Raw genomic sequence first — 72,089 nt, forward strand, 5'->3', positions numbered from 1 at the left:
ATTTTTGTTATATTATATCATTTTTTCTATTATTTATTTAAAAATCATTTGGACACCTTAAATGAGGTGTTGACTATGACATGAATACTTCATATAAGAGAATAAGATTATTAATTATAATATATTTGACGTGTTTTACTCGAACTCGGGTAAATTTCGCTATTATAAACTTTTAGTAATTATTTGATCTTAAAGTTTTTAGTTCAAGTTTAAGAATATTTAATTATAATCTGAATTAAGTAGGCAAAAATATTTTGAGTTCGAGTTTATTAAATTTTAAAAGATTCTAGTTTTCACTAATTCATTTAGACAACTCTTGAAATTATCTAAATTAATAGATGAAACAAAAATATTGTAAAAGAAAATAAACTTCGAACATGTGATAACTTTTTTCTTTCCTTTTTTTTTTAAAAAAAATGATCATTTGAATACTTGAGCTAACTTAACTTTCTCAAATGTAGATTTAAAGGCAAACTATGTTTTTTTTTACATTAATTGAAGGCAAAACTTGAATCATGCAAGTTCAACACTTTTACGCTAAAACAGATACAGAAAAAAATCGCAATTAAATAATACTCCCCCAACCACAACCATGAAACTAAATGGGACAGGGGAAGTATACATGAAACTGAATTTTTTATTTACAGAGATATTATTTAATCGATAAATTAATAATTATTAGTTTACATAGAGTTTTTAATATTAACAAAATATATTTTATTTAAATCAATATAAATAGAATAAACTACCCTAATTTATGTATTATATCTATTTTTATGCATAATGGTTAGAAAGTTAATATAAATTGATAGTATCTAGCGTATGTGTGTTGATTTGATTATTAAATATGATATTAAGATAATATTAAATACTTACTATACTTTACACTGAAAAAATTACGCATTAGATACATGGTGACTTTCTATAGGAGTTGAAAAACAACACTTAATTGCTTGCGTGAATAATGTTTCAAATATATTTAAGTTTTATAAACAATATTATATATATAATAGTCTAAACCCTGAGTGATACACAAGTTATTTTTAATATTTACAAATTTTTTTTGAATTTAATTTTAAAAATGTTAAGTTATGAAATATATATATACTTGAAATTTTAATAATATGATTTGATAATACTTATTAATATACACTAGTTGAAACTGCAGTTTTAAAAAATAATGTATTATTGAAATTTATATTTATATCGATATTTATAGGTGTGTTAACGAAAAAATATTAAATTTAATTAAAATATAAATTTTAGTTGGGATCAATAGTATACAAATTGTCATTAATCTGTTAACCGATCAAATCCAACTGACTATATTAAGATTTATGTTAGTTTAATATGTTTAAAACCGAATAAATGGTAAAATTTTACGTGTCACTAGGGAAAAAATATGTTAGGGCCCATTATATTAACTAAATCCAACTAATTATACTTACTATCTTGTTTAATTTTATTTTAACATGGGGTGATTATTATTTTATTTTAGATCAAATGGATAATATGTATTATTTTATTTTAGTTTGATAACATTATATCGACTCCAAAAATTTTCTTTTAAATTTTTATTTTGTTATAACCCGGTCCAATAATATAAATTTTTTAGCAGAATTAATAATATTTATTATTTTATTATAACTCGATTCTTCAAAAACTGACAACTATATGTTTTAATTTTTTATTTAAAAATTGTATCAATAGTGTGACGCCCCCAAATCCACCCTTTCGTAGATTCGGGTCGCCATGATATCAAATTTCGCACAACTGTATTATTATTACAAACCATAGTCAAATATATCATTCATTGTAGACATCACTTCACAAATCTCATGACCGAGTCTCTCTCACAACTTTTTTAGTACATATGCCATAGAAACCTACTACAAGTCTGGCTAGTAGCTTTACTTTATTACAAATTAAAGTAATTATATAGCAATCCTCTAGATGATGTTGCCACGAACATGTTCATTTCCCTTCCTTTGCCTTGACTGATCAGATGGTCTATCAATCTCATTCTTCATTGCTTTGGAAAAATACAAGAATATCAAGAGTGAGCAATCGAGTGCTCAACAAGTATGAATGACTATCAGATTAAAATAGTGGAAATAGGTGCCAAAAGCAACAATATTTTTAAATTCCAAAAGGAGTATTTAACAACACATCACAATTCTAACAAAGAAGCTCATATCTGGCACAATGCCGCTTGATTCAAGATTAACTGGTCGTTTTCCATCCTCGGTACATCAATGATGCGATCAACTATCACAGTGTACCGTCCGCCTGCGAATCTTACGTTCACCCGATCACGACTCGTCGTAAAAACGCCTAACACACACTTGCTACCATAAAAGAAGGGTTAACGTCTTAACCCTTGACTACACTCAAGCCGAATAATATATCCACAGATCGGACTTGTCATAATAAATACCGTGGTTTAAATTCCACGTTGACCAGTATAGATAGACACATCCCGATTCACTTCTTAATTTACGTCACATCACAATGATTCAAAATCACATCATATATTCTGGTTCGAACAATAAACATGTCTCTTGTTTAGTAAGGATATTATTTTAACATCGATATGAGCGATATATTGATAAGCTCCAAGCGCAGAGATTATCCCGAAAGATGAGAATAATCATGTCAAACGAAAATATCGATTCTTTTCGATGATAAATAAATTCGAAGATGTTTGTGTAAGAAAGAAAGAATAAATAATCGACTTATCAATCATGAATTTTGGAAGGGTTTAATGAATCGAGAAAAGTATATTTTATAAACGAATTAAATAATCCATCAGACTAATGAATCGATGTAAATTCAAGGATGATATAAACGAACACAAAAATTTATCTTTGTTTGAAAGGCACTAAGGTAACTGTCCTGAATGAATGATAGGAGCAATCAGGAACATAAATATAAGTTATTATTTTTTTATAATCATGAGATTCAACAAGGGCCAAAATTAGAAAAATTTATCAAAAGAAAATAATCACCAATGAGGTCTCCAAAGTTTAAATTCGTAATATTCACCATCAGTACGCAAGATATATATAAGTCATAAATAGGAAGGGAGCAGAAAGAACTTGCCTAATCTCCAACAATTAGCGCACAAGAAGTAATATTCACCCTCCTGTGTTATATAATCTCACTTTGGATATTTTCTAAAAGAGTAAATCACATCAAAATCATTTTAGTATAAATATTTCAAAATATCGTCTCCCGTAAATCATAACTCGCATTATTTATCTCGAGAAATTATTTAGTACTTTTTTTTGCTAGAAAAATTATTTAGTATTAGAAAATACTCAAATGATTTTAATGGTGCACTCACTTCCAAATATTTTTATTAAATATTATTTTGCTTTTTTGGCGAAAAAAATATCTCAAATTATCAATTAATAATTATTCATAAATTGAAAATTTGAGTTCAATATAACGCTCTTTTAATTAGCGAAAAATTGGAGATATCACCCTTCCGCCATAAAATTTTCATACCGGTAAATAAAAAATATAATCGTTTTCCAACTATCTCACCGATCTTAAAGAAAACCACTTATTTTTTTTTATGAATCTATGATCGATACGGGTTAATTATCGATTACATTTTAACAATCCTTTCGTACATCGATATTCAAGGTAATATTTTCTTCACCTCGTGATAATTTTCCTGGGTATTCACGCTTCTATTAATTTACTAAATGATTTAAATTCTTAGTAGGTATATTTATTATACTAACTCAGTGGTCTAGGGCCATTTAATTTCGTCTTATTTTATTTTCAAAACATAATTTTGAATAAGTTTCTTATTCATTCCATATTATTAAATGACCAAAATTGTATTTCGCAAGGTCTAGTAATAAAACCAATTAAATAGTTCAATTTAATTTTATAATCATCCACCATTTTATTTAAATTAACTTAATACTCAATTTCACATAAGTTTCTATTCATTTATTATTATTTTTTATTTTTCTCATCATCATCATACCCAATAATACCGCCTATGGCAGTGTCTGGAGAGGGTGTACAGTACGCAGCCATACCCTTATTCCAAAAAATGAAGGCTGTTTTTCCAAAAGACCAGTGTCTGGGGAGTGTTTGGGGAGGGTGTACAGTACGCAGTCTTACCCTTATTCCAAAAAATGAAGGCTGTTTTTCCAAAAGACCCCCGATTTGTGCGTGCACAAATATGTGTGACCTAAGTAAAAATTATAAACAATGATATATAAAAGTAGGTAAAATAAAAGTAAGCGAGACAATACCTCCGCCCATGGTTTTATTCACATGGGACTTACCTATTCACATCAGCCAAAAGTAGTTGTCGTAAGACCCTTCTTCTCAAATTGCACTCATTTCGATACCCCAAACCCAATCTTTCCCGCCAGTATTCTAATTCTGAAAAAGCCCCAATTCAAATCCCTGATTTTCTGAGACAAAACATCAAACAGGTTACGTGCCCCAATTCAAACCCCTGCTTCTTTGAGACAAAATATCGAACAGGTTGCGTGCCCCTTTCTTCTTCATTTTCTTCCTCGCTAGCATCCATGGCGGCACCGACGGTGGTCACCGTCTGGTCGTCAGCCGGAAAATTTTTCGGCGCGTCCAAATATAGTTCTTTCACCTATAATTTACTCCCTATTTTCCGATCTAATGTTTAGTCCAAACCAAATTTTCAAAATCATTCCGGAGTTTATTTTTCGGCCAAACTCCGGTCGTCTCCTCTCTGTCTTCTCCCTCTCTCCCCAAACGACGCACCACTTCAACCCACCAAACACACACACGTCACAAACACACACACATCACAAACGCACACACTCGACACCAACACACGCACATACCACAACTTCCCTCCACCCTTTTCCTCCATTTTTCCGGCGACAAAAACTAACAACAATCAAATTTCTATCCACAAAACTCGCTTCTCCACACTTACAACACAAACCAATTTTCAATTATATAACTCCCTTTACAAAAATAAAATGTCCCAATAATTTCTTCAACCCTAATTTTTAATACTAGTAGGCTTAACCCAATTACCCATATTTGACCCAATAAGTTACCCCCAATCCACTTTCATACATATATATATATATATATATATATCCAACAAATGAAAATTAGCAAGTTATTAAATCCTAGTAATTCAAATAATCAATTTATTAGCAATACAAAATCATATAACCATATATTCCTAATTCATACAATTGCCCCTAATACTCATAGCATTAATTTCTTCAATAAAAAAATAATCAAATAATCATACATCTTAATTAAATAAATGAAACCAAAAAAAAGAAAAGGGGTAATTAGCGATTACCTTAATTTATAGTTGAATAATTATCGGATCTTCTTGGAATCACTTCCCTCTTAGTTTACACCCAAACCTCACTTGATCTTGATCACTCTTGATCTTCCTTAACCCAATAATTAGAATCTCAAACTTAGTAAATTTATTAGGACTAAAATGAGATGGGTGGAAATTTGGGGATTTAGAAAGAAATGGGTTGATTAGAGAAGTAACTTTATTTATAGCCCTTTTTAATCAAGGTTAATTTTACTAAAAAATAACTCTAGTGTAGTTAGTAATCTCGAGAATTATCCATCACATTCGAGAGTTAGCTAAATTAATAAATGCTAAGCTTTATTATCTTTATTTTCTATTTATTCATTTAAATATTAGAAAATAAAATAGTAAACTTGCTAAACACTTTATTTCTTACAAAAATTATTGCATAAAAATATTGAGTGGTAATAGATACTAATAAAATAAATTATTTACACCCTCGATTTTTTTTTTAAAATCTAAATAATTCGAAAATGACATAAAATAAATAAAAATAAAATATATGCATATAAACGACTAAAAATTCCTTCTAAAAAAATATATAATAGCATGCAATGTCAAAATTTTTAAAGAAATAAATTCTTACTCGAGGGTGCATCCAAAATATTGAAATTAAATATTTGCAATAAATATATTAATAACTATAGTTATATCACTTTGCTATTTAAGGAGTCCCTTGAGACAAATTAAAATCTCAGATTAATAAATTAAATAGTAAATGGAATAAAAATACGCATCGTTTATCGATTTAGTCGAGTTACTTAGTAACCCCCTATAGAGCTTCCTAAAATCGGATTCTCGATCATTTAAATAGGAATCGAACGTATTATAATTTATTAAACATTTCTTCTTACAATATTTAATAACCAAAAGTTAAACGATCTCGACTGTAAGGTTTGGCTTAGCTGGTTAAAGAAGGGATAATTATCCTCTTGATCACAGGTTCGAATCCCACGGGAGGAGAATTTATGATTATCCCTCCTGAGTCAGAGTTTGTCGCTTAAATGCGGTTTACTTTGGTTCACGTGGTTTGCAGGCTATTATTGCGTGAGCCCATGCGATCTCATATCTAATATATTTCTAAAATAAAGTAACAGTACGATTTTATGTATAAAATTTCTCGGGCGTTACAAATAGTATAATTTCGTTTAGCCCGGCCGGGTGAATTTTATATATTACTTTATTTTAACGAAAGCCATTAGACATATTATAATTCTGTTGTGAATATTTATCTATTTATGAGAGTGTTTTATTTTAAATATTACCATAATTACGGTGACCACCGAATACCAACCAAACTTTCATTGTTTCGTTTTTAATATAATAGTATAGATAGATAAATATGTGTATGCGTTTTTTTATAATTTTATAATAATTAATTTATGATATAATTTTATACATATACTTTAAAATTTAAAGTTTTATTATTTTATCAAAATTGATCATTTCTTCAAATATTCTAAGCCGGGATCGAAGAAATATATCATTTTATAAAGATTATTAGTTAACAAATTATTATTCCAACGGCTTCTTTGGCTTCTTTGATTTCTATTCTCTAATTTAACTCTTTGTGCCCTGCTTCACTATTATTCTCTTCCTCGACCCCAAGCCGCAAGCCCACCCTATGGCTAGAAAGAACTCAAAATTATGGATGCCCGCCAGCAAGGAGAACTCAATGTAGCTGTATATTTTAATTGGATTCTTGTTTATTCTTAAAATCTATTTTGAGAATATATATTATTTTATTAATTTATAAATTACAATGAACGATGTAGTGTGATGAATTTCTTTATAAATGGATAATATAATTTTGTTACATTCAGAATTATAATACTTGTCAATTTTTTATATTTTTTTGACAACGACATTTTTAAAATTTTTGTAATCAACCACATATCTATGTTCATTGTTAAATTAATTAAATATTTACATGCTCTTTTTTAGGCGCTTGTTTATTTTTTTTGAAATCTATAGGTGCTTGTTGATGGTAAAAAACTTTAAAAAATACAAAATGATTATACATCAAAAAATATTATGTAATGAACAATATTGCATTTCAAATTAAATATCTAACTTTGATATTTATATTTTGAAAATCACATCTAATTAACTTTTTTGAATTCAAATATCCAAGCATATACCAAAATCCTTATATATATATAGGGAGCTGCTCAAATGAGAATCTCTATTTTGGTGAGATATGAGATATAATCTTGACCCTTAATTTTTATTAATATTTTATAATCTAAACCACACATTTTCATCTCTTTTCACCTGCAAAACAATTTTCTCATACACTTGTTATATACATACATAGATAGGGTCTTGCTCCGATGAGAACTTTTTTATAGTGAGATATGAGATTTAATCTCAACCACAAAAATTTAAACCTACTTTTAATCTGGACCACTTATTTTAAATTTCATCATCATCAACAACCATCATCTCCTCCATCATAATCTTTCTACATATCACCACCCACCACCACCTCCGGTAACCACCATTTCCGGGCACCACCTCCGGCCACCAACAGAAAATCACCACCGTCAAACATAAAATCACCACCGTTAAATCAAAAATCACCACCGGAAAATCAAAAATCACCGCATTCGACCACCTGCAAAACAGAAAATCACCACCAGAGAAAAAAAATCACCAGAACCGACCACTGTCTCTACCCACCAGATCCGTCGACCAACTACGTTCATCAACTTCATTCACCAACAGACCCACCATTATGGTATAGCCACCAGAATTTAACATAAAATACTAAATATATAACATTAAATCATCCAGATTCGAATAAAAATCACTAGAATAAATTATAACTACACTAGATCATAAATTATAATTAAACTAGATATGTAAGCATCAATCATTTTCTATGCCAATCGTAACCACATTTCATTGACGATATTTATCTATTCGTTAATCATCGTCGTCGATTAGTTTTTTTTACGGTCTTTCAATGATTTGTGACTGGATTCGTGATGATGGTAGTGTGGTGCCAGTTGAGATGTCGCCGGAATTTGGGTGACACAGCCGTGATGAATGGCAGCAGCGGTGAAATTGAAAGAAGATGATGGAGATTAGGAGATGTGGAGAGAGATGGTGGGGTGGTCTCCTTGGTGACGGCGGCGACTGTGATGAGTGGGGGTGGGTGGGTTGGTTGAGAAGTAGAAAGGCAGTGTATATATATGTAGGGTCTCACTCTAATGAGAACCATTTTATTGTGATATATGAGATCCAATCATAACAATTCATTTTTATAGCTTATATTAATCTCTCACCATACATTAATTTTAAATATTAAAATATCTCATCATCATTTCTTTCTACTTCCACCGCCTGCCACCCTTAACCATCACCGACCTCCATTCCCGGCCACCACCACCTCCGGGGACCACCAGAAAATCACCACCGTCAAAAATAAAATCACCACCGTCAAATCAAAAATCACCACCGGAAAACGAAAAATCACCACATCCAACCATTATTTCTGCCCACGAGTTCCATCCACCAACTCCATTTATATATTTTGATCACCAACATCATAATAATCACCAGATTTAATTATAAAACACTACAGTTAAATTACAATTACCACCACCACCGTTTACAAATTCCCCATATCTAACAAATCACTGACTACAAGTACAACCTAAAATCACCTGAAATTAAACATAAGCCAATAAAAATGGAGAAAAAAACCGAAATTTATAAAAAAAATTATTAGGGAAGAAGCCAGAATTGAAGTCACCGAAGCTAAATATATGCCACGCCGGAAAATTGCCGAGAAATCGATAAAAAGTGAAACAGAATCTGGTTCGATAAAATATCACTGCAGATTCCGGCGTTGATGACTTAGCGGTGTTGTCCGGCGGCGAGGAGGCGATGGGTTGTAAGGATGCGAAGAGAGATAGAGGTATGGAGGATGATAAAGATTTGTGTGTCTATTGTATGTATGAGAGAGAGAGAGAGGGAGAGAGAGAGAGAGAGAGAGAGAGAGAGAGAGAGAGAGAGAGAGAGAGAGAGAGAGAGAGAGAGAGAGAGAGCTGAGCCGCCGACGGCAGCGATGGGGCGTCTGACCAGCAGAGGTGGAAAGAGTTAGATGACAGAAGATTGAGATGCAGAGGGATTAAATAAATATAAAATGGGTGGCTGTGATTAATTTAAAATAAAAAAAATGTATGGCTGAGATTAGATCCCATATCTCACAATAATAAATGGTTCTCATTTGAGCAAAAGCCTATATATATACTTATATACTATATTATAATAACCGGAAGGAGGATAATTTGGTATGACTTTTTTGGTTGGTTTCGTTATCCCCATTTATTACCGTCAGGTCTTTTTAATCAAGTGATCATGATCATTAGTTTTAAATACTAAAAGAATATACACTACTCAAGTTTCAGGTTCGAACTCCGTCAATAACAAATATTTATATTATAATTTATACACTACTAAAACTCTCAGGTTCGAACCCCAGTATCAACCGCAAATATTTATATCATTATTTACAAACTACTCAATATTCTAAGAACCGTTAGTTTTAAATACTAAAAGAATAGATAATACTCAAGCTACAGGTTCAAACTCCGCCAACAACAAATATTTATATTATAATTTATATACTACTAAAACTCTCATGTTCGAACCCACCAACCGCAAAATTTATATTATTATTTATAAACTACCCAATATTCAGGTTCAAATTCCGGTAACAACAAATATTTATATAATTATTTATAAATATATTAATAAGGTAATGATCCAAAAAAAGTTATTATAATTTTAATAATATAAAAATAGTAATAAAGGACGTGTTGTAAGGCTAGTATATATAGGTCTTTCATCCATAAAGGGCCATCTTATATAGAGGTCTCCAGTGGACTCTCTTCTTTAATCTCAGCCTTTAGATTAAACCTAATCCAATGGTGTATTATTTAAGATATAAAACATAAAAAGGAAAAGGAAAAGGAGTTGGATATACACGCAATCTCAAATGTTACCGTCATATTCTTTCCGGCGATCTATCTGTCATCATATCATCTCCTCACCGTATCTCTCTCAATCTCTGTATCTCTCTCAATCTCTGCAATTTTATAGGAAAGTATGGCCTTATCTTCGAATCAAACTCGATTGTTTTAATTCTATAGTTGAAATTAGTTTTCATCAGGTTTCTCTCTTTATCTTTCACAATTAATACTCGTGTTTGTTGAATTGAAGTTCGTTGAAGTAAATTACACTGTATTGACCTTAATAATTTTGAGATTTAGTTTGAGTTTTGTTCATATTTGTTTAATTTAGATATAGGTTTCATGTTTGTGACAATAATATCTATTTGATTTTTTATTGCGGATATTTTATTTCTATGATTTTAATTTTTTTAATGCATAAATTCTGCTATAGAATCTGATAAATTACTCATAAGCATCAAATTTAAGCTCAAATTTTTGGCAAACCTTTTTGATTCTATCATGAAAACAAAATTAATACTAATTTGATTTTGTTAATTCAGATAGGGATATTTTTATTCTGTGGTAGACTTTTAATACATAAATTCTACTATAGAATGTTGTACTAAAAGCGGTAAATCATATGCTCAAAATTTTAGGTAGATCTTTTGATTCCATATTGAAGAATTAAATTAGTATTTATTATAGTGAAAAAAATTGAATTCAACAATAGAATTTTATTGCATAATTTCTACTAAAAATTCGATAACTGATAAAAAAAATCTAGTAATCTTATTTTCGAAATATTCGAAGGCTATCAAGATCAAATGCTGCACCTATCAAGCTCCCAACCTTTGAACAAGTTTATTATTGAATCAGTTACTGAATTAGTATAAAAACGTATTAGGAAAAAGAAGATTATAAATTATTTCATATTATCAAGTCATCGACTCCAATTACGACGATTCAATATTTTAGTCATCCAGAGCACACACTCGAGTTGATAGATGAAGTTGTTAGCACACAGAAGTCTCCCCTATGTGTTATGTTTGTAATAAACCAATCATCACAGCTGTTAACTCTTCTATGCTGCATACACTTGTTGTAGTTGTGACAACTTCTTCCTTTACAACAGATGTGCAGAATTACCAACACAGATAAATCACTCTATACAAAATAAACATCAACTCACTCTACCCTACGCCTCTCAAGTCGGAGCTTCTGTGACATTTGTAAGCATAAATTGGAGAACTTCGGTTATAGATGTGATGTTTTTGTAGACAAAAATCTCAAGATTCGTCATATATATGCAACCATTCTCTGATCTTGATAGCTCTCTAATACTAAGTAACATTTCTACTTAAAAGTAGAAATGTTATGCTCAAAAGTTAAAGCATGCTTTTGATTCTACATTATTGGTAAATTTGTAGTATTTATTTGGTATTGTTAATTTTTGTGTTTAAGTTTTTGGACAGTCCTCTACAGAGTATAGCTTTCTGGTTAGTTAACGATATATGATTCATGAGATTCTATTGCTAGGCGAAGAGTATGGTTTTACACTTGTAGTTCTGCCGTTATTTTACAGAAAAGTTTAGTCAGTCCAGATATTTTTTTTGCCGTACTAGCGTTGTGCAATTTTGGGAAAAGATTAGAGCTTCATATTTCGCAAGTGTACCTTTGAACACTAGATGTATTATTTTTATTATAATGTAAGTTGAACATTTTCTTACTATCCTGTTTCGTTGCGTGTAGGATTTTGCATGTTTGAGGGGCTCGAGGGTATTCACAATCTGTTTGGCGGGCCGAGTGTTATTTGTGTCTCGCAAAGTGACGGTCCTCAAAGTTTTGCAGTGACACAAGCTGTTTCCGGGCCTTCCTGTACTGATGTTCTCCGAAAAATGCAGCATGAACCTCAAATGATGTTTGAGAAGCTCAAGCACCATGCTGAGGGTGCGTGTGTGATGAAGGTGCACATATTCTGTGTCATGATGCTAGCAAAAGAGATTGCCAGTTTTTGTGCATAATATCTAATTAAATCTTCTTGCAGTTTGACTTCAGATGATGTTAATGGCTACTATTGTTCTGATGTTAATAATTATGGCATTGTTGTAAATCTTGATGCACCTGAGGGTGAGTGGTCCGACTGTTGTGCTTAATATTTGTCTTGGAATCTGTAGACTAGAAGCTTTGTGTTGTGAGGTCGTCTATATTTTAATGTCGTGCTTTTCTTTAATTAGTCTATGTGGACGATAATGTGTAATATTGCAATAAAGTGTAAAACTCGGTGAATCATGGGCAAGTGTGAACTTGGCCGGATCAGTGTGTGTTTGGCATCCTGAAGCCTCTTTTCTGTATTATGTTCATTCATCTTTAGCAATTTGCCATTTTTTTGCCTCGAATGCCTTCTGTCTTTCAAGTTTCATCAAATTACAAGGAAATTGGTTGTTAATGACAATTTCTTACTCTCGACCCTCTGTTTTTGTTCATCTACTCTCGTCAATCGTGATCCAGTGTAGGATCCTATTGAGTTCTTTGGTTTTCTTTTTTTCACATAGTGACCAAAAGTAAAAGATTGGAAGTACCGATAACATTTCTGATGATGGCTGACAGAATAGATAGAGTCTTACTGTTCTGTTTTTTTTTTATCATGAACCCTTAATCCTCTCAACTCAAGATCCCTTTTATAAACCCTCAATTACCTTGACTGAAGATACATTTTACTTTGCATACTTTAGGGCTTGGATCTTCTCTTACATTGATTGTAATAAGACCGCAACTACGGGGTCTGACAGAAACTAATAGTATTGTTATAACTTGGACTCTTAGTTACCAACTCATGACTCTTTCGGAAAAATGACTATTTACAAGTATTAACCAGTACTAAATTTTCCAATACGAAGAAGCTTAAAATTATAAAATGTTCCATAAAAAACATGTACAAACTTTAATTCTATTATCGAACCCAATCTGTACATAGTAATTTTTCTTAATTATAGTATGCACTAGAATGGTTCCCTGATATAATTATAGTGCATAAAGAAAAAAATTATTCTCAAAATATTTTTTTATTCAAACATATTTGTCAAAAAAAATAAAGTCGCTAAATTATAATCAAATGGTTGAACCTCATGCTTACAATGTATTTGTCAAAAAAATGAAGTCGCTAAATGTAAGGAAAAAAATCATGGCAGTGAAATATTCCAATTTGGGGGGAAAGTTCTATGGAGACCACATTTTCATAGGAGACCTTGGAGACCACATATGTTCTACAATCAAAACTCTATAAAATATATTATTTTGTGAAGTATGTTTTACGAGTATCACTAATTCATTAAAATTATTGAAAATCATTTACGTTTAATAAGTAGAATGTGTATGTTCTGCAAACCTAATAAATGTTCTGCAAACTTAACATATTTTGTAGAATAAAACATTTTTGTAATGTTTTACATGCAGTACATATATGATATTCAAGATTTTGAATAAAATAAGGATCTTTGTAGAGCATGATTCGCAAAATAATATATTTTACAATGTTTTTATGCAATATTTAACTTGCAGAACATAAGTGGGCTCCAAGGTCTCCAAAAAAGTGGTCTTCATAGAACTTAACCCTCCAATTTGGTGGTTACATCGACAAAAAAAACTTAGGTCTCGATAATTTTATTAAAAGCCTTTAAAATATATTAAGGCTGAAACATTTCAACTATGGATATTTTTTGCACAAGTTAAAGCAGTAGTAGATATAAGGAAGTTTACTCTTGCACATAATAAGACCGAAAAGTGCTTTCCATTTTCCCAAAAGAGGCCGGAGAACCTCGTAAGATCAGCACAACATCGGTTGGATTCATAAAAATGGAAAAACATGGCTAGATCATATTTATAGTTAGTAATAAAAGCTTTTTTTTTAACAACCTTTCATTCATTAAAACAAAGAGACACTTCCAATTATAAGAGGAAGCAACACTGGGAAATGAAATATAACTACGATAAAACACAACCAGCAACTAGCATCAGCTAAGGGGAACAACTAGTCTAAAAGAACACATGAGTTAGGACATGGTTGGCCATATATTTAAAAAAAATAATCCCTAAGAGTCTGTAAAACAAACTTCTCAGACTCAACTAGAATGACTTTTCATTTAGCAAAAATAAATAAATTAGAATGACTTTCCAGATGAGTAGAGCTCCGATGGTATTAGTATCACATTCACACTCTCTTTTCTGTAGGAGTTTTCCTTAACAATCCCTATTTCCTTTCAAAAAAGAAGAAAAAAGAAGCCAAAGTTGCACTTTTTCTACTTTCACCATGCTTGCTACGGAAAATCGTCGTCTTCTGGTTGTTCATGGACCCAACACATAATAAAATTTACCTTTTTCTCTGTAGACTTGAGATTACCCTTTAACTCTAATCTTCTCGACTTGTGTGGTTCCTCCAATTTGAACTCCTCCTCTACAATCTAAAACACACAAAAATAACAAAAATCATTACAATATTACCACTTATTTGATCTTTATAATCAAACCATCGATGTAAATAATAAAACTAAATTTAAATCTTATCTCCGTCTTTTTAAGGGCCTGCTTCTATACCGTTAGGAACCATGCAGAATCCTCAGGGTAGTGGATTTTCAAATTCCCATCTCCTGCAACCTCACCAGCGTTCTCTTAATGTTAATGGGGTTCTACAACAGAACCATTTGCAATCTCCTCACAATAGCCAGGCTTTGCAACAACAAATGATCTAGCAGTTGCTACAAGATATGAACAACAACAATAGAGGGGGTGTACCGCCACAGAAGCAACCACATGCAAGAAATAGTGCTAGTGTTAGCGGGGGAAGTGATGGTCATGGATACGGAAACAAAATGTCTATGTGTTGGGTCCCAATGTGTTTGTAGAAGGGGGGTTGAATACAAACAGTACCAAATAATCGAATAAAATGCGGAATAAAAAATGTGAAACAAAATTCAAGTTAAATAAAAATATTATTAAACTTGAAATGTGTTACAACAACTGTATCGATTATAAGGTATTAATCTCAAATCAATTATTACAAATCTAGAATAAATTCGACATGAACTTTTTCTATTTTTGCAATAATTAGAATCAAATGCTAAATGTGATTTGAGATTAAGTTCTAGGGATTTTGATCCGCTAGATTGTTACACAAGAACAAGATAAATAATTCTAGTGGTTTGGATTTAACATTAACAAACTAGAAATTGATCTTGAATTTCTGCAGAGAAGATGATTTTATATTTCAAGGAGGCTGCTCTTTTGTTCTTGACTTGTGTGGATGATTAAAATGATATGCTGCTTCTCTGCTTCTATTTAAATCAACAAACGAATAGAATTGACTTGGCATGACAATCCTATAGCTGGCAAGACTTTCGGTGAGACAATTGAATGAACTAGCAAGACAATCTGAATGAACTAGCATGACAATCAGAATGAACTAGCAAGACAATCATCCTCCTAGAGTAACTTTCGGTGAGACAATTGACAATGGCCTAGCATGACAATCGGTATGACAATCCTGATTGTCATGCTAGTTCATTTTCAATTGTCTTGCTGATTTAATGCTTGAATTTAATCCAATTAAACTTCTGAAAATTCCTAAAATTCCTAGAATTAATTCAGAATTAATTAATCAATTAATTCAATTAATAAATAAATTATTCTTCGCAGATATAATTTATTTTCTTAATTAAATTAGATGACTTAATTAATTAATAGAGAATTAATTCTAGTCTTGAGCAGCAACCATTCTTCTGCAAATCTTCTGAAAATCACTGAAAATTATGAATCAATTCCACCACTTCAACGCTGACACTCGATGTACTGTCTGGTTCATGAGTGACTAACTTCCATGACGTTTCTTCATGTCTTGACTTTGACACTTTGATTTTCTTCAGATTAAATCCTTGTAATTTATTGATACCCTGACGAGATCTCTGTCACTTGATTAAATCCACGATCTTGATTTATATCACTGAGGCATGATCAACTTCTTGAACTTCTTCCAGTGAATTAACTCCTCAAGTCTGTAGATGAACATTGTCTCTAAATCCTTTGACAGATATTACTTTGCGAGATCTCTCTGACGGTAGATCCACTATTTACTTATTACATTCTTATTTGAGTTGAGTTGAATCCTCGAATATACAAATAGGTCTATGACATATGACTTACAATCTCCCCCTATTTGTTTGTTAGACAATAACACACAAATACCTAGAGGATAACTCAACTAACAAATAAGAAAAAGATATAAACATACATGCAAAGTAAATAGTAGAAAAGTTCTGGATGAGATTTAACATTTTCCAGATTCCAAGTAGATGTTCCTCTAGACTGAACATATCTTCAAGTAGTTCCATCTTCTTTTGTACAACCACATTTCCTGTTGAGAAGCACATATCTCTCTTGCTTCTCCCCCTATGAGAATCAACTGATTAAAGAAGATCACCTTCATTTTACCACCTCTCCCGTACAATAGGATCCGCAGATAAAAACCAATGGTACTCCCCTAACAGCTTCTTCCCTTACTAGGAAATCATCTTGTGTTTACCACCTCTCCCGTACAATAGGATCCGCAGTTACAAACAACAATGGTGTGGTGTAGTGTACATGTTTAGGATCTTTTTCTTCCTCCCTGCTATTTCTCCCCCTTAGTTGAGGAATCCTCCAAACTATTACTTAAGCTTCTATCTCCCCCTTAAAGAAGGAATGTATGCCGTCGTTTGAAGGAGTTCTCATATTTCACTTGGTTGGACAAGAAATAACAAGTAGTTTCACTTTCTTCCTCACTGTGAGTGTGTGATCCTGTTTAGTGTACCTCACATGTGTTTCACTCTTCTCTCCACTCGTGTTTACACTCATTCTCACAAGTGTATCACTCTTCTCTCATAGCTCCATAATCCAGCTGTACCTGCAAGGAAAATCACCTTAGCCATCCTTAAGGAGGTCACTGGTGGTGCAATGGGAGTTCACAAATCCCCATCCTTGTTAAACTCGTCAGATAAATCTGAGTCATAATCTACAAGTTGCTAGTTTCCCTTTTAGGGTTCCAGATTTGAATTCTGGGAAGGTAAACAATGATCCAACGATTTTAGCATAAAGATCAAAGTTCCCTTCTAATGTCTGTGAAGACACTTCCTTGTGACTCATCAGGTAATATCTGAATCATTGTCAACAAGTTGCCGATCTGCGCCTATGTCAGATCCACTATCCGCAGATGCATCCAGGGGATTTAAGCCTGGGGAGGTAGACACTGACCACTGACATATGGCTTTTGGATCAGTATCCTCTCCTAACACCTGTAAAGGCAATTGGTCCACTAACGAACCTTGAACAATCGAATCTGACCTTAAAATGGTCGAAACTCTTGTTTCCGTCAACTCATCCTTTGTGTGTGTAACCTCTCCTTGTGCATCAAGAATTGATTATGTTTGAAGTGGTGACACTACATCGGATACCTTGGCCGACAGGCAAAATTCAATAGATGCACCCTGTTGAGAGAATGAATCTAGTAACTGATTTTGTGCCTTTTCAACCATTACATCTTTTTGAGAAGATGTATGGGGGTTAGCAGTTGTCTCGGTTTAAATACTACTCATCTATGTAGGAGACAGAGCTACTGGGTTGACTACAGAACCTTCCTTATATGGTGCACTAGGCACTATCTCCCTCACGCTCATTCATACTACATTTAGTGGTAAGAGAGTGTTGGTTGGTTCTGTTTTTGTGTTTGTCTTTACAGTCTGGGATAGACGTTGTGGGTTTTCAACCTCATGACTGTCAATGAAAGAAAGTCATTGGAGACTGAACCTGTAACACAGAATATATGGTAATAGAGAGAAAATGATTTACAATAGTGATTTCAAAAGATTTTACATGAAATAAGAAATCACTAATGTAGAAAGAAGTTTAATTTTTATTTTTCACTATGAATGAGTTTTTGATAAAACATTGATCACTTAGGGTAAAGTCTAAGTAATTCTCATTCATGTCAAAAGCTTACAAATATCTGCAACATAATGTTAACAACATATCATTGACCGATACTTGTCAAGTACTTTAGATACTAATTGTTATGTTGCATAATTATGACGACTCTACTAGTTCATATAAAATTATAACTTCTGTTAGAGTGCCATACCATGTCCTTGATGATTGCTTGAGCAGTATACTAGTTCATACCAACCTGAAGTGAGATTGTGAAGAAGAGATTGCATAGTCCAATAGATATGCAGCTGCAAAGTCCATGAACTGTGGTGTACTGACTTCCTCTTTTAACTCACCAACCAGGAGTACACTTGTACACATCTTACTAGAGTCCAATTCCAAGTGTAATGTGCAGCAGGTGCCTGATATGTCGTAATATTCTCAAGTCTCGTCACTGGTGCTATATGTTAGATACTGCTTGCTGATAATAACCTAGCACAATATACAAAATTATAATGATAACATTTCCAGCTTGCAAACAGCCATATCCCTCCGTTAAACCTTTGCTGTTATCTCCAAAGGTAACCAGGGGGCCAGCTTTCACAATCCACATTTGATAGCAGGGCTCTATCTCCGGTCATATGTCTTGATGATCCATTGTCAAGAATCCACACTACCGGTTACACCTGTTTAATGCCCTGCACTACAAATGGATTAGACCTTCTTCGGAACCCAAACTTGGTTGGGCCCGGCATACTTGTAGAATTGTCCTTTGTCAGGCAAAACAACATTTTTAATTTTAACGATCTCAACATCCTCAATGACTGAACATTTGACCTTGTAAACAGCCTTAACAAATTTCTGTTTAAGCTTAGGCACAAATGTCTCCTTTCTAGCCTTAGAAGGACTAACAGTCTTAGACCTATCATGCTTCTTGTTATTCACATGCTGACGAGTAGTACTCTTATCATTAGACACATACTTACCATTAAAATAAGCATACATCATATTAAAAGCACAAGACATACAATTAGCAACACTACATGCTTTATGAGAGTGATTATCAGCAGGTAATTTATGCATGGTAGACATGGAATTATTGTTATCCAACTCATGTGTGTCTGAGTTAGTCTCAGTTGCTTTCACAACTTTGACTGGAACTTTCGACTCACTTGACTTGGAAACAATCTTCTCATTAGCATGATCTTCAGCACGTATTTCTTCTTGAATAACAGAAGAGGTCGCATCAAATGGTTCAGCAATTGATGCTTTATAGAGGGGTACATCAACACCCTTAAGCACATGTGGTACTTCCCTCCCTTTAGCACAGACATGAGGAGGGGAGTTTATGCCTAATTCTCCAATAGCAGCATTGTAATCATATCCTATTCCAGATGTTTGATTAACAGCTTGCTTACTGTAGAACTCTTTAGCCTTCGAACAAGAATTGAAGTAGGCTCTAACCTTAGTCTCAAGACCGGTGATCTTGTCTTTGAGAATAGTTTCGAGTTTTCTATAACAGTCAACTCTATTCTCTAGAAAAGATACCTGTTCTTTTAATTTGTCTTGATTAATGTGCACAAGTCTTAATTCATTGACCTCTTTCTCAAGGTCTGTGATCTGTAAACTTAACAGTTCATTATCACGACGTGCACAATCTAAGTTACCTCTTAGATGATAAACCATTTCAGCATCAGAAAGTTTTACCTCTATTCTTGACGATGAAGCTTTTCCATCAATAGCCATAAGAGCAAGATTTCCTTCATCTTCATCTTCACTGTCAGTATCATCCCAGCTTCTTCCCTTTGCCAGATAAGCCCTTTCAGAGTTCTTTCTTACTTGCTTTGGCTTCCTACATTCTGTGGCAAAGTGTCCCAACTCATTGCAGTTATAGCATCTAATGGTGCTTCGATCAATCATCCCTGTTTTGTATCCACCACTGCTGGTGTTAGAGGATGAAGATCCACCTTTCTGGAATTTGTTGTAGTTGGACTTGTACTTAAGCTTGGGATTCCTCTTGAATCTGACATGGGAGAATCTCTTGACAATTTGGGCCATTGACTCGTCTTCCAATTGCTCCAGCTCTTCCAAGGAATAAAAATCATCACTTGATTGATTTGTAGTAGGAGGATCATATTCTGCTACTAACTCATTTTCCTCACCCTTGGAAAACTGTACCATTCTTTCTAACTGTTGAGATTGTTGTTGTTGTTGACCTTCAGCTACAAGTGCATTAGATGTGCTGACCATTCTATCCTTCCCGTAGACTTCCTTCTGTTGAATCTGCTCCAACTCATAAGTTTTTAACACTCCATAGAGCCTGTCCAAAGAAATCTCACTCAGATCTCTAGCTTCTCTAATGGCAGTGATTCTATGTTCAAGATGAGCTGGCAGTGTTAAAAGGAACTTTTTGTTGACCTCCCTGATTGAATAATACTTTCCATTGATGTTCAGGTTGTTGATCAACGCATTGTACCTCTCCAACACTTCAGTAATTCCTTCTCCTGGATTTGATTTGAAATGTTCATATTCAGAGGTTAGGATTTCCAACTTGTTCTCCCTAACTTCCTCTGTGCCTTCATTAATCACCTCAATAGTTTCCCACATGTGTTTGGAATTTTTACAGTTCATCACATGTCTGTTCATCAAGGGATCAAGGGAATCAATTAATATTAATTGAAGGCTGGCATCCAAGGAGGCTTCTTCCTTCTCAGCAGGAGTAAAATCTTCAGGCTCTTTTGGATAGGTTCTAGCTTCAGTAGTCACCACACCATCTATTATTACCTCCGGTTCAATAACCATCGGAGTTTTTATACCCTTCTTTAACAAGTTTGAATATTTGGGATTGGCAACTTGTAAGAATAATAGCATCTTCTTCTTCCACATGATATAATTCTCTTTATCAAATTGTGGAATTTTAACGGTTCCAACTTTATGTGAAGTCATTATGAATTTTTGAATAAATAAAAATTCAAGGAGTTGAAAAATCACAAAAGTCTAGGATCTTGATTTGTTCGTTAATCAGAAGGCTCTGATACCAATTGTTGGGTCCCAATGTGTTTGTAGAAGGGGGGTTGAATACAAACAGTACCAAATAATCGAATAAAATGCGGAATAAAAAATGTGAAACAAAATTCAAGTTAAATAAAAATATTATTAAACTTGAAATGTGTTACAACAACTGTATCGATTACAAGGTATTAATCTCAAATCAATTATTACAAATCTAGAATAAATTCGACATGAACTTTTTCTATTTTTGCAATAATTAGAATCAAATGCTAAATGCGATTTGAGATTAAGTTCTAGGGATTTTGATCCGCTAGATTGTTACACAAGAACAAGATAAATAATTCTAGTGGTTTGGATTTAACATTAACAAACTAGAAATTGATCTTGAATTTCTGCAGAGAAGATGATTTTATATTTCAAGGCGGCTGCTCTTTTGTTCTTGACTTGTGTGGATGATTAAAATGATATGCTGCTTCTCTGCTTCTATTTAAATCAACAAACGAATAGAATTGACTTGGCATGACAATCCTATAGCTGGCAAGACTTTCGGTGAGACAATTGAATGAACTAGCAAGACAATCTGAATGAACTAGCATGACAATCAGAATGAACTAGCAAGACAATCATCCTCCTAGAGTAACTTTCGGTGAGACAATTGACAATGGCCTAGCATGACAATCGGTATGACAATCCTGATTGTCATGCTAGTTCATTTTCAATTGTCTTGCTGATTTAATGCTTGAATTTAATCCAATTAAACTTCTGAAAATTCCTAAAATTCCTAGAATTAATTCAGAATTAATTAATCAATTAATTCAATTAATAAATAAATTATTCTTCGCAGATATAATTTATTTTCTTAATTAAATTAGATGACTTAATTAATTAATAGAGAATTAATTCTAGTCTTGAGCAGCAACCATTCTTCTGCAAATCTTCTGAAAATCACTGAAAATTATGAATCAATTCCACCACTTCAACGCTGACACTCGATGTACTGTCTGGTTCATGAGTGACTAACTTCCGTGACGTTTCTTCATGTCTTGACTTTGACACTTTGATTTTCTTCAGATTAAATCCTTGTAATTTATTGATACCCTGACGAGATCTCTGTCACTTGATTAAATCCACGATCTTGATTTATATCACTGAGGCATGATCAACTTCTTGAACTTCTTCCAGTGAATTAACTCCTCAAGTCTGTAGATGAACATTGTCTCTGAATCCTTTGACAGATATTACTTTGCGAGATCTCTCTGACGGTAGATCCACTATTTACTTATTACATTCTTATTTGAGTTGAGTTGAATCCTCGAATATACAAATAGGTCTATGACATATGACTTACACTATGTTATTAGCAGCTCAGGTCAATAGAGTACTTACTACAAACGAACCCATGTCAACTAGGAGCAATAATTTTAAAGAAGTTTCCTATAGAGATTCTTCTACAACTGGTGGCAATAATGGGATCAGCTAGAGAGCATCTGATCTACCACAAAATCATAATTTATCTGATGAATTAATACAGGATATTACTAAAGAATTTCAGAACATGGTCTTTTGAGTGATCTTGTGGAAAGCATGGCCTATAATGGCTCGAAGGCATGTTTAGTAATTCATGTGATTTTGGGTTAGTTTTTCTCACTGACAAAGGTTACAGATGAATGAATTCTCTTCGAAATGTCAACTTGATATATGTAACAAATTAGCTAGGTACCTAACTTCTGTTTCTATTTTTTGGACCGCGGAAGTTTACCATTGTTTCTAATTTAAGGGTGCACCTGTTGCATCACATTATTGTACAAGAATTATACATTCTACAAAGTATGACACAGTTGAAACACATCTCATCGCCAAGTTGCTAATAGAGCATACATACATAATTTTAACTTTAAGGAGTACACACTATGAACAATTTCCAGGTTTCGAATTACATCAACCACCTTAATCCGCTCATAATTAATCTGAATTGGTGTGACTATATAGCCATCAGTGGTCACTAACAGAGACTCTCCTTGCTCAAGTGTAAATAACTCAAGCTATATAAAACTATACTATACAAATATAATTCTCTAGTTGAATCAAAAACTAGAATAATATAAACTAGCTTCTACTATAAAATCAAACACCGTAAACACATAAATATTCTTCTACTCTAGAATCAAAATCATTACACAAGTCTAAAATCTGATTCTTGTATTGAGCCTTAAAATATACTATAAAACACAAAAAGAAACAACTTTACCTATTCGAAGAAACATCTTGCCGCTGTAATTGCTCAACCTCAAAATTAACATGAAAAAACTAATTAAAGATTAAAAATGAATCTAAATTATCACATAACCCTAAATATATGAATTAAGTTTAATAACATGAAATTTCACTGAATAAAAACGATTCTCAACCTTGTTATGATGAAATCTTCGATTATGAATTTTAAATCACCAATTTGTTGCTGATATCTTCGTTTTCTCTCTTTCCCTCAACCTCTCTGGTAGCGATTGTGCGTATGCTGTGTGTATAGGTGTCCGTATAGCCATTATAGAATGAGGCGATGATGGTTCTCTCTAGTTCTCTATATAAAAAGTTGATTGAGACACAGTATATTTATATAAAAAAAGAATAGTAGATGATGACTCTTGTAAATTGTAATCGACCTCTATCTTGCATTACCCTATTCATGTGCTATTTTCAGGTAGTTTTAAAAAGAACCCTATCTTGATGTAGTTCTAATCTTTGTTCTTAAATCCCACTTGGTAAAAAAAATCTTTTATTCCTCGTCCACTGTTTTGTATTAGTTGCCTTTGCACGTAGCACATATGCAAAAACGAATTCATTTCAAATGCTCTCCAGTAATTCTCATTCTCTGTTTGGATATCAATTAAGTCTAACACTCCAGACCATTCCTTCTGAACACAATGATATATGTTAATTAAATCTTAAAATGGCTGTGCAGTACATGATCCAAAACATATTATAGCAAAACTTCCAAAATCAGTTGCTATCATAAAACAATAATGGCAATGAATATATAATTAAATGGAATTTAAATCTAATTAACACTTGTTATCAACATCATCATCAGAGGCAGTTGACAAAGCCTTAACCATAATCTGCATAACTTTTACCCTCATTTCCAATGCCAATATGTAATCGGCCGTGTCTCTAAACAGCTCATCTAAGCCCTTGGTGTTACTGCTGCTTGGGACAAGCTTCTTCAAGACTTTCACCCTTCTTCCCACTTCATTTCTCGGCCTCCTAGAACCTTCTAGACCATTAAACATTCTGCTTTTTCTCTTCATCGCGATTCTTCTCGACCTCTTACTGATCTTGATGTGCCTTCTTTTAATTCCTGCTGCATAAGTTACCACCTGTGAAACAAGACTAGGTTGTGGAGAGCCTCCCATTGCTTTGGAAACACTTCAAAAATTTTCTCAACTCTCTCACCAAACTTTGTTTTTGAAAGACAATTGGATGGTTTTCAAGTGTGTCAACAGATGGGGTTTTTATACCAGCAATATAAGAACATTGTTGGTGATATTTTATTTAAGGATAATGTTAATTGTAGGGTACAATTGCATGCCTCCCATAGGAAGGGGTGGTGATAAATGTGGGACTGCCATGTATACCTTAATAGTTTGCTTGTTGCTTTGTGCATGTTCCCAACCCTAATGCACATGCAACCATGATCATAGCTCTTCATGACACTCAACCTCCTAACTATACCTAAAAAACCCACCTCTTTTAATCAACTCATTTCTCCTCAAAACACCCTGGATTATTCCTTCATACTTTTCCAAATTCAATGCATATGCATTATATATATTCTTTATTCTTACGACCAGAACTTCGTACCTCCATTTTTCTAAATTTTAAGCCGTTTTGGTAGTTAAGTCCATGTTCCCTAGCAGGAAGCTTTTATAATAAATAAAATTTGGAGTACCATGTCAATGTTCCTCTCAACAAAAGAGTAGCGCTAAGATCTTCATGTTGGGATCTGCAACCATAATTTTCTGACATTCATGTATCCGTTCAATATAAATTAATCAAATATATCCATAATATGTTAATAATTAAATTATATTTAAAACGTTTTAGTCCAAATTCCTTGCATTTGCATGCCTGTTTCAAATATGTATATACATATCTCTGCAAACGAAATAATTAAATAAACTAAATTGTGATTCTAAAACATTGGCACATTTCACATTCTGAACTTGCATATATGCATGGATTTAAGTTACTATACTCTATCCGATTAGTGGCCTACGTTAGTACAAGTTACAGATAAAGAACATTTTTTCATAATGTATAAAAGTTGAACATGCATTTTGTGTTTGATAATCATTATAAATAATCTATCCAGTTGGCAGGACAAGGTTATAGATTAGTACTAGCTTAAAGGTGCTTAAACATGTTGGTAATGGTGACTAGCTAGAAAGCACTCGTTGGACCGTCTTGTTAAATGGGTCCTAATTACAGCTAATTGCTTAGATTAGTGATTTGGGGGGGCATATGACTACTATTAGAACAGATAGGATTATTTTGGTTTTTAATAAGTTGGAAAAAGGATAATGATGGTACCAAGCAACCGATGGAGTATGTTTTTAGTGACGGCGGCCGCATGAAGCACATGGATATTAATCTACCTCTAGCCACGTTTATAGAAGTAATACAAGTATAGGGTCGTTTTAAACAAACCACAATATCGTTTCACACTGCAATAATACTTTCAAAAGCTTCTCCATGCCGGCTATCATGCTCACTTATACTCGTAGTAAACCATCGATCCTTGTGAACTTGCATAAAGAAAACACCAAATAGTAGTGGAATTGAGAAATACATGGGACAAACGATCTAGGCCAACCGATTGTTATCATCATAACATATATCTAGTATTATGCTATATTTATTCCGCGGTATGTAAAATGATGAAATGAACTTGTGATATTTTTCATAGACTAATATGGTAGTCAGTGTCAAGATTGTACATTTACAGAGACACACCATTTCACGGAATGATTTGTTTCTAGTGAAATTTCAGATGTGCTAAATGGCAATATTGAGCACCTTTCATTTGGCAACAAGATTTAACTTTTGAATGTCAACTGTAAAGTGCGCTTCCATTGTTTCTTTAGAACCTATAATGGTTTAAAGCAAATGAAGTTGCTTACAGCACCATGGATAATGATATTATCAATTGTCCAGTTTCAACGGCTTTCCCAGAGATGTTATGATCATGCTTGTTTCTACTGTTTGTTAGTTTTAAGTAACAGATAGAAATAAAAAGAACAAAATGAAAATTTTGCAATAAAATTGAGTAAGGGCGCTGAAATAGTTAAAATGAGATGTATTTTTATTGTTTTTAGCTATATTTAGTAAGAAGAAAGAATTACATCAAAATAACAATCCTTGTTGAGTTTTCAGGCAATTTGGGTTGGCCTATCTCCCTCTCTATGGCCGACCAGAGATAGATTAGCATAGCGCAACCCCTTTGTCCCGAAAACAAAGTCTCAATCTTTGTTTCTCAGGCGTACAGGAAAACATTCAACCTTTGATCTCGTCTTACATTCCGAGATTTCTTTGTTTTCCTGTACGCCAAGACTAGCCATGCATTCCAATTTCTGTTGTGTTTTTTTTCTCGTGTATTTATGCATCATCTTCAATGTCATTCATGCACAACCTGGTCCTGGACCAACAAAGATTCTTCTGAGCTGTGGAGATCAGAAGGGTGGCAATGATGCCGATGGCAGAAAATGGGAGCCTGATTCAAAGTATCTCGTAAATTCGGATAAATCGGTGGAATCCAAAGCCGAAATGCAAGATTCTTCACTCCCTTCTGAAATTCCATATATGACTGCTAGGATTTTTAATGCCGAGACTTCATATAAATTTTCTGTGAACGGAAGCAGTAGGATTTTTCTTAGGCTACATTTCTATCCATCTTCGTATCCGAATGTTAATATTTCCAACTCTTATTTCTCGGTTAAAGCTGGTGGACTTACCCTCTTGAACAATTTTAGTGCTGCCACAACTGCCCTGGCTTTATCACAGGCTTACATAATTAAAGAGTATACATTGGCACCTTCAAATTCGAATGACTTGAGTCTAACTTTCAAGTCTTCCGATAAGTATAGTGGGAGTTTTGCTTTTCTTAATGGAATTGAGGTAATAGAAACACCGGAGATGTTTGATGATAATACAGGAATGGTGGGATTTTCTGGTGGTGATTCGGAGGTGACAGTGGAGGCCACGACAGCCAGCATGGAGACAATGTACAGGTTGAATGTTGGTGGACAATTTGTTCCGCCAACAAAAGATTCAGCTGGTTTAATGAGGAGTTGGTATGATGATACAGCTTATATATTTGGTGCCTCTAGTGGTGTCACTAATAAGGCCAATACTACAATCAGAGTTGGAGGTTTGGAAGATATTGTAGCCCCTCTTGATGTGTATAGCACTGCAAGAACTATGGGTCCGGATCCAAATATTAATAAGAATTATAACTTGACATGGGTTTTTGAGGTTGATGCTAATTTTACCTATCTTGTGAGGCTTCATTTTTGTGACTATCTATATCAAAAGGTTAATCAAAGGGTGTTTGAGATTTTTATCAATAACCAAACTGCATCAGATACCTTGGACATCATTGCATTGGCAGGCGGAGTAAACCAGCCTATAAAAAAGGATTTTGCTGTACATGTGAGTGGTAAACAGGACAATAATGAGATTTGGGTGGCACTTCATCCTAATGTAGGTGTTAAGCCTGAGTTTTATGATGCAATGTTGAATGGATTGGAGATATTTAAGCTTGGTGATGCAAACTCGAACTTGGCAGGACCCAACCCAGAGTTATCAGATTTAATGCGTAAACAACAGGAGCACAATAACAAGAAATTTGCTCCAAAGAAAAGCTACTTAAGTGCAATAATTGGTGGAGCTGCAGGTGGTGCTGCTGCTTTTGGCATTGCGGCTGCCATAATATTTGTTGTCAATAACAGGAAAAGGAGACAGCCAGGGGATTCAATATCTAGTTGGCTGCCACTTTACGGACACTCTCATACTTCAGCTACTAATGTCTCTGGAAAGAGCCATGGTAGTGCAGCTATTTCATCTGATGCAGCCGCCAATTGCAGGTATTTCTCCTTGGCTGAAATCTTACAGGCAACCAAGAACTTTGACGAATCTCATGTTATTGGTGTTGGTGGATTCGGGAAGGTCTATAAAGGTGTTATTGATGGAGATATGAAGGTGGCTATTAAAAGATCAAACCCCTCTTCAGAACAAGGGGTTAATGAATTTCAGACCGAAATTGAGATGCTTTCAAAGCTGAGGCATATGCATTTGGTGTCCCTGATTGGGTTTTGTGAAGAGGGTAATGAGATGGCACTGGTTTATGACTACATGGGAAAAGGAACTTTGAGGGAACATCTTTATAATAAAAATAAAGTCACTCTTTCTTGGAAGCAAAGGCTGGAAATCTGTATTGGTGCAGCAAGGGGATTGCATTATCTACACACTGGGGCCAAGTACACAATTATTCATAGGGATGTCAAGACCACCAACATTCTTCTGGATGATAAATGGGTTGCAAAAGTATCTGATTTTGGGTTATCTAAAACAGGTCCCAACATGAGTCAAAGCCATGTTAGCACTGTTGTAAAGGGTAGCTTTGGTTACTTGGATCCAGAGTATTTCAGAAGACAACAGTTGACAGAAAAATCTGATGTTTATTCATTTGGGGTTGTTCTTTTTGAGATTTTGTGCGGAAGACCCGCTCTCAATCCTAGCCTTCCCAAGGAACAGGTAAGCCTTGCTGATTATGCTATGCATTGTCTGAGAAAAGGGACATTGGACGAGATAATAGATCCCCACCTCAAAGGAAAAGTAAATCCCGAGTGTATAAAGAAATTTGCTGAATTGGCTGGAAAGTGTTTAGCTGATCATGGAACGGATCGCCCCTCAATGGGAGACGTCCTATGGAACCTTGAATTTGTTCTGCAACTGGAGTCAAATTCCACCAGTGTGAATCATTCTCCAGCACCAAGTGGAAGCATTGACTATGACAATGTTAAACAGATTGATCACGACACTTTAATGGCTATGCACAGGAGCACTCTAAGCCTTGGAAGCGAACACGATGAAAAAGAACAATCAGATAATCCTGATGAGATCTTCTCACAAATTGTCAACCAGAAGGGGAGGTGAGCAGGAGATAAATCCAATTGAATCTTCTTGATTAGACGAGTGGTAAGGGCTAGTGCTGCAAGCTTTAAACTCAATCCATGGAATGTGAGCAAACCAATTAATCATTGGGGCTACCTTATAAATACATAATTATGTGTCTTAAGACCTCTATATATTTTTTATATTCAGTCTCTATTTACTGAAGAATATGCATTGCAAAACCAATAGCACCTCCCGGTCTTCCAAAGTTGGTCTGTACTTTAAATTATATAAATGATTTAATAACAAAAAATCAGAATTATTCCTCTCTTCGCTCTAATTTAATTCATAATTTAATGATCATCAGATCAAGATAACCTTTTTCAGTAATTTTGCAAGAGACTTCATATACATTTTCTCTAGACTTATTCTGCATTCATCAACTTCATGTTTGCTCTAATTGTCCGAACCATCTGGCAGCAAGAACATAAAATCACATATTGGTATCTGTTTAAAATGTCAAGGGTAGCAAGAACTGCAAATGTAATTAATACTTGTACACAATCTTACCAAAACCTTGAATTGATAATTTACAATAAAATCAAAATTGTTTGCCAACCAGCAAGTACGAGCATAAATGGCCATATCGCGGTGGAAGCAGCCGTGCATCACGTGACATTATTCCTGGATTATAGTAGACATTGATATCAGGAGGCAGCAATGGCCTTGCATGTAGCATTGTTGTTAGATTATGATACCCAGGACTACAAGGCTGCAGCTTCTGCTGCAGAAACGGCAAACTTGCCATGGAAGTCTTGACAACTGATATAGGAATAATTTAAGTTCTGATGTTCTCTAAAATGTAGTATGTTATGTCTAGGGGTGCTATGCGATTTTGTGGCTTGTAACTTTTGTGTCTGTAAGGCTGTAACTGTTAACTGTGAAGTGTGACCTGTTCTGTTCTTGATTTATATCAATTGAATCAATAACTAAATGTAAATCTAGCATGAATGCATTTAAATTGTGGCCAAATTTCTTTAGCAGTGGTAAACATAGGAAACATGAATTAGCAATGTCCTGATATTTTACATTGAAGGGTAATAAAAATTAGTTACCCAAATGGCCAACCAAAATAACTAACCAGAAAAACAAAATAAATTCAAAAAATTAAAATTCTCCTAATATAATATCATAAATTTTAAAATAAATATATTAAACAATTTATAAAATGGTTCGAGTTTTTTTTGTGATAAATATATTTCTAAAAAGTTACTCGCACAGTTTTTTTTGTATGGAGGTTTTATAAGAGAAAAGTTAAATTATCCATATTTCAGAATTCATGTTCTTGTTCAAACAAAAGTTTTAGAGAGAAAAGCGTAAAAGCCAAATCAAAAGTACACATCAACAGTTCGATCTATACTTGTAAGTAAATTCAATTTCTTGATCTCGAATTTATATAAGAGTTTGTATAATTTGGAATTTTAACTTCTTTTTGAGTATTTGTTCATGTACTAATTGTGTTTTGATCAGTAAATTTTTGATCTTTATTGTTTAGAATATGCTGATTATCTGTTTTTTGGATTCTGTTTAGTTTTCTTGAATTTTTAGTGAAGGCTTCATATCAGTTGTGCACTCACGTGCTATACCCCTATCCTATGTATGCAGACAGAGATATAGTAGGAAGGATTGGTTGTATGTATTATGTATCAAGTGTTTGTTTGTGTGTGTGTTTAAGAGATTGAGAGAGAGGGAGAAAGAGGAAGAGGGAGAGAGAGAAGGGGGGAGGGAGACAGAGGGAGAGGGAGAGGGAGAGGGAGAGAGGGTGGGAGGGAGGGAGGGAGAGAGGGTGGGAGGGAGGTAGAGAGAGAGAGAGAGAGAGAGAGAGAGAGAGTATGTGTGCACATAATTCAAGTTACTAGATTTTTGAACTAGAAATGATAACTGACAGTAATAATAATCAAAAAGTGGAATATGCTGCTGGTGAAGAAACAGTAAATAACATACATACATTGTCTCTTTCTTACAGTGTTCTGCTAATAAATTCGGAGAACAACGTATGTAGAAATTAATGAATATGTGTGGAACAATTGTGATCAGGCTAAAATTGTTTTCACTATAGACATGGAAAAGAACTATTCTTACTAGAGCACAACTGCATATATTGATATAGAACAAATGTACTATTATACCATAGCAACAAACTCAGGATTGTGTTTCTTAAATTGTATATCAGTAGTTGATATATTTACTTAAGTGTGGATTGTGGAAATTGGTGACCTTGAGATTTGACTTGTGGGCAGGCTTTATTTGACTAAATATACCATTTTAAACTGAAGTTGTACAAGCTTCATGGCTAAAATTAAACCTCAAGCTCTACTACAGCAAAGCAAGAAGAAGAAAGGGCCTAGCCAGATTAGTTCCAGTACAATTGTCTTGTATGGCGTTGTTGTCATTCTATTGGTGTTCCTCGTCTTAGCCTCGTACAGACATTGGATTCAAAGGTTTGTAAATTCTTGTCCTGGTTTCTTTTATATTTTATAGTAATGAAATTGGATAACGACGACATGTTTGGATCTTTGGCTTGCACACTGTTGTTTGAAACTGGCACTGTTGTCGGATAGCCTTCGCATAAATTCATAAAATTTTACAAGATTGACGTGCCAATAACTAGTGAAAATCATTTTTTTTATCTACAACAGAGCATAAATCAACACCCCCACCTTTTGGAGATTTATTCAAGAACTTTACAACAATATGCTGATCAACAACTATTTGCAAGTAATGAAGAATATAAGCAATTTTATCGTGAAAACCTTGGAAGTCGAAACTTAGAACCATGTAAGCATTGTATTTTATTACCTGGTGGACACCTTATTATCATTAGTTGGCAATTCAATTAGACAGTAAAAACTTGCCACTGAAAGACTCTATTAAGTACAAAGTTGGGCTGTCAAGCAATGCTGGTTATGAATTAGTCCCCACTTTTAAGTCAATATTCTTACTGTTTTCCACAGTTCGCTCATTCCTGAGGATCCCTGTTATGTGATTCTCGTTATATAGCAATATGTTAGATTCTTGTCGCGTTAGTCTTGCAACAAATAATGAGGATGCTGTAAGTCTAATTGTCATTGTCAAATACTACAAAAGCTAATATTTATGTAAAATATTTGGGCTCATATTATAAATTGCTTTAAAAAGTTATATAGAATTATTATGTTTAATGTGTTGTAATATCAGCGAGTCAATACGCATGGTTCTACGTTTTGTGTATGTTGCTTTCCTCGTTCTCGTTCCGGCACCGAACCATTCCACCATCCAAGTAACCTTTGTAGTATACTTAGTACTGTAATATGGAAACGTACTGGATGGTTTACATTAAAATATGCCCATTCATGAATGTATCATACGGTATTCACATGATAAACCTTAAATAGGATGCCTGTTAGTAGAACAACCAGGCCATAGTCCTCAATATTGTACTTGAATATTATTATGCTGTATGAACCTGAATGTTGTAATGGCTTTTAAGAATGTCCATAATCATTGGCATAGGTCAAGGGTTCAGACAAGTGAAGGGCTACCAGTACGTAAGGTAAACATATTTTTAACTTCTAGATAATTTATGCTCTGAATAATTATCTATTCAATAGCATCTGCTCATACTTTTGTCTGTGCTGAAGAAATTAGGTGCATATGATGGTTCCAAGAGATCGGATATGCCCAGATATGCGGTATGAATTTTTAAATAGTATCTAATTGTAACTAGATATACATTATTACCTTCGAAACTGACCCTTATCTGTAAAGTGATTTTTATAGTGTGCATGTTCATTGTATTTCGTAATGCAGTTTCCTAAATCCTCTGAAACTAATTTATTTTTTGCTTTTGAGATGGCTATGTCCTTGGACATGACTGATAAGCTATTTTGTTTATACAAAGTTCTCTTCCCCAGTTCTCTGCTTCTAGTTTTTCTGGCATATGATTTGGTCTGAGCTTTCTCACTGGAGTATCTTAACGTAATATCAATCACAGATCCTCAATACTTCTAAAGGCATGATAACCGTGGAACTCTACAAAGACGATGCTCCTGACGTTGTTAATGAATTTATTGATGCTTGGTAAGTATGTTCAGATCTTTCCTCCCTTTTAGTCCTTTCTTATGTAGCCAAAAATGAAATGTACATGCAGTGCCTTATCCACATGCTAGACGCGCTGTAATTTACTTTCCATAATTTAATAAGATGTTAATATTTTTTTTTTAAAAAAATCATCATTTTTAATCAGAGATGTAATTGCGGGTACCTGTTAACTGGTATCTCCTTTTCGAAGCTGTAAATCTTAGATCTTCAGTGTGCCTAATATTTGGCAGGACTTTAAATTCTACATTTGAACATTTACTTGTTCATTAGTCTCAACATAAGGTATGGTCTTTCATGTCTAGTGTGTCATTGTTTAATGAAGTTTAGTTGAATAATTAGTTAAAAATAATGGATTTTTATTTGCATTTTTCACAGAGGATTTTTTTCTGCAATTTTTTTGTAGTTGGGAATTTCTGACATACCCTAGGAGAGGGCAGACCTTGTTCCCATTGTTTAAAAAATCATCTATCTATGAGTATTACCTGATTATATATATATATGTATATATATATATCCATACACACTTACACTTGTACTATGATCTGTGATGGATTAATTTTTAACAGATGTTTTTTTTTAAAAAAAAAAATTCGTTAACCTCTTTCAATATAGAAGCTCGTCTTGTTTTTCGTTCGTACATTTATTGTTTGGATATGAAATGTTAACTCATGGGGTCACTCCAGCCTTGTTACTATTAATTTACACAAAATAAGCTATTTTTTTCAGTACGAATGGACAGTTGAAAGGGATGCAATTTCATCGCGTGATAAAAAATGTTGTAATACAAGGAGGTGGTTCTAAAAGAAATGGTGTTGCAGAATATTGGACATCTAGAGTCGAACATTACAACCAACTGGATACAAGGTTCTTCTTGTTTTCCTTGTATCCGTAGTTTTAATTACAAAACCTAGTGCTAGTAAAATTCTAATTTTTTTCATTGCCACCCTCAACCCTCTATCTTTGTATATCTAACCAGCGTGAAGCATGAGGCGGCGTTTATGATGGGTACTTCGAAGGAAAAACATGACAAGGAAGGTTTTGAGCTAGTTATAACAACTGCCCCAATTCCTGATCTAAATGAGAGGCTTAATGTGTTTGGTCGAGTTATCAAGGGTGAAGATGTTGTTAAGGTGATAATTTACTGAAAACACCATGTCCTTGATAATACGTTCTCTTCTTTTCTTGATAATATTCTTGATTATGATCTCCCAAAAGGTTGTTGCATATAAGAAGCTGGAATTGGATGTTATAGCTGTTAGTTTACTTGCAATTCGATGTCTAACCCTCGTTGCAGGATGTTTCTGGTCGAAAGAAATTATAAGTAGCACTGTAGCAGTACATGTCAACTTATTTGTTTGTTGGATTCAAGTTAGTGTTTAATCTAATGTTATTGCATCTTCCTACTATGTGCTTTCAGGGAATTGAAGAGGTCGACACAGATGAACATTATCGACCCAAATCCGCAATAGGAATCATTGACGTAAAACTGGAGCTGAAAACTTAAAGCTCTGGTGTTTCAGCTAATCATTGCATGGCTCCCTGTCAGTGAATTTATATGAAACAGGCATTCGAAGGAATCTCTTCTTAATATTGTTATTATTCCTTGAGCTTGCAGTGTTCCCTGCTTTTGTGCACTACTATGCTCCTTGTACTAAGGTGTTTTTAGGTGTTTAGAATTTAGCTGTTCCCTAACCCATCACTACTGCATAAGAAAATTTTAGTTCCAACCATTTCCTTGCTTTTAGCCAGAGATCCACTTGTTGAAGCGAGTTCATCTAGTTCATCTTTTATGTTGGCTGACAGAAAAAAAACAACCTTTGTCATGCCCTTAATAACTTTGACTTGTATAATTAATTCAATGTTTGTGAATTTATTTTGTCTTTTTTTTGTCCGCTAATGTTTGTGAATTCTGAAATCTAATATTCCTAACTGGGAAGCTAAAATTTGCAACTGGTAATACGCCTCATTTTTTCACCAGCAAACAGAATCGCCCAAATACCAAAACAAGATTGTATAATGGGTTATTCTCGCCCTTATCCTTATATAATCATCATGCATCAGAAATTGTTGCACGGCCCATGAATTACAAAGAAGTTCACATTATCTTTTTTAATTTTTAAAATAAATTTTGTCTTTTAGAAAATAAAAAACTATATTGAATCCAGGAGTCATCTATCTGTTTTTTTGACAAAGGAGTCATCTATCTGTTTAATGTAGAACAGAAAGCAAGACTATATAAATCGATCATTTTTTTAAAATTTGCCGATAAATTGATAAAAATTAATATTTTTAACTGATTCGATAAATTGATAACAAAAGTGGTAAAATCTGCCCTGTAGTGTAGTCTGCAGTGCACTCAGGACTGCCACAACTGTACTTGAAGGAAAAAAAATACTACTTCCTCCGTGCCCAAACTCTCACTCCGTCCCAACCAGTTTGGGCATAGAGGACAAAAAATCCATTAAAATAATATTAGTTTTGGTAAGATAGTAGGATGAGAGAGAAAAAAAAATGTAATTTAATGAGAAAAAGTATAAAGTTGGGTAAAGTGCTGGGACTAATCAATATTTAATAAATAAAGTGAGTCCAGTGAGAGAAATTAGTAGATGTGGTTTGTTTTTATATTATTAAATTCTTACTATTTTTGGTAAGTTTGAAATGTATATAATTGAATGGTTAAAAAAGGAAAGTATATAAAAATGAATAGGAGAGAGGGAGTATACTCACTCCTTTATGTGCTCTTATGGTAACATTTGGCGGGACTGAAACTAATAGTAAATCAGTAATAAAAGTACATTAATAATCAGTTAAAGTAGTTGTGTAATGAAGCTTATTACTCCTATAGTCCTATTATTAAACTCATATATGGCTCTGCTTCATTCTCCTTTTCTTTCTTGTTCAAATCATCTTCTTTCCCCAAGACTTGAGCTGCCACACAATCAAAACCATAGCTTTCGTAAATCATGTCTCTCTCAATCACAAACAACTGTAAAGTTCTTCCTTTTTCATGATTTAATTTATTTTTCTTGAAATGAACTGTTTATTATTTTTGTTTAATTTCATGTGATTATTGATCATTTGCAGATTAAATCAAAAGCAGTTGAAAGATTAAACACAGAGTACAAACCCAATGTTTTGGATAATCTGTTTCTCAGTTCATTTCGAAATAAAATGGCCCAGGTCACTTCATTTCCAATTTTACCTCTTTTTTGTATTTAGGCTTCAAGTAATTGGATTGTGTACACATGTATTGTTGTTTGTATGACTGTGAAAATGTTGTATTTTTTTTTGTTAATTAGTTTATTAGAATTAAAGAAGGGTAGCAGAAGTGATGAAATTGAATGTTGGGTATTTAGTGTGGCCTTTTTTGAGCTAGACATTTGCATTATAAACAGGAGGCTGGTTGGGATTCTGATAAGCCTGGATACGATGGACTAATTGATGTAGCAAACCGTCTTATGATCGGTCGAAGCAACTCTGAAACAACAGAAGCCGCGGTATTTTGATCTTTCTTTGTTTTTGCTTATCGATGTTAAAGTTCATCAAGGTAAATAGACAGCCTCTGAAAATTAAAGTGGTGATTACTGGAATTGATGCAAAGATTACAAAAGAAGTTAATTTGCATTTCCGTATATTTGGTTCTATATGTCTACATAAATAGTTATACCACACTTTTGTATGATCACACTTTTTCTCCAATTACATGTTCTGTTGGTCACCAATATCAGTAGCTTTGCTCTTAAAACAGGTACGGATATTAAGATCACTGTTTCCTCCATTACTGTTAGAGCTTTACAAATTGCTAATTGCCCCTATTGCTGGAGGGAAAGTGGCGGCCATTATGGTTGGTAAGTTCATCCTTATCAGGGTGCTAGTGAACAAATAAATGTGTGTTTCCTTGTTCTCTGTGGCTCTTTGCTTTGATTACTTGTGCCTTATTATTTACTAGACCGCTAAAAGTTTGCACTTTATGTTCTTTGAAGCTAGGGTAACTGCATTATCTTGTCAATGGCTCATGGGACCATGCACAGTTAATTCGGTTAATCTTCCTGATGGGTCCTCATTAATGACCGGGGTAATGCTTTTTGCCTTTTAAAAGCCTTTCTCCTTTCTTGGTTAATCTTGACTTGTATAATCCCGCAGTCGCCATCTTTATTCTAGTGTAAAATATTATTATAGGTATTTGTTGAAAGATGCAAGTATTTAGAGGAGAGCAAATGTGTTGGCATATGCATTAACACATGTAAGCTTCCTACACAGGTTAGTAGATCTTAAACTTCAATCTTTAGCCTGTATTTCTTGCATCACACCAATCTCATTCTAACCACAAAGGTAATGACAGTGACAGAGCCAGCAAAGATGTTTAGTGTGGTCTGAACATGAAATATAATTGCGTGCGTGTGTGTGGATATCAACTTCAAAATATATTATAAAGATAATATTATTTAAAATTAATCCCAGACATTTATAATGATCTGCAGGCTTTATGCTTCAAGTTTTTCCTTAATTGTTTGATTGTCGACACTTGATATTACCTAAAAAATATCTTCTTTCTGTATATTTTTTTTCTGAGCAAGGAGTGTTTAATTAGCCATTCATCCCATTCTTATTATGACAAGTTAAACAAATCGTATACAAACATGTAGTGATGTATAAGTTGTTAAGAGGCGGTCATTGCGTTTCAATAATACACATTGGACTATTTTATAAAATTGTATATGGGCACTGGATAAGAAATCAGACTTTCCTTGCACTCAAAATCAGTAGTGCTAGTCTGAGTAATTTCAAAAGTCTCAACTTTATTACAGAAATAATATCTCTTGCTGACTGAAATTAGTGGTGGTCTTTAAAAGGATGTTTCATAAATGTGGTACATGAAATGTGAGACAGAGTCTGATATTGTTGCTCAATGGTTATTTCAGACTTTTATGAAGGAGGGCATGGGGGTTCCCTTGTTAATGGAGCCAAATTTCAGTGATTATAGCTGTCAGGTATGTGACCTCTAAAACTAATTGAGTTTTACATGGTAGATATCACAATCCAATTTAAGATTTTATTCTTGTGCCGGTGCTGCTTCTTTTCTGGCATTCTTCTGTCCATCTATAATACTAGTCTGCTGCTTTATCTTTTTATGATTATCTCAGAGCATACACATCAATGCTAGGTTAAATGAAAGAAATAACATCTGTTTACTATGGATTTGAAAACTGGCAAGCAATGTTCCTTTGTTTTAGTATGGTTTTAGAAATATTCAGTTGTAATTGGAACTAAAGAAATTACTACTGCATTGAAACTGTTTTTTTCAACGTTTTACTACTGTATCTAATAAGCCCTTTCTTTAATTTTTGGTTTTTGATTTTGAGGGCAGTTTAAATTCGGTGTTATGCCACCCCTACCGGAAGATGATATTATTCTCAAAGAACCTTGCTTGGAGATGTGCCCAAATTCCATTAGAAGAAAACAAGTCACTAATAACACTAAAGCATCTAAATGTCCCAAGGCATAGACTTGATGCCATCTCTTCCGTCAGTAATAGACATCAAAGATCCGTGCCTTCTGCTTGTTTATTCCGAGCTTCTGCAGCTAAAGTTTAATATAAAGATTCTATTGTCTCAGCGTCTTCAACTAATTAGAATTTAAATACATAATTTTACAATTTTTGAGATTGACTACTTCAAAAAAAATTGTCTGCGCTATTTCAGCGAGGATGCCTTAGGGGTTAATGCAAACAAGGAGAGCTAGATACAAATGTTTGCATGAAGAAGAGAAGGTCTGTAATCAAGTGATAAAGAAGCACTTAAGTTGTAATTTGTAATTATATCACTGTTTTCTTGTACGTAACATGCGTGTACATACGTTACTACTCTACAGTCGATAGTAATTTAACTACATAAAATAGATTTTCTCAAGTACATTTTATGTTTTCGCTTGTAGAGGTACATTATCCAGAGATGGTTGCTCATTGCTCTGTTTCTGTCTGTCATATTAATAGCATGTAATTCTTCATCAAGGTAAATCTAATTTTAATCTACTGGCTTTACGAGGAAGCCCCAATTAAAGTTCATGAGAATCCTTTATTCATGCTTGGCACTCTTAATTCCTTAATATCTGGGTATAAAATCCAACCACCCTTCCCACAGAATCTCAATCTTTTGAGATTCAGGTCTTTATAATTTCACCAGGACCTCTTCCAATCTCTCCCTCCCTTGGTTAGCCCACTCTCTTCTCCAGTAGAAGAGACCATGGCTTCCAACATCAACCAGGTGCTCCTCATCGTCTCAATCGCCTCGCTTCTTGCCTTATTTCCTCAGGTGGAATCGACCTTCACCTCTATATCACCTGCACCTGCTGATGCCAAGAGCCAGATGAACCAATTCATTAGGTCCACCATGGTTATTGGAATGCATAGAACTAGAGAATACCTACAGGGCATCGAGATGCAGGTGAAGGATCCAGCTACCTCGGAAACAACAATTGGATGCCTCAAGGAATGCAAAGAAATGTTTGAAGCAGCCCTTGATGACATGAAGAAAACCATTGAAGACATAGCAGCAGAGAACTATTACATGGTCAATATGGATATTAGTTCAATTTCCACAAATATCGATACCTGCAGAACATGTTACAGGGAGAGGGCAGGAGAAGATCTTGAAGTTAAAAAGTTTAGTGATTGGGTCATGGGGATCAATAATGATTGTCTTGACAAGCTTGAGACTGTCACCTCTTAATTATTTATGAAATACATTCAATATTGATATTATATGCAAAGGAAATATAGCAGGTTGAAAATCATAATTGAAAAACTTCTATTGCAAAGCTAGAAAAAGCAATTACATTACATTAATCTTCTAAAAAAGCATGGAATTATAAGATGTACATAATGATATAATCATGCATTAATATCACTTATATTTTTAATCAACCTATCTCTAGCTTGCTCCAAATCTTTCTTAACTTTAAGAAGATCATCAACACTATCACAACCCTCCAAATCCACTCTCTCTAAACATGACTTCAACGCTTCAATCTCATGACAATCTTTATCTTCATCATAATTAACACCACCATGAGTACTAGGATTATCACTTCTAACATTATCTTCATCAGCAGCAGCAGCACTAGCAGTTGCATTATGGTAGTACTTGTCAACAGTGTCAGTGAAACATGGTTCGCCGTAAATATATGGTTTTCCTGCCGGAGAAAAAACAAGAATGGCTATCTTAGCGCCGGAAAGAGCATGAAGTTGATGAGCTTTCTTGAAAAGACCTTTGCGTCTCTTTGAGAAAGCAACCATTCTATCTTGTTCCTTTTCTTTCATCTTTATCTCTATCTTCTTCTTTCCTGTACCCATGTTCTTTTTATCTTCTTACGTGTGTGCGCAAAATTATAGAAGAGATGGACGAGAATCAATGGATTCCAACCCTAAAACTGATGTATTATTATGAACATAGCTGCATGTATATATAGGCTAAGCTTGTACATCTTCTAGGGATGTTTGGAAAGTCGATACCATTCCTAAATCTAATCCGTAACAACTTCTAAAACAAAGCTGTTAACAACTTCTAAAACAAGTAAGTTTCCTAATGGGTATAAACTTTCAATTTTTTATCAGTAAATAATACTCCCCCGTCCCTTCCCTTTTTGGTTGTGTGCAGTCTGACATGAACAGAAGTTTATTAATTTATACTCCTTAATGAGCCAAATAAAATTAGTAATTTTTTTTATCATTAATTAAGTAATATTAAATAAATTATATTAAAAAAGTTAATTATAAGATAATATTTAATTATTTTTAAATTATCTAAAATAAAAAATATTTGATTGATAAGATAATTAGAATTTATATTCTTTATTAATAAGCAAAATCATGTTTTATTACAACACAAAAAATAAAAAATTATAAATGTACCAAATTTTGATACTCCCCGACACAAATTGAATTGACTTCTATTCTTTCTCTAAATTTTATTTTCTATTTAGTTAGTGATTATGCCAGCGTTTATTTATTTTTAATTTGAAAAATATTTTTTATTAATAATTAAGTAATATTAAATAAATTATATTGAACAATCTAATTATAAGATAATTATCAAATAATATTAATTTATATTAAATTATCTAAAATAACAAATATTTCGTTCATAAGATAATTATACAATTCGTTTTAAAAAACAAAATTAATATGTTAGATTTTTATAACAAGTAAAACAATGCATTAATAAAATTATTATGAAAAATTTAATATCTCATTTGATTCTTTTTAACTACATATTTATTCTTTATGAATATCAATTTAATATTTCATTTAATATATTAATTTTGATATGTATTTCACACTACAAATACTAATTTGATACTTAAATCTGTTTCGCATTAGGGCTGTCAAAAACATTCGAAAAATCCGATATTCGTTCGAAAAATCCGCATCCGTATTCGAGAAAAAGCGGATATTATCCGTATCCGAGAAAAAGCGGATATTATCCGTATCCGAATTCGGGATATTCGAATCCGAAACTAAATACATATATGATATATAAATTATATAAATATATAATTATACATAATTTAAAATTTGTTTTTTTAGTTTATAGTGTGTGTAAATGTATTAAATAATACATTTATACAAATTTTATATAATTGTATACATACTTTATACATATATAAATATATTATTTGTATTTAATCGTCGAAAATGTTCTATAATCATCGTCAAAACGGTAGTGGCAACAAAAAATTTAAAAAATCCGATATTTGTCTGAAATATCTGCATTCGTATCCGAAAAAAGGCGGATATTATCCATATCCGAAATAAAGCGGATATTATTCGTATTCGAATCCGATGATTGCGGATGCGGATACGGATATAGGCATATCCGTATCCGCATCCGTATCCGAATTATCCGTTTGACAGCCCTACTTCGCATGCGCTATCAACTATTTATACTATGAAGCGAAACCATGTTATATTAGAATACAAAATTATTAAATCTTAGTCCTCACTTGGAAAAATTATTTAACTATTTTTAAAATTTTATATAATTAAATCTCAACTTACACGAATTGACTTCTACTTTATATACTTTATTTTCACGTTAATTTCTATTTGTTAGTGTTCATGCAAGCATTGATTTAATTTTAAATAATCGTATTAGTAAAAGGTAACATATTAGATTAATATAATAAGTAAAATAATTAAGTGTATAACTAGAAATATAGCTAGATTTATAGGCCATATTAGTAAAAAAAGAATTATACTGTAAAATTATATAATTACATGTGACTTCCATTTCTTTTAACTATATAATTTAAACATTTATTCATTTTTTTAATCTGTATTTCACACGAATTATTTTGAATTTTAATTTTATACAAATAATAATTTGATATTATTTTTAATCCCGGCCTCCTACTTTGCACGGGTTAACAACTAATATTTAATAATTGAATAAAAAAGAAAATAATTATCATGAAAATTATGTTTAATCTATTTTAGTATATAATTTTAATTTTTTTTCGAAATAATATAAAAATTATTTAATTGATAAAAAGAAACTATAACGACTAAAAGAGTAACTTCTTTCCTAAAACAATTACAAAAGAGGAATCTTTTAACACTGGCTATGAATCTTTAAAACGATTTACCCCTCAGTTCTTGCCCAGACAAATTTAAGGAGATTTTTGTATGTGAAGTACTTGTTTTATTAAGGGATAATTGTACAGCCAATGGATGGAATTTTTCTAGACTGTTATAAAGTTGTTATCCACTTTTAAATATAAAAACATTAAGCTTTAGACTTTACTGGATTAATTAGTGAAGCTTAAATAGTTTCTGAACTCAAAACAGGATATAAAATATTAATTTATTAAGTAAAATAATTTCACAATATTTAGAAAATATGCCCTAGGAACATGAGATACAATTAAAAAAATTCTTTAATAAATAATAAAACAATTTCAACACAATAAACATCACATGTCTTAAAACTATGTCATGAGCATGTTTGGTTATACGTGTCTAACTAGCCGACTTGTGCCATCCCCGGATTACTTTTTAAAATTTGAATAATTTTTAATAATATATTTTATCTTAAAATTATTTATATTTTAATATATATATATTCAATACTTGGAAAATAAATTGAAGAACATAATAATTTATAATAATAAATGTTTTATGATAATTTGATACTTGACTGAAAATAAATAATATAATATAATATATTGTTCAAAGAAATTTGTGGAAATTATTAAAATAAAGAATATAGGGGTGTTTGGTTCAACAATATATTAGGTATAAGGTATGGGGTTGGAATGTATATAACAGATACCTTGTGTTTGGTAGAGTATTTTTAATTTTAAAACTCATTACTCAAACTCATGAGATATAGGGTTTAGAAACCGGGCTGAGTTCTATGGAGTCCACCTTTTTATCGGAGTCCTCGGAGTCCATCTACGTTCTGCAAATAAAATATATTGTAAAACGTGTTATTTTGCAAAACATGTTACACAAATAACATAACTTCAACAAAATCATGCAAATCTCATATATTTACGGTACAATATGTATGTTCTGCAATATGTTCTGCAACATGAACATTTATGTTCTGCAAACTAAACTTATGTGTTTTTTATATAAGTTTGATTTATAAAATTGTGAGTAATTTTATATGTAATGGATGAATATGGACTATCATTGTTAAAAAGAGGAGTAGGAGACAAAATGAACTACTTAAAGTTTAAAGTTGACGGGGTTCAAACCCTGAATCCATTAGAGCAGTTTAAATATTAATATAATATTATTTTATTATTGCATCTAACGGTTACCATTTATCTGATTTTATATATAACGGTTGTTATTTGTCGTACCAAACAACTGTACCGAACAAACGACCAACAACTACCAAATAGAGGGTGCTCTGCTTATATAAAAGTTTAAATATAATAAGTTGTTAACGGGTTCGAACTCTGAATCTGTAAGAGCAGTTTAAATATTAATATAATATTATTTTATTATTGCATCCAACGGTTTCCATCTATTTAATTTTAGATCAGACGATTGTTATTTGTCGTACCAGACAACTGTACCAAACAAACGACCAATAACTACCAAATAGAGGGTGTTCTGCTTATAATAGTATAGTACAGATGTGTACATTTTTTTAAGGAAACAAAATATAAACCAAAACCATTATATCAACAACATTAGCTTATTTTACGCATAATGGGCAATCCTATATCCAAATTATTAATACTTTGATCTTCAATGCAAATTTTGCAAGAAAATGAGCATGAATAATACCAGGAAAATGAACAGAGAATCTAAGAGAACCTGAGAATAAATTTCAGAAAACTTAAATTCTCTCTCATAAGAGCCAACCGCCATACCTCTTGCTAACCATATATGTCTCCCTTCTTTACCACCCATCTTTATCTCCATCTCCTCCTTTTATTTACTTTTTTTAATAAAATCGAGATTTGTGACAAATCTCGAAAAATTTATTAGATTTCTTCACTTTAGTTTTTAAGATCTACTAAGATAAAAGTTCGGATTTTATAATAAAATTCGGTTTTTGGATTCAAAATCTCTGGTCTAACAATATATTAAAATTTGGTATTATTTCGAGATCTTTGAATTTTGGGTCTTTTTCATTTTGTTCTGTTTAAGTTATTATTTGTGTGTTTAATTGTCTCGCTTTATGCGATGTGTCTCGTTTTGTGCGATGTAATGGTTGTGTTGAAAATGAATTTGACGGTATATCAGGATTATACTAACTCCTTAATACTTCATTATGATTGTACTAACTCCTTAATACTTTAATAAACTTCAACAAAATCACTTGAACAAGTCACCCAAGCCACATAGACACAGGTTCTTGAAACAATTTCTTTAAAAATTTAGTAAAATTTTTTAATTTTCAAAAATTCTCAAATCTTGAAATTTTTGAATCTTAAATAATTTTAATTTCGCCAAGATGATGAACAACCAAATAATTGGAAGTATCAAGGTTCCCCCATTTGAAAGAGATAATTACAACCTTTGGAAGAAAAAGATGATGTTGTTTATGAAAGCTTCGAATCCATTATATATTGGGATATTACTGAATGAACCTTATGTTCTGATTGAAGTGATTGCTAAACCGACTACCCATAAGAATCCCTTCCACATCTACTCCCAGGGATCCGTCTAAATATACGGAGACTGATAGGGAGTTGATAAATATGGACACAAGCCTTCAACTCATAATAGTGGAATCGACCGATAAAGACATGAGTCATCAACTCTTGGGAAGTAATAGTGCAGAGGATATATGGGAAACCATTGAGCTGTTGATGGAAGGTACAGAAGAAGTCAAAGAAAACGGGATGGATATTCTGACGACTCAGTATGAAGCATTTAACCTTCAACCCGGAAAAACACTGTCTTCACTCTTTGAAAGATATGCAAGACTGTTAAGCGAATTAAAGCTACATGAGAAAGTTTATCCGATATGAGAGTCTAACAGAAAGTTTATGCTGACTCTACCAGTTCACTTGGAGAAAAAGAACACATCCATCAGAGAAAGAGCTGATTTTATCACTATGTCCCTTGATGTGATTTATGGAAAGCTGAGAACCTATGAATTGGAACAAGAGCAGAGAGCTATTATCAATGACCCTGGTTATGTTGACATTAAGAGTACGACACTTGCAAAAACCACTGCACTTGTTGCTCGTGAACTTGAAACTCCAGAAGTCAAGGTTACACCCTCCTCAATAATCAAAGAAATTGTTGTAGCTGAAATTGCTCATGGTGAGCCAAAATATGAAAGTGAGTTCTATACTCAAAAAGAACTTGAAGAGTTCAAGGATAAATCTATGGCATATATGGATGCAAAATTTAGTCATGTTAGATTCAGAAGAAAACCCAACTATAAATCAAGGGGTTCATCTGGGAGATTTTAGAAGGGAAACTACTCGTCAGGGTCAAGCTCCAGAGGAGGTTACAAGTCAAGCTGGGTAGACAAGAGTAAGACAAGATGTTACAACTGCAATGAGTTGGGCACTTTGCATCTGATTGCAGAAAGCCCAAGGCAGCAAAAGGAAAATAGTCTTATGAAAAGAAAGAAACTTATGAAGATCTGAAGAGGCAGAATGAGAAGCTGAAATGGAAGCTGAATGCTTATGTGGTTAAGAAAAAGAGAAGAGCATACATTGCTGAAGGAAAAATCTGGGATGATGTTGATTCGGATGAAGAGGAAGAGTATGTGAATCTAGCTCTTATGGCAGACTCTGCAGAGGAATCACCACAATCATCTCAGGTTACTGAACTTACCACTATTGATATGTCTGGATCTGAATACAAATCTATTGTGCATGAACTTACTTTAGAATTGTATAATGTTCATGCAAGCATACTTGCATATAAACTTGAAAATGATAAGTTAATTCTTAAAGCTGAGAGTTTGACCTCTAGAAATGAAGAACTAGAATTACTTGTAGTTGGCTTAGAAGACCTTAAGCAGAAGAATGAATACCTAGATAATAAAGTTAAGTGCAACGCAGACATAGAAGCCATTCTTAGAACCCAAATTGCTGATTTAGAAAAGAAGTTACAGGCGTTTAGGAATGCAGCTTTGACTCAGAAGGAGATAATAGATAATCAAAGATTTAAGTCTAAGACTTTAATAGGACTTGACTAATCTAAGTTAGATGGTAAGAAACATAGTCGTGCATCAGAGATAAACATGTTTGTCTCAGAAAAGGTAGCATATGTTATTAAGGATGTTGTATCTCCGTTGTTAATTGAGTCTGTTTCAGAACCTTTGGATGAAGTAAGTTTGCTAATAATAAGGAATTGATTGCTGAGGATAGAGAGAAAGAGAAGGTAGAGGAATCTTCTAAGACTCCTAAGGTTCCAGTTAGTAAGGAAAAACCCAAAGTTAGCCAAGGTAACAAGGTGGATAAGAAAGAACCTGAAACACTTAAGAAACCAGACACCATAGATTACTCTAAGACTGGTGAGGGTGTTAAGGTTAAGCCTAAGAAGAACAAAAATGGTAAGGTAGGTGTGAATAAGAAGTCTGATTTTGCATCTTTCTCATCTGCATCTGGAAAGTTGTGTAATAACTGCAATTCTGCTACACACCTTACACATGCATGCACTAAAGTTAAAGTAGAATTTGTTGCATCTTCTAGTGTGCCTGCCATGCCTAGTTTTCATGACCTGTGGTGTAGTTGGTTGTATGCCAATTGCATTTGTTACCATGTCTGAGTATTATAAAGCTTTTCATGTAATTGCTAGCACTTGTACTAACACTAAGACAAGAATGAGTAATGAGCACACACAGGCAGAGACTGTAGTACCTCATGTCTCTAAGTCTGACAATACTTTTGAGACTATCACTGAGAAGGAGTCGGTCAAAGTGAAAATTAAGCCTGTTAAGGTTTCATTAATTGATCCTGTTTCTACCCCTAAACCTTGAGGACCCAATAAAAGTTGGGTACCAAAGTCTTCTTAATCAATCTGTGTTTGCAGGGTAAGGTTTGAAAGGAAAAGATGTGGATCCTGGACAATGGGGTGTTCTAGGCACATGACAGGATCAAAGTCCCTGCTAACAGGTGTGGTTAAGAAAGCTGGCCATATAGTTACATTTGGAGATAACAACAAAGGATTTACTACGGGATACTGCAAATTTGGAAATTGGGAATGTCATCATTGAAAACATCTCTCTTATGGAAGGGTTAAAGCATAATCTTCTGAGCGTCAGTCAATTTTGTGATAAAGGATACAATATTGACTTTAGACCCGAAAGGTGTTTGATCACACACAGGAAATGATGAGAAGCTTGCTTTATAGGGAGTGAAAAAAGGTAATTTGTTCGTAGCTGACTTGAATTCTACCTGTGATGGAGTGGTGAGATGATCTACAACAAAGCTTCATCAGAACAAAGTTGGCTATTGCACAAGAAGCTCTCGCACTTGAATTTTAAAATAATGAACTCTTTGATAAAAAGGGAGTTGGTGAGAGGTTTACCACATATGGAATTTTGTCAAGAAGGACTCTGTGAAGCATGTGAAAAAGGGAAGTCAAAGAAAGCATCACACAGAAGCAAGGAAATGACAAGCATAACTGAACCTCTTCAGTTAATTCACATGGATTTATTTGGTATAGAGAATGTACTGTCACTATCAAGAAAAAGACATGCTTTAGTGATAGTCGATGACTACTTAAAGTACACATGGGTGTTGATCTTATAATCAAAGGATGAAGCACCACAGATGATAGTTGATCACATAAAGAAGATTGAGATGGAAGCGAAACAACCTGTCAGAAAGATTAGATCAGATAATGGAATAGAATTCAAGAATGCATTTCTTAATAAATTCTGTATAGAGAAAGGTATTTCGAGATAATGTGTTGCCCAGTAAAGACACAATTATTTAAGGGGGGTTGGATACAATTGTATAAATATTTCGAACAAGTAATAAAATATAACAGATTTTTATATTTCTGATAAAAACTGTTACAAAACCATCTCAAGAAATACTGATGTTCTTGAGAGCTGCTAGGTCGAATGATCCTCGAGTTTCTTTTTTTCACTAAGTGATGACCTAAACTGTGTTTATATACTACACAGCTACAACAGATTAATCTAAGATATGCATTATCAAAAACTAACTAAAACTGATAAATATCTTAAACTAAATAGATAAAGTCCTATAACTCAGACGTAATATATATCTGCTCCACATTATAAGGAACAGAACAAATCCTCTAATACTGACTGTCTTCAAATACTGATGTCATACAATATGCTGATGACATACCAAATCCTGACGGTACATCAGATCCTGATGACACCCGAACAGCCAGATCCTGAGCTTCTTCTGATCATTGAGAATTCGGTATGTAACAATCTCCCCCAATTTATGCTTAATGCAATTAAACATAAATTCCATTCTCAATGATGCCAAAACCAATCTACAAAATGTACAAGGAGTAAAGCTTACTTCAGTATCTTCAGATAACTGACAGTTGTTCCAAGAAAGTTCTTCAATCTTTCTTCCTCCTTGTCTCGTAGGACTTTAACAAGCTTTTTCTTCAACTCTCTCTTCTCTTCAGTGTCTTCTCCAAGCTGATAGATAGCAGATCTTAACTTAGAAATTAAGCTTTTGCTTATCTCAAGATCATCAATCAACATGAAGCTTAAACTGACATCTTCATGATTAAGACTGAAGGAAAACTGAGGACTGTTAAGAAAAACTTGTAGCACTGCAGCTCCCTTTTTCATCTGCATTTCCTGACCAATATAAGTTCTATACTCAGGAACATAATCACCATTGTATTTATCATCTTTTGTCATGACTCTTCTTCTGATCACTTCAAGTATCATAGAAGACCATTTTTTGGTGACCTTGTTCTCAACTCTAAGAAGATAGTGAATATATTTCAATTCTGTCATAGTCTTTATTAAGAGTTGCTGCAATGTAAAGCTTTTTACTTTACCATCCATGAAAAAGTACAGAATCTCTTCTCTGACATCATTATCATTTATCTTTCTATGAACAATCTTCACAGCTTCAACTTTCTCAAGATGTGAAGGAGAAATTCTTTCACCAAGATTTTCTATTAGACTATCTGTATCCAGCAGATCAGATTCTAAGATCTCCATGCTGGAATGACCAATGCCTCCTCTGGTTCGAGATTTGATAAGTTTCAGTTTTTCATTGTATACCACCCAAGAAGGCTTCTTGATGGACTTATCAACATCTTCATGTTCTGAGATAAAATCTCTTAACCCAGCTGACACAAATTCAACATGCTTGAACCCTTTAGAATAATTGAATACATGGATGTCTTTCCATCTTATATTCTTCTTGTCGAGAGGAGCATAATTTGAAGACAAATCATCAATCTTCCCTTCTGCTTTATGCCATAGCTCCCTCTTTGATTTTAAAACTTTCTGCAAATATTTTTTGCATGCTTGATCAGCTTTCCTTCTATCAATCTTTTCTTTTTCATCAGCCTCTGAAATATGAGGAGTGATTACTAGAGAAGGAGCTGACTCATTTAATGCTTTGATCACTTTTTCATCAGAGTTAAAATCAGTTATCAGGTTTACAACATCAGGATCTGCTTTTACCTCAGGATTTGTGTCTGCATCAGGAGTTATATTCTGATTTGCTATATCATCTTGATCAATGTTAGTGGCTGATCTTTTCTTCCTTGGTATAATCAACTCTTCTGGCTACTGAACTTCTTTATCTTCTTCATTTCCTTGTACAGGAACATAACCTTCTCTGGATAGAAAATTCAGAAAAGTATAGTTGAATGCAGTCACTTGACTTGATCCAGAAGTTCTTCCACCTCTTCCTCTTCCTCTTCCTCTCCCTCTTCCTCTTGCAGATCTATCACCTATTTTTCCTCTTCCTTTAGAAGTGTTAGCTTCAGCTTCAATTTGAGCCAAAAGCTCCTTTTGTTGCATAACTGCTTCTTCAGGTGTTAGATCAGAAAATTCTTCAGTTAAATACCCAAGAGCACTCCTAACATTCTTTTGCTCAAACTTTTTGTCTTTGTAGTACAAGACAATCTCTTCACCTATTTCCTTATGTCTGTAAGGAAAGAACATCCCTTTAACTTCTTCTAAATTTGAGATTGTAATATCATCATCCTCAGGAGCACCAGCAGTAGTCTTGTGCTTGGCTTTATAAGCACCAGTAGACTTCCTTTATCCTGAAGGATCATTCTTCTTGGAATGTTGAAGTTGTTGAGCATTAGACGCAATTTGAACATCTGTAACTGGATTATTCTTATCACCATCATCATCAATATCTTTATCCTTTGTCTAAATAGAATCTGGTGTACATTTTGTAGCAACTATCTTCTCCCCCTTTTTGGCATCAGTATTTGAAAGAAGAGAAATCAGAGCATCCAGTTTGTCACCTATAGAAGAAACCTTGTCTTCTAAGGAGGAAAGTCTAGAGGCCATGTTGTCTTGAGATTTAACAACATCTTTAATGGTATTTTTTACACTTTTGAAATCAGCGGAGTTATGTGTGTGAAGAAAAAATCCATCAATTTTCTCTTTGACACCAGCATGAGACTTGAATTTCATCATATGCACGATGAATGTGTTGCAGGCCAATAGCAAATGAGATAGAAGTATATGCAAGTCTCCATTTATAATCTCATTCTGTCTGTCTAAAATACTCAGCATCAGGATTATAATAAGAAGGATTTTCAATGAAGTGCGAAGAAGAACCAACATTGGACTTCTTAGATGCATCAATTGCAGAATTAAGCTGAGCTAAATCAGAATCATCGTCATCACTATCATTGTCAGAGTCAGACAAGCCATGAGAAGAATGTGCAGAATCAGGCAGAATTGCCTTGCCTTTATCCAGATTCTTTGCAAGAGATGCATGTGGCTGATGTGATCCTGAAACATAAAAATAGTAACACCTAAATCTCTCTGTTCTTTTCAAGTGATCTCATCACTTCTCACACAACATATTACTCTTAAGAGTAATATTATTCTCACTGAAAAAACTTTATAAGTAAAGAGAAACTTATAAGATTCTTGTCTCAAAACTACCTCTCCTTTTGCCAGTATAGGAGACTGCCACTCAAAATATTTTTTCTCTGTTTTTAAAAAAATATGATATTTTCACACAGTCTCTCAGAAAGGCTCAATCAAACATATAGCAAAGAAATAAGAGATGGCTGAGAATAATTGTATGTTTGTCATATAAATAGAGGTAACCTCAAAGAATAGACTATTTATAATCATACAAACATGAGAATATATGAGAAGTTAGCAATACCTGAAGGTGATTCCTCAAGTGGAAGTGATGAAAGTGGAGGAACAAACAGCACATTATGATGCTTTTTCAAGCTAGCAACTAGTAATGGATCATCAATTGTAGCTAGTGCAGTTGAAGGATGATTCTCAATAGGAGCTGTTGTATCATCAGGATTTGATCTGTCAGGAGAAGTTAAAAGACCAGCATCAGTACTTTGAACTGATGGTTCTTGTGGAGTCAGAGATATTTGAGCTGCTCAACAATGCTTGGTGAAGGTTCTTGTGTGCTCTTCTCAAAAATAGGATCATTAATTATTGCATCCACCTGTGACAATATCTCCTGATGAGTTTGCTTTTCCTGGAGTAGTTGAACAGAGTCAGCAAGAAGATCACTCTGAGAAATATTAATAATGATCTGTGCAGCCTCAGTGTCTGCATCTTCCCTTTGAGAAGATGGTTCTTGTGTGACTAGATGTGTTGCAGTTGCTAAATCCCTTTGAGACCTAGGTTCTTGTGTACTAACATCCTTGTCGAGAGGCTGAGTCTTCTTTTTCTTTCTTATGTATCCAACTACTTCTTCACTTATTCTTTTCAACTGGCTCTTTACAGTTTTCTTGTGTTCAGCAGTTGCTTCAATTACTGGAAGCTTGTCAAGCAGAGCACTAGCAGCAGTAGTTGGCTCATTGATTCCAGTAGTGTCAATCAAGTCATCAGGATTTTGATCAATGGACTTCTTGATTTTTGACAGGGACCCTATTGGCATATGATCATCTGATTCAGAATCTTCTTGAATGATCAGTCTTTTTTTCCTGATTGGAAAGCAATCTTCTTTCTTCTCACTCTCACTCAGTGAGACTTGTTTAGCTTTCTGTCCAGATGTGACAGATTTCTTAAACAGCCTTTTCTTTGTTATAACTGATGTCTTTTGAGAGACAGCAGAGGAGGCTAATTTAGAGGCTTGTTGTGTTTGCTGTTTGGAAGAAGAAATGCTTGGATTAGAAACAAGATGGGTGATTTCTTGAGTCTTAGCATCAGGAATTATGACAGAGGTGCCAACATCAGGATTTGCAGGCACTTGTGTAGGAGTAGGTCTATTTCTTAACAGAAATTGCCTGACCTCTCTAGGAAGAAAGGTTGGTCCTGTAAATTTGTTCTTTTTATCCCTTTTAATATGATCAGTGATTGCTTTTTCAGAAATTTGAAAAACAGGGAGTAATTCATCATCATCAAACATAGCATTAGGGCATAAAAAAATGAAAATCAGTTGCAAAAACCTAGTATACCCTATTACTCCTGAAGCATCTGCTCTTCTAGCAATTATGAACTGTAATATAGTATTACCATAATCAAAATTACCAGAGTTAAGAAGAGAGTACCCAATTCTCAGGGAAGTGGATGGAAGAGCATCAAAGTTTGTTGTCTTATTCAAGAAACATCTACTGATGCAGTCAAAGAAAAAGTTCCACTCTCTTTTCAGTTTGGTCCTAGCCAGTTTTCTAATGGTTGTGATTTCTCCTTGATAGCCTAAAGTCCTGAGCATATCAAACAGCTGCTCAGTGGTATGAGTATCAGGAGCACCATCAAGAGCAGGTAATCTCAAGTCTTGAAGCAGAATGTCAGCATCAACTTCATATCTTTGGTCCTTATACTCAAAGGAAAAGCCAGTACATGCTGGATTTACCACAACTGTGTTCCCGACCTGCATGATAGCCCTGTATGACACCTTAACAGGATTTGTGAGAGCATACCCAATTGGACATAGAAGAAGAAAATCCTGAATATCATGAAAAGATGATGATAGTTGCTGATGTGTAAGCAGAGCTAATTAATTGTTAGTGCCAAATGTGTTTCCATGAATGATTGTGGTTTGACTGAAGAGTGGTGAAACTTCAGAAGTTGTCATGATGTGAATAGCTTGTGAGAGAGAGTAAGTGTGAGATGTGCGCATTGAGACTAAGTGTATGATGAATTGTGTTATATAATTTCTTCTGGTTTTATAGCTTCACTATTCAGAGATAGGTTTAACACACTCGTATGAATGAGGTAACTTAGCGAATTTGACTTCGAACAGGAAATAATTACTGAGTAATTGAGTTTGACGGTGGAGGAAATTGCGAAAGTAATTACAAAATACATACAGTTATATCAAGACACAACCGTAGAAATTTGTTTATCTGATAATTCACCATTAATCATTAATTAAGTGAGACACTTAATTGCAACAATAAATCTTACTCAAAGATTGATTAACACTAATAATCTGAATTAGAACGTGCTGACCTGTCGTGAGGATTTGAGACCTTTCTTCTGTCAGGATTTGACTAACTCAGGATATGTCGATTCAAATTCAACATTTATTTGTCAAAGCATCACAAATTATTAGCAACCACAATTTTAATCAAAACATCCATTAAGAAATACAATTCAAGTAGATAAAGTTAAGATTAACAGGCTTCAATATGAACATTCACATGCATATAATTTGAGATAAACATAGACTAAATCTTGCAAAAAGAAATTTCATTAATATATCAAAAGATTACATTTCATGAAATTCGTAGATTACATGCAAAAGATTACAAGACAATCCTAGTCTAAGAAGTTGAACATCAACAGCCTTGGTCCAAGAAGCATGGCAAAACTGATAGTGAAGAGAAACGGATGGAGGATATTTTAATTCTTCTTCTTCCTACTTTCGGCAAAGAGAACAACAAGACGAATGATTTTCTCCTGTTGTTTAAGATTGTGGAGATGAAATTCTCTTTGGAAAAATAGAAGATCACTTTGATGTTTTCTGGAAGTTAAATCCAGATATCGTATGAAATATCGTTGATGGGATATGAAGTCTGGATTCTATTTCAAAAAATAGTCACAGTACTTGTGCCATAGCAGTAAAACCAGCTGGGGTTTGCCATTGTTTGAGAGAAATGAAAAGATGTGTTTGGGTAGGAAAATATGTGATTTTACGGAAGGATGATCGGTCATTTAAATAACCAAGAGAATATCAAGAGACTAAGAGACTGAAGAGTTAACTTATTAAATTAACCAAAAGATTTCTTTTTAAGGCGCGTCTCCCTAGACTGATGTGTAATGATGACAGTGATATATTTATTCGGACATGCACAATTAGCTAATAAATTCACTTAATTTATCATGCATATAAAATAGAATACACCAAATATTTCTGGCTTAATATCTAAAAACACAGCATTTAGGGCATATCAGGATTTGATCAATATACATCAGGATTTGATCAAATATAAATTGAAATAAAAATTTACTTGTCCCAATTAACCATACCAAGTTCATTCACAAGCTTTGTAAATGTTGCTTCAGGTAATGGCTTTGTGAAGATATCAGCCAGCTGCTGATCAGTAGGAACAAAATGAAGCTCTATGGTTCCTTCCATGACATGCTCTCTTATGAAGTGATATATGATACTGATGTGCTTTGTAAGAGAGTGTTGCACCGGATTTCCTGTCATAGCAATAGCACTTTGATTATCACAGTAAATAGGAATTTTTTAGAATGATAATCCATAGTCATTGAGCTAATTTCTCATCCATAACAGCTGAGCACAACATCTCCCAGCTGTAATATATTCAGCCTCAACAGTTGAAGTAGAAATAGATTTCTGCTTCTTGCTAAACTGACAACTCCCTGATGTACTCTTCCTGTCTATTTTGCATCCAGCAAAATCAGCAGTTGAATATCCACATAATGCAAAGTCAGCTTCCCTTGCATACCAAAGTCCAAGTGAAACAGTACCCCTGAGGTATTTAAAGATTCTCTTTACTGGAATAAGATGTAGATCCCTTGGCTTTGCCTGAAATCCTGCACACAAACAAATTGTAATAACCCCAATTTTTGAGAAATTTTGAAACCCTTATGAATAGTGTTTTTGCTGAACGAGAAAACTTTTCATGCCACGCTATGTAGGGGTTCTGTTATTGATCTTATGGGATATTATTAGTACTCTATGTGGTATATAAGTGTATGTAAAGATCGTCAGAATCCAATTCCGAACACTTTGATTTTTCCCGGAAATCCACAAGATACAGAGAGAATTGAGTATAAGGTAACAGGATAAAAAGGATTTAAATTAAAGGATTATAGGAGAGGATCATAGAAGGAATACAATATATTGAGAAAGGTTAAGGGAACCTAAGTAATAAGATCCCGGGTATGATCCCTCAAACGATAAACGAGAACGAAAGATAAGCGAACCGTAAAACAAATAAGTGACCAAGAGACAAGCTTGTACAAGAAGCCAGGGACTGTGACATCATCAAACCACAAGGTGTGGACAAGTGGGAGCATTATGACATGTGCAAGGTGACATAAGCATGACATGGGAAGGAAGGAGGTGTGGTGGCTTTGTAACCACACAAATTCAAGGGCAAGAAGGTAATTGACTAAAGCAAGCACAAAAACCAAGCAACCAAGCCAAGAAAAAATCATTTTCATCAAAATCAAAAAGCAACCAAGGCTTTGTTCTTGAAGCTCTCGGCTTTTTACTATTCATTAGGCAAGAATTTTCAAAAATTCAAGATCCAAGCTTTCCTAAATTGGTGAGTAAATTCCCTAATCATCTTCATGCTTAGTTAGGGCTATATCATGAGTTTAAGCCATCAATTCCTTCTCAATCTTCTTCATTTAATCAAAGAAGAAGACAATGAATAGTGTTTTCAAGTTTTTAACTTGAAGTTTTTCTTGTTTTTCTTGAAGATCCAAGCTTTCCTAAGACTTCTCAAAGCTTCTTAAGGCTTCCTAGCTCATCCCACCACTTCAAGGAAGGTATACCATCTCCAAACCCTAGATACCTATGTATTATAAGATTATTTTGATTAGTAGGATGATATTGTAGCTTGTTGTTGTGATTTAGAGTTTGGGATTTGGAATGGTAGTGAAATGGAATGGTAAATGTTGTAGTTTTGATTAAAAGAACTTAAGTATGGTTAAATTAAGCTTAGGCATAAGTATAAATGATTAAATTGAATTGGTTGGGGTTGTTATGATGAGATGAGGATGGATGTTGGTTGTATGTTGGATTTGAGGTTGGTTTGTGGTTGGTTTTGAATGGTTAAAAATTGGGAAATCGCGTAAACATAGCCGTCGTAACGTCCGATTTTCTTTGGACTGTTTTTGTGAATAGCATTAGGACCCGAGAACCCCCTGCTAGATTATGACCACTGCCATGTTTAGATAGCTCATGTTACGAGCTTCGTTTTGATATGTAGTTCGTTCGATTCCGGTGAACGGTTTAGGAGAAACGACCGTTTCAAGTAACGGCGTTTCGCGAACGAAACTTTTTCCCTCGCCTTACTTTGAAACATAGGTTAAAGACCAAAAAGGGTTAATTAATGTATGAAACATTTATGGTAAGTGTGTTAGGCAGTTGGTAAGACACTCGCGAAGGAATCGCTTTAAAACTCGTAAAGGTTAAATTATTAAAAATGGTGGAGCCGAGGGTACCCGAGTGACTTAAGCGAATCAGTGAGCGCAAAACAAGCGTTAGAGTCTAAGTTAGTTAAAGTATAGATTTACAAGTGATTTTGGTTTAATTCCAACTTACTTGTTGTTTATAGGTTACCAGACTCGTCCCGAGCCTTTTATCACCCCAAGTCGCTCAGGCAAGTATTCTATCCGTTATACTGTTATTGTGATGTATACACTTGTATATGCATTATCTTGCGATAGATGCATGTTGGTTATTTAGCAAATTCTTGCGATATATTGTAGCATGTGATATGGTATATATGCATGCCTGTTTCATATTCTTGAAATATATATCTGTTGGTTCAGTTGATAATACCTATGCTAGAGGATAGCGGTATCTTGCATATACCCTTAGTATAGGGACCCAAAGGTGAAAATATTTTCTAAAACCGGGAGTCGAGGATCTCGAGTAGATTTTGTATATATATGGATATGGATATATATATATATATATTTATATATATATATGGTCATAGTTTTCAAAACTATTAATCGAATAAGGTTTATTCGATAACTTTAACTTTATTTTATTATTGAATATTATTTCGAATATTATTCGAAGGCGTATGACTCCTTTATATTAAATGAATATTATTTTGAATATTCATTCGAGGACTTATGACTCCTTTTATTTATTTATCTGAATATTATTTGAATATTCATTCGAGGGCTTATGACTCCTTTTATTTTATTAATTGAATATTATTTGAATATTCATTTGAGGATGTATGACTCCTTTATTTTATTTAATGAATATTATTTATAATATTCATTCGAGGTATTATGACTCCGCTTATTACTGAAATATATTCTTTATTTCATTAGAGAATAAAGTGTTAATAATCAAACTTATTTTCGATTATTCAAATAAAGATAATACTTTCATATAAGTATATCTTTGGTTATTTAATGTTTATTTCAAGTATAAGTTTTAATACTTCTACTTCAATTATTTTTATAAAGATTATTCTTTATGGGAATATTATTTAAATAATAATATTCAGATATTTTCTAATATATGGGGACTGATTTACTTCATTAAATCAGCTTTACTCCAAACACTCTTTAAAGTGTTTTCGAGTCTTTAAAATGATTTTTAAAAGTTAGAGCGGATCCCAAAACTCATTTTTATTTTTAAGATCTTCCTTTTTAAGGGGATTTAAATACTCGCTCAAAAATTGGGGAATCCGGCTATGTGGTGTGTTTTATATTCGCAACGAGGTTCAAGTTTTGGTAAATGAATTGATTACTTGCCCAATGTTCGGGAAGTAAGCCCATCTAATTGAGTCGGCATAAGCGACAGGCCGGGGTACGGTCTATGAAAGTGTAAGTGGCTGGGTGGCAGTCCATCAACGCGTGAGGGGCCGGGTAACGGTCTAGCGCGAGGTCCTAATGCGGCCAGGGTGATGACCGGTGAGGAATTCATCCATCTACAGTAGAAAAGGTTACTTATTGGTATCTTTGCCTGATCAGCAAGATATCTGGTTTATGCCAAAATTCTTTTCCTTTCCAAAATTCATTGGATGTTTCAAACTCTGTTCATACTTTACATAACAGAGGTTCCAGGAAATGTTTAAAGATATATATATATATATATATATATATATATATATGTGGATATATATATATATCGGGACTAAATAAAGTATCTCATAACTTTTTCATTCAATAATATTTCAAAGATTGAATCTATTCAAGTCTTAACTTGTGGTCTCATCTATGGGATGTTTTTCTTAAAACTTATAATACTTTGAACGGTGGTAGTTCAAGTAGCTTTATAAATGATATAAGTGTAGTGAAGTATTGGTAACTTCATTCCTTGTTTTTACTTATATCTAGTAAGTAATTATCTTACACACGATAAAAGATTCTAGTAAGTATCCATTTAGATACTTATATTATTGTTATCACTATATATTATCTTGCGAGCTGTAAGGCTCACTCTTGCTTTATTTCTTCATCACACAACAACAGTTAGGAAAGATGGCCAGACTCCAGCAGACCCAGCGCAAGCGCGTGGGAAGCGTCCCGCGTCTTCCCGATGATGTCGTAGCTGCTATAGCTGCAGAGGTAGATCTATTGTAGATCAGACCATCTACTTTTGAGAATCAATTATGTATAATTATAACTTGTGGCAGATAATGGCAATTAACTGTAAATTATCAAGTAATCATTTTGGGTTGTAATAATTTTAAATTGTGGATTCAAAGACTTGTGCTTATTTCAATTTCATCTCTGAGACTATAACGGGTTGTGGTGTGTGTTAGTGTGGGGTCACAGCATAAGGTTATTATTATTAATTAAGTGAAGTGATATTGTGGAAAGAAAGACCGTGACGACCCGGATCCCCGACCCCGGATCTGGGGGTGTTACAGAAATGGTATCAGAGCTAAGCGTTATAAACCTCAGAGATGATGGGACGTTAAGATAATAAGTTAACTAAGATAATAAGAACTCTTGCCAAGTTCATAGTCAGGCTACCTAACGTAGTACTGACAGTTAAAACCCTTATGGGAACCCTTATAAATATCATGATAGAAGCGTAGTTCGTTATCGTATATGGTAGCGGGACTCTGAACCCTGAGGTTGAGGAGCAACAACGCGATGATTTTTTATTAGTTATTGGAGATCAGATTGTGGATCCAATGGAACACCCTAATGAGGGACCGGATGATGTTGATATTGAGGATTTAGCGGTTGAGGATGTTGTCCTAGAAGGGATAGTTGTTGAGGAGGATCCCATGGAGGATCCTGACAGGATTGGATTAAGGACCACTGATGAATTGATGACCATGGTTTGGTCGACTACCAGAGGTAGGATTGGCCGGTCACTACCGGAGGTTCGTTCAAGTTTGTAAAGATAGTAACCCCTTTAACGCGGCTTACTTGTAAGACTGAGAAGTTCGAATGGACAGAGAAATGCGAGAACAGCTTTCAAGAACTGAAGCAGAGGTTGGTGATGGCCCCTATGCTGGCGTTGCCGGATGGAAAAAGGAGATTTTGTGATTTGTAAGTGACGCTTCGCATAAGGAATTAGGGTGCTTCTCAGCACAGCAAGGTAATCACGTACGCGTCAAGATAATTAAGGGAATATAAAATTCGATATCCCCACCCATGAGCTTGGGCTCGTGGCAATAGTTTTACCCTAAAGATTGGAGGCACTACTTGTATGGAGAGAAGTGCGAGAATTACCTAAGCCATAAGTGCTCTAGTACATTTTCACGTAGAAAGAGCTCAACATATGCCAGAGGAGGCAGTTAGAGCTAATCAAGAATAATGATTGGGAGATTCTTTATCATTCGGGGAAAGCCAATGTTGTGGCTGATGCCCTTAGTAAAAAGGAGAGACTCAAGATGATAATGACTTTGGGAGGGTTGATAAGAGATTTTGGGAAAAAAAAAACGGAACTAGATATGAAGGTAACCGGAGCCGGTACCGAAAAGTTGTTTGAGATAGCAATACAGCCCGAATTATTGGAAAAGATCATATTGTGCCAGAAAAAGTTATGAATGAAGGCAGAGAGCCAACAATTAGATAAAAGATTAATATCGAGAAAGATGATAAGGGAATAATGAGGTATTCCTATAGAATTTGGGTTCCGAAAGTTCAAGAGCGTAAGGATGAGAACTTAGATGAGAGCCATAGTTTGAGGAATAAGATTTAGAGCAAACCCTGAACGTGATAGTCAGGGAGGTCGCCATCAAAATAGAAGGAACCCATGACATAATGGAGTGGAAAATGAGGATTTTAAATTAAAAGATGACCCCAATTATGGGGAGTAGGATGAAACATTTCATACTAAGGAAACAGAAAGTCGAGTAAGGAAAGGAGACCCGAGACGGTACTCCTATACGGCAATTCATGGACCTGTCTAGACAGAACTTAGACTATTATCCCCAACCACCACCTTGAGGAAACAATGCGGTGAGAAATTCTTTCAGGACCTTTAAATCGCTAAGCTCTCAGAGTTCCAAGGAACAAGCTGACCCAGTCGAGGCAAGAGCCTGGCTAAAGGAAATGCAGGAATCATTTGAGATTTTAAATAATTGACGAATCACAAAAGAGTGTTTTTGTCACTTACCCTCCTAAGAGAGAGGCCACCCGCTGGTGAAAGACCAAGAAAGGCACGGAGCCAGAGGTCATGATAAACTGATTAAAGTTTAGCCAATTGTTTTCGGGAAAGTAATTCCCAAGGTTATGGAGAGAGTGTAAAAGCTTTAGAGCCAGAACAAAGGCAGACGAGTATGATGAATTGTGAATTTAAGTTGTAAAAGTTGTCAAGATTCGTTCTAAGGGCACGAATCCAGAATGACGGGATGTTTGAAATCAATGCTTATGTTGTGTTGGTTCATGAAATAACGATAAGAGAAAGGAATATAAAGGCAAGAGAGTTTGAGGAATGATAAGGGAGTTGGGTATGAGGAAACCCTAAAGACTCGTAGAAATAGAAATAGAAGAGTATGTAATCGTCAGGATGAGGGTGATTCACCATGAGTTAAAATTAATGGTTGAAGGCATAAGAGTTATGTATATTTTATCCCCTTTAAGTTGGGAGGATTCGAGGAAAACCTTGAGATAGTTCGAAGGATAAATAATGAGACGCGGTAGATAGAGGAGACAAGGAAGTAAGAAATTAGGAAAATTGGATGAAGGAAGTGACCTTTAAGAATGTGAAGTATAAGACCGGTGGCTTGATACCCAGAAAGGGAGACGCCAGGTATGAAAGACATCCCAACATTGAGGTGACTGTTGAGATAAACAACAAAAGTAAATAAGGAATTATTAAGAAGAGGTTCACGTTGAACACGACCAATATCTTCCAGAACATCCTTGTTATCGTTACCAAATTAGGCAAGAAAAGCGGATAACCGTTGTTATCTTTTGGAGGCCATATGGATTGACCTCAATATTGAATAAGGATGCTATTATGAAGTTAGGTATAGACTATCGAGGTGGGAATGATGAATAAGATAATCTATCAAGGATATATGACTTGATTTATCCATGGAAGGATGCAGGTACCTTTTAAAGGTGGAATTAAAGATAGAACATCGGTAACTTAAAATGAATCCTAGGGGAATGCATAAAGGTTGGCATTTCACCCTTAGTAGGGATAGTATGAGTTTGACAGTAGGATTTGGAAAGGGTTAAGGTAACAACAACCTTTAAGTATCAGTGGAGAAATTTTTAGAAGTATATAGACAATGATTCTGGTATTAGTAAACGGTATTTTGATATGCCCTGTATCTAAGGAATACAGGAGGAACGATTCAAGGATAACCCTAGAGGTTTTACAAGGAGAAAGGTAATATTCAAAATTTTCAAGAATAGAAATGTTGATAAAGGAAATATGACGTAATTATATTGATGCCAAGTGAGGCATGTGTTAAACCACGAGAAGGTATGGATCGAACCAGTAATGGTCGAAATTATTCAGGGCAGTTAGGACTTAAGATAAAAGATGTTCTAAGTATGATTGAGAGTCAGTCATGACAGTGATTAACCTCTAAAGACGGAGGCAATAACTTATGGAAAAATGGTGATATTTTTTTTTACTCACCAGATTTTAAGGAAAACATCTTCACATAAGCAGTGATTGAAATGAAGTAGAAAATTTATTTGGAGGTGGTTAAAATGACATTGACTGTAAGGAAATTTTACTATCAGGAAAGACCAAAGAGGTGGCCGACACTTTAAAGGTAAGAGGATAATTATAGGCGCTTGTGCCAAAGGAATGCAGTGATGATGGTTAAAGCTATGAAGGTTGAATTATGGTTTGGAAGATTGACATTCCTTGTGATGACTGTGCAATATCCAACCGTAATAGTAGTTGGTAAAAGTTTAATTCGTGTAATCGCCATGAACGGGCTATCTATCTTAGGAGGTCCTATCTTGGGATAAGCCAGGACCATGTTTCCAAAAGGACTAGACGAACCTTTGAGTTAAGTCTTCTATTTAAGGCATATGATTAAGAATGGTATTAACCTGCTATCGTTGCTTTGATTGAGACTCTTCTGCAATTTTATCTGCTTCATGTCATGTATGTATGTCAGGATTAGGAGTGTTCTTCATGAATCAGAAATGGTGATTATGTTACCTCCTTAGAAGGATTTGATACGACATGAATGGACTCAGTATGGTTAGATATTAAGATTTCATGGAACGTGAATGACGACAGTAGGTCAGTGGTGGACCATAGTAAGGCAGCAATGATTCTGCGAGTAGTGAGCTGATTACAACCATGAGAGTTGTATTGGAATGAGTGTTGAGATTGAGTACCACTAATCGGGTCGTGGTAGTGTATAAGTTATCATTGATAGACTAATTAAGTAGAGTATCTACCTAGTGAATTATTATTCTTTCTTATCAATAAGAGAGTCGTATTATTATACGAGGAAGGTTGCGGTGCGAGCATAGAATTCTAGTAACAATGATGTATAGAATGAGATCCCAGATTCGATTTTCGATGTCGAGGGAGTTTCAAAGGTGATTGTGTATAAGCTCGAGGAAGAGCATGGGTCCATAGAATGATGGACGGGATAACGAAAATATTTAGGCACGTGAAATGCGATGCTATAATACTTGATGTTGATATAAATACATATATGTTTTGTTCTTCTATGACAAACCTCTATAGTTCAGAGGTAGATTCCAAGCCAGATATTTTATGGCAATAAATTTTTTTTTATGAATATACAATTCTCTTCAATTCATTCTTTTCTCTTCTTTTCATTTCATGTAAGCTGAGAAGAACAACCCTTCCAGAAAGGGAAGGTATTGCCGAATGACTATCTATCTGTCTGATAGAAGCCTAATAGGATACCAGCTATTGTTTAATTGCTTGTCAAGTACTAAAGGCTGGCCACCTTCTGTACTAACTATGCGATATAACAAGTGTTCATGATCATAGTGATCTCTTAACAAATTCCTTTACTTCTATATGATTGATCAAACTTTGGGAAATAGAAACAGCTGAAAAAGGAGTAATAAAGTTGTGGTAGTATTCGGAATGGAAACACATTCGTGATACTAAGGTTGACGTGGTTATTACAAGGTTATAGAATGCTAACGAGCAAAAGTATAACCAGTATAATATTAGGAACGGAAGGTAGTAGCGATTACGAACTGGAAAAGAATGGGTATTGAGAAGCAGAAGCTCTAATGCTAAAAGCAATAATGAGAGTCTGTGCAATAGACTTGAAAGAATTTGGAATGATCACTTAATTCGGATTGAGTTATCTTACGACAATAGATCATATGTCATTATCGAGATGTCGCCTTATGAGATCCTTGAGGGAAGACAATGTCGATCTCCCTTATGTTAGGATGAAGTTGTAGAGCGCAAGATGCTCGGACCCGCAGTAGTCCAAAGGACCAAGGATATGATAGATCGAATCAGAGGACGGCTGGTAGTAGCCCAAGATGGACATGATAAGTATGTTGATTTGACACGAAAGGATAATGAGTATGAAATAGGGGACCTAGTAATGTTATAGGTATCCCTTGGAAAGGATTGATGAGATTCGGAAAGAAAGGAAAGCTAAGTCTACAATTTGTTGGACCCTTGGATATATTGAGACGTTTGGGAAGTTAGCATATGAGCTAGCCCTAACCCCGAACATGTAGTAGGTCGTAACGTGTTTCACGTATCAATGTTAAGGAAGTGTAATTCAGATGCCAGATAAATAGAGGCATAGGAGCGCATAGATATGCAACCCGACGTAACCTATATGGAGCAACCAGGAAGGGTTATAGAGTGAAAAGGAACAAGTGCTTAGGAGAAGGATTATCAAACTAGGCAGAGTTTGGTGGTAGAACCACAATGTGGGAAAATTGACTCGAGAGTTAGAAAGTGTAATGCTAAGAAAGTATCCCCATTTGTTTTCTATCTGATTCCGGGACGGAATCCTTTTAAGGAGGGGAGACTGTAATAACCCCAATTTTTGAGAAATTTTGAAACCCTTATGAATAGTGTTTTTGCTGAACGAGAAAACTTTTCATGCCACGCTATGTAGGGGTTCTGTTATTGATCTTATGGGATATTATTAGTACTCTATGTGGTATATAAGTGTATGTAAAGATCGTCAGAATCCAATTCCGAACACTTTGATTTTTCCCGGAAATCCACAAGATACAGAGAGAATTGAGTATAAGGTAACAGGATAAAAAGGATTTAAATTAAAGGATTATAGGAGAGGATCATAGAAGGAATACAATATATTGAGAAAGGTTAAGGGAACCTAAGTAATAAGATCCCGGGTATGATCCCTCAAACGATAAACGAGAACGAAAGATAAGCGAACCGTAAAACAAATAAGTGACTAAGAGACAAGCTTGTACAAGAAGCCAGGGACTGTGACATCATCAAACCACAAGGTGTGGACAAGTGGGAGCATTATGACATGTGCAAGGTGACATAAGCATGACATGGGAAGGAAGGAGGTGTGGTGGCTTTGTAACCACACAAATTCAAGGGCAAGAAGGTAATTGACTAAAGCAAGCACAAAAACCAAGCAACCAAGCCAAGAAAAAATCATTTTCATCAAAATCAAAAAGCAACCAAGGCTTTGTTCTTGAAGCTCTCGGCTTTTTACTATTCATTAGGCAAGAATTTTCAAAAATTCAAGATCCAAGCTTTCCTAAATTGGTGAGTAAATTCCCTAATCATCTTCATGCTTAGTTAGGGCTATATCATGAGTTTAAGCCATCAATTCCTTCTCAATCTTCTTCATTTAATCAAAGAAGAAGACAATGAATAGTGTTTTCAAGTTTTTAACTTGAAGTTTTTCTTGTTTTTCTTGAAGATCCAAGCTTTCCTAAGATTTCTCAAAGCTTCTTAAGGCTTCCTAGCTCATCCCACCACTTCAAGGAAGGTATACCATCTCCAAACCCTAGATCCCTATGTATTATAAGATTATTTTGATTAGTAGGATGATATTGTAGCTTGTTGTTGTGATTTAGAGTTTGGGATTTGGAATGGTAGTGAAATGGAATGGTAAATGTTGTAGTTTTGATTAAAAGAACTTAAGTATGGTTAAATTAAGCTTAGGCATAAGTATAAATGATTAAATTGAATTGGTTGGGGTTGTTATGATGAGATGAGGATGGATGTTGGTTGTATGTTGGATTTGAGGTTGGTTTGTGGTTGGTTTTGAATGGTTAAAAATTGGGAAATCGCGTAAACATAGCCGTCGTAACGTCCGATTTTCTTTGGACTGTTTTTGTGAATAGCATTAGGACCCGAGAACCCCCTGCTAGATTATGACCACTGCCATGTTTAGATAGCTCATGTTACGAGCTTCGTTTTGATATGTAGTTCGTTCGATTCCGGTGAACGGTTTAGGAGAAACGACCGTTTCAAGTAACGGCGTTTCGCGAACGAAACTTTTTCCCTCGCCTTACTTTGAAACATAGGTTAAAGACCAAAAAGGGTTAATTAATGTATGAAACATTTATGGTAAGTGTGTTAGGCAGTTGGTAAGACACTCGCGAAGGAATCGCTTTAAAACTCGTAAAGGTTAAATTATTAAAAATGGTGGAGCCGAGGGTACCCGAGTGACTTAAGCGAATCAGTGAGCGCAAAACAAGCGTTAGAGTCTAAGTTAGTTAAAGTATAGATTTACAAGTGATTTTGGTTTAATTCCAACTTACTTGTTGTTTATAGGTTACCAGACTCGTCCCGAGCCTTTTATCACCCCAAGTCGCTCAGGCAAGTATTCTATCCGTTATACTGTTGTTGTGATGTATACACTTGTATATGCATTATCTTGCGATAGATGCATGTTGGTTATTTAGCAAATTCTTGCGATATATTGTAGCATGTGATATGGTATATATGCATGCCTGTTTCATATTCTTGAAATATATATCTGTTGGTTCAGTTGATAATACATATGCTAGAGGATAGCGGTATCTTGCATATACCCTTAGTATAGGGACCCAAAGGTGAAAATATTTTCTAAAACCGGGAGTCGAGGATCTCGAGTAGATTTTGTATATATATGGATATGGATATATATATATATATTTATATATATATATGGTCATAGTTTTCAAAACTATTAATCGAATAAGGTTTATTCGATAACTTTAACTTTATTTTATTATTGAATATTATTTCGAATATTATTCGAAGGCGTATGACTCCTTTATATTAAATGAATATTATTTTGAATATTCATTCGAGGACTTATGACTCCTTTTATTTATTTATCTGAATATTATTTGAATATTCATTCGAGGGCTTATGACTCCTTTTATTTTATTAATTGAATATTATTTGAATATTCATTTAAGGATGTATGACTCCTTTATTTTATTTAATGAATATTATTTATAATATTCATTCGAGGTATTATGACTCCGCTTATTACTGAAATATATTCTTTATTTCATTAGAGAATAAAGTGTTAATAATCAAACTTATTTTCGATTATTCAAATAAAGATAATACTTTCATATAAGTATATCTTTGGTTATTTAATGTTTATTTCAAGTATAAGTTTTAATACTTCTACTTCAATTATTTTTATAAAGATTATTCTTTATGGGAATATTATTTAAATAATAATATTCAGATATTTTCTAATATATGGGGACTGATTTACTTCATTAAATCAGCTTTACTCCAAACACTCTTTAAAGTGTTTTCGAGTCTTCAAAATGATTTTTAAAAGTTAGAGCGGATCCCAAAACTCATTTTTATTTTTAAGATCTTCCTTTTTAAGGGGATTTAAATACTCGCTCAAAACCTGGGGAATCCGGCTCTGTGGTGTGTTTTATATTCGCAACGAGGTTCAAGTTTTGGTAAATGAATTGATTACTTGCCCAATGTTCGGGAAGTAAGCCCATCTAATTGAGTCGGCATAAGCGACAGGCCGGGGTACGGTCTATGAAAGTGTAAGTGGCTGGGTGGCAGTCCATCAACGCGTGAGGGGCCGGGTAACGGTCTAGCGCGAGGTCCTAATGCGGCCAGGGTGATGACCGGTGAGGAATTCATCCATCTACAGTAGAAAAGGTTACTTATTGGTATCTTTGCCTGATCAGCAAGATATCTGGTTTATGCCAAAATTCTTTTCCTTTCCAAAATTCATTGGATGTTTCAAACTCTGTTCATACTTTACATAACAGAGGTTCCAGGAAATGTTTAAAGATATATATATATATATATATGTGGATATATATATATATCGGGACTAAATAAAGTATCTCATAACTTTTTCATTCAATAATATTTCAAAGATTGAATCTATTCAAGTCTTAACTTGTGGTCTCATCTATGGGATGTTTTTCTTAAAACTTATAATACTTTGAACGGTGGTAGTTCAAGTAGCTTTATAAATGATATAAGTGTAGTGAAGTATTGGTAACTTCATTCCTTGTTTTTACTTATATCTAGTAAGTAATTATCTTACACACGATAAAAGATTCTAGTAAGTATCCATTTAGATACTTATATTATTGTTATCACTATATATTATCTTGCGAGCTGTAAGGCTCACTCTTGCTTTATTTCTTCATCACACAACAACAGTTAGGAAAGATGGCCAGACTCCAGCAGACCCAGCGCAAGCGCGTGGGAAGCGTCCCGCGTCTTCCCGATGATGTCGTAGCTGCTATAGCTGCAGAGGTAGATCTATTGTAGATCAGACCATCTACTTTTGAGAATCAATTATGTATAATTATAACTTGTGGCAGATAATGGCAATTAACTGTAAATTATCAAGTAATCATTTTGGGTTGTAATAATTTTAAATTGTGGATTCAAAGACTTGTGCTTATTTCAATTTCATCTCTGAGACTATAACGGGTTGTGGTGTGTGTTAGTGTGGGGTCACAGCATAAGGTTATTATTATTAATTAAGTGAAGTGATATTGTGGAAAGAAAGACCGTGACGACCCGGATCCCCGACCCCGGATCTGGGGGTGTTACACAAATGGCAAACATAATGTCTGGCATGCTAGCAGTTAGGTATACCAGAGAACCAATCATACCTCTGTAAGATGTGACATCAACTGCTGTACCTTCATTTGGATCAAGTTTTGTAGCAGTTGCCATAGGAGTACTTGCAGTTGCACTATCTTGCATATTAAACCTCTTCAGTAGATTTCTTGTGTACTTGGACTGATTGATATAAATGCCATTTTCATTCTATTTAATCTGCAAGCGTATGAAGTAGCTCATCTCTCCCATCATACTCATTTGATATTTTGATTGCATCAACTTTGAAAACTTATCACACAGTGTTTGATTAGTTGATCCAAAAATAATATCATCCACATAAATTTAGACTAGAAGCAAATCTTTACCTTTATTCAGATAAAATAAGGTTTTATCTATTGTACCTCTTTTGAATCCACTTTCAAGTAGAAACTGAGCAAGGGTTTCATACCATATTCTAGGTGCCTGCTTCAGTCCATAGAGTGCCTTATCAAGTCTGTAAACATAGTCAGGATGTTTGGGATCCACAAATCCTGGTGGTTGTTCAACATAGACTTCTTCTTCAAGTTCTCCATTGAGAAATACACTCTTGACATCCATTTGGAAGACCTTGAACTTCTTGTGAGCAGCATATGCCAAGAAGATTCTGATTGCTTCCAATCTAGCAACAAGAGCAAATGTCTCATCATAGTCAATGCCTTCTTGTTGAGAATATCCTTTAACCACCAACCTTGCCTTGTTTCTGATGATTGTTCCATCAGAATCAGTCTTGTTTCTAAAGACCCACTTTGTGCCCACAATTGATCCGTTTTTAGGTCTAGGCACCAGCTTCCATACTTCATTTCTTTCAAATTCATTCAATTCTTCTTGCATAGCCATGACCCAATCTGCATCCTTGAGTGCATCTTCTACTTTCTTTGGCTCCTCTTTTGAAAGTAGATTATGATATAAACATTCATTCTGAGTTGCATTTCTTGTCTTTACACCATCATCAGGATTTCCAATGATCAGATCAGGAGTATGATCTTTAGTCCATTTTCTGGCACTAGGAAGTATCCTTTTGGAGCTTGATGCTCCCCCTGAATTGTATGCCTCTTCAAATGCATTTGAGGCTCCCCCTGGATCTGTTATGTTATCTCCTGATGAGATATTGGGACTTGACTCATGTTTATTTGGTGTTGAATCAGCATTGGATTCTGAGAGATTAGATTGAGAAGAATCTTGAGATGATTCTTCAGTGTTAGTACCATCAGCTGACCCTTGTTGTTGCTCCCCCTCAACATGTACATGATCATTAGTACAGTGATTATCTTCAGAATCTGAAGGAGTGTCAGGATTTGGATCATCAGGATTTGACAGTTCATTAGAGTTTGATCCAGATTCCAACAATGCATTTTCATTTGCAAATATTAGGCTTTCATGAGTGTCTTCTTTAAAACCAGGAATCTTCTTATCATCGAAAGATACATTTATGGTGACTACTATAGTATATGTTCTCAGATTGAACACTCTGTATGCTTTTGATGGTGAGTATCCAACAAAGATTCCTTCATCAGCCTTAGATTCAAATTTTCCAAGCTGATCAGTATGATTTCTCAAAACAAAGCACTTACATCCAAATACATGAAGATGTTTGAGACTGGGCTTCTTTTATTTTATTATTTGATAAGGAGTAACACCATGTCTGTTTATCAGAGTGATATCCGGAGTATAATATGCTATGTTTACTGCTTCAGCCCAAAAGTAAGTGGGTAGTTTTGCTTCTTCTAGCAGAGTTCTTCCAGCTTCAATCAAGGTTCTATTCTTCCTTTCAACAACACCATTTTACTGAGGTGTACCAGGAGCTGAGAATTGTTGCTCTATGCCTTTGTACTTGCAGAATTCCCCCATCTTTGAGTTCTTGAATTCAGCATCATTATCACTTCTCGGGATTTTAACTTTGTGAGTAGATCCATTTTCAATTTGCCTTATGTGGTCCAGAAGAATTTCTGGAGTTTCATCCTTCTTGTGTAGAAAATAGACCCATGTATATCTAGTGAATCATCAACAATTACAAGTGTGTACCTTTTCTTGTTGATGGACATTATGTTCACTGGTCCAAAAAGGTCCAGGTTCAGTATGTGATATGACTCAGAGATAGAGAATTTTGTTTTGCTTTTGAAAGATACTCTTCTTTGTTTAGACTTTTGGCAAGCATCACAAAGTCTATCACTCGAGTATAGCATGTTTGGCAATCCTCTTACAAGCTCCTTCTTGACAAGTTCATTGATTGAGTT

At 34.2% G+C, this 72,089-nt stretch overlaps 5 protein-coding genes and 1 long non-coding RNA gene across 8 annotated transcripts; 4 read left to right on the plus strand and 2 right to left on the minus strand.

Annotated features, from left to right (window-relative positions):
* Positions 1-1,763: 1,763 nt before the first annotated feature.
* On the minus strand, positions 1,764-5,540 carry LOC141684233 (uncharacterized). Its single transcript, XR_012560589.1, has 2 exons — positions 5,333-5,540; positions 1,764-2,032 (listed from the first exon to the last, which is right to left on the minus strand). It is a non-coding gene; the product is annotated as an uncharacterized LOC141684233 (long non-coding RNA).
* A 21,412-nt stretch (positions 5,541-26,952) lies between these two features.
* Positions 26,953-29,779, plus strand: LOC141687493 (receptor-like protein kinase ANXUR1). Its single transcript, XM_074492790.1, has one exon. It carries the CDS (start codon positions 27,103-27,105, stop codon positions 29,491-29,493), a length of 2,391 nt encoding a protein of 796 aa, XP_074348891.1. The 5' UTR covers positions 26,953-27,102; the 3' UTR covers positions 29,494-29,779.
* Positions 29,780-30,729: 950 nt separating this feature from the next.
* On the plus strand, positions 30,730-35,470 carry LOC141686858 (peptidyl-prolyl cis-trans isomerase CYP21-4-like). 2 transcript variants are annotated; one of them, XM_074491951.1, is made up of 8 exons: positions 30,730-30,873; positions 31,752-31,952; positions 33,004-33,043; positions 33,132-33,182; positions 33,485-33,570; positions 34,318-34,455; positions 34,568-34,721; positions 35,009-35,470. In XM_074491951.1, the coding sequence occupies exons 2-8, from the start codon at positions 31,801-31,803 to the stop codon at positions 35,093-35,095; spliced, it is 708 nt and encodes a 235-aa protein (XP_074348052.1). In that variant the 5' UTR covers positions 30,730-30,873; positions 31,752-31,800; the 3' UTR covers positions 35,096-35,470. The 2 variants fall into 2 exon arrangements, with proteins under 2 accessions (XP_074348052.1, XP_074348053.1); XM_074491952.1 differs by having other exon boundaries at positions 30,748-30,873; positions 31,788-31,952.
* A 949-nt stretch (positions 35,471-36,419) lies between these two features.
* On the plus strand, positions 36,420-39,503 carry LOC141686589 (beta-carotene isomerase D27, chloroplastic). Of its 2 annotated transcripts, none has more exons than XM_074491613.1 (8): positions 36,420-36,579; positions 36,676-36,771; positions 36,987-37,088; positions 37,340-37,439; positions 37,575-37,666; positions 37,771-37,851; positions 38,514-38,582; positions 38,960-39,503. In XM_074491613.1, exons 1-8 carry the CDS (start codon positions 36,457-36,459, stop codon positions 39,095-39,097), a joined length of 801 nt encoding a protein of 266 aa, XP_074347714.1. In that variant the 5' UTR covers positions 36,420-36,456; the 3' UTR covers positions 39,098-39,503. The 2 variants fall into 2 exon arrangements, with proteins under 2 accessions (XP_074347714.1, XP_074347715.1); XM_074491614.1 differs by having other exon boundaries at positions 39,294-39,503.
* Positions 39,504-39,833: 330 nt separating this feature from the next.
* On the plus strand, positions 39,834-40,319 carry LOC141686278 (uncharacterized). The gene has a single exon (XM_074491322.1). It carries the CDS (start codon positions 39,834-39,836, stop codon positions 40,317-40,319), a length of 486 nt encoding a protein of 161 aa, XP_074347423.1.
* A 161-nt stretch (positions 40,320-40,480) lies between these two features.
* Positions 40,481-40,942, minus strand: LOC141686279 (agamous-like MADS-box protein AGL61). The gene has a single exon (XM_074491323.1). It carries the CDS (start codon positions 40,940-40,942, stop codon positions 40,481-40,483), a length of 462 nt encoding a protein of 153 aa, XP_074347424.1.
* Between the last annotated feature and the right edge of the window lie 31,147 nt (positions 40,943-72,089).

This window comes from Apium graveolens, chromosome 9 (genome assembly GCF_009905375.1).
Source record: "Apium graveolens cultivar Ventura chromosome 9, ASM990537v1, whole genome shotgun sequence".
Classification (NCBI taxonomy): domain Eukaryota; kingdom Viridiplantae; phylum Streptophyta; class Magnoliopsida; order Apiales; family Apiaceae; genus Apium; species Apium graveolens.

Bases quoted from the DNA above. Each gene is read 5' to 3' on its own strand.
- LOC141687493 (XM_074492790.1), top strand. From the start codon at position 27,103: ATGCAAGATTCTTCACTCCCTTCTGAAATTCCATATATGACTGCTAGG.
- LOC141686858 (XM_074491951.1), top strand. From the start codon at position 31,801: ATGGCTAAAATTAAACCTCAAGCTCTACTACAGCAAAGCAAGAAGAAG. The intron at 31,953-33,003 runs GTTTGTAAATTC...TCATTGGCATAG, and splicing joins TACAGACATTGGATTCAAAG to GTCAAGGGTTCAGACAAGTG. The intron at 33,571-34,317 runs GTAAGTATGTTC...TATTTTTTTCAG, and splicing joins AATGAATTTATTGATGCTTG to TACGAATGGACAGTTGAAAG.
- LOC141686589 (XM_074491613.1), top strand. From the start codon at position 36,457: ATGGCTCTGCTTCATTCTCCTTTTCTTTCTTGTTCAAATCATCTTCTT. The intron at 37,667-37,770 runs GTAATGCTTTTT...ATATTATTATAG, and splicing joins GGTCCTCATTAATGACCGGG to GTATTTGTTGAAAGATGCAA. The intron at 37,852-38,513 runs GTTAGTAGATCT...TGGTTATTTCAG, and splicing joins CATGTAAGCTTCCTACACAG to ACTTTTATGAAGGAGGGCAT.
- LOC141686278 (XM_074491322.1), top strand. From the start codon at position 39,834: ATGGCTTCCAACATCAACCAGGTGCTCCTCATCGTCTCAATCGCCTCG.
- LOC141686279 (XM_074491323.1), bottom strand. From the start codon at position 40,942: ATGGGTACAGGAAAGAAGAAGATAGAGATAAAGATGAAAGAAAAGGAA.